General features: G+C 34.8%; 2 protein-coding genes across 2 annotated transcripts; one reads left to right on the top strand and one right to left on the bottom strand.

The window, feature by feature from the left end:
• Positions 1 to 6,679: 6,679 nt before the first annotated feature.
• On the bottom strand, positions 6,680 to 17,848 carry LOC133173190 (P protein-like). The gene is made up of 19 exons (XM_061308142.1): positions 17,650 to 17,848; positions 15,097 to 15,250; positions 14,920 to 14,989; positions 14,714 to 14,823; positions 13,260 to 13,348; positions 11,594 to 11,729; positions 11,434 to 11,505; positions 11,198 to 11,320; positions 10,942 to 11,066; positions 10,720 to 10,858; positions 10,354 to 10,489; positions 10,049 to 10,193; positions 9,893 to 9,944; positions 9,672 to 9,780; positions 9,461 to 9,588; positions 8,464 to 8,631; positions 8,195 to 8,282; positions 6,937 to 7,030; positions 6,680 to 6,824 (listed from the first exon to the last, which is right to left on the bottom strand). The coding sequence occupies exons 1-19, from the start codon at positions 17,844 to 17,846 to the stop codon at positions 6,740 to 6,742; spliced, it is 2,220 nt and encodes a 739-aa protein (XP_061164126.1). The 5' UTR covers positions 17,847 to 17,848; the 3' UTR covers positions 6,680 to 6,739.
• Positions 17,849 to 20,184: 2,336 nt separating this feature from the next.
• Positions 20,185 to 35,781, top strand: LOC133173973 (transcription factor IIIA-like). Its single transcript, XM_061309032.1, has 9 exons — positions 20,185 to 20,310; positions 24,600 to 24,706; positions 27,105 to 27,195; positions 27,320 to 27,408; positions 28,307 to 28,380; positions 30,217 to 30,303; positions 30,711 to 30,928; positions 32,293 to 32,346; positions 32,449 to 35,781. The coding sequence occupies exons 1-9, from the start codon at positions 20,185 to 20,187 to the stop codon at positions 33,319 to 33,321; spliced, it is 1,719 nt and encodes a 572-aa protein (XP_061165016.1). The 3' UTR covers positions 33,322 to 35,781.
• Positions 35,782 to 53,592: the final 17,811 nt, after the last annotated feature.

The raw sequence follows: 53,592 nt of genomic DNA, 5'->3' as shown, positions 1-53,592 counted from the left end.
TTTTGGCCATATCTTGAATATGGAGATGAACAGTTTGTCAGCGCAACTCCTCATAAACCAATGCACAGAATTTGGTCAAACTTTGCAGATATTTAGCACACAATGTGTAGATGTGCATATTACCAGGAAATTCCGATTCCTTTATATTTTCTGGGAATTTCGGCACTTTTCAACTTAGATTTTTGGCCATATCTTCAATATAAAGATGAACAGTTTGTCTGCGCAACTCCTCTTAAACCCCTGCACAGAATTTGGTCAATCTCTGCAGATATTTAGTACACAGTGTGTAGATGTGCATATTACCAGGAAATTCTGATTCCATTATTTTTTCTGGGAATTTCGGCACTTTTCAACTTAGGTTTTTGGCCATATCTTGAATATAGAGATGAACAGTTTGTCAGCACAACTCCTCTTAAACCGCTGCACAGAATTTGGACAAACTTTGCAGATATTTAGTACACAGTGTGTAGATGTGCATATTACCAGGAAATTCCGATTCCATTATTTTTGCCTTAAGAGTTTTGCCTTTTATTGAAGAAACTTTCCAGCTAGGTAATAAGAAACTCCACTGGAATCAGCTTTTTATAATGAAATTCTATATGAAATATTTTATGACCTTAAAAGACCCCTATTGATTTTGAGATCAAAATATTAATGGTTTAACACAAACACACACTCACACACACACCATCTTCGATAGTTCTCCCCCCCCCCCCCCCTTCAAATTGGTGTGCTTTGCCTTCAATAATTTCATAAGTACAGTATATAAACAGATTCATATGAATGACTACATCATAATTTTGTTTCCATCAATTATTTAAATGTGTAAACTGTCATGTGTTGGACATGGACTTACACTCATTAACAAATCGAAATCACTGAGGAATTTAAATAACAGTTTGTCAGCATAATTCCGGCACTGAATTTCCTGAAACTTTGTAGGTATTTCAGAATAATGTATAGATTTGTATATTACCAAGAAATTTTGATTCCATTATTTATCTAGAAACTTCAGCCCAGTTAAATTTGTAACATACAAAGATTTGAATGTCCTTATATGCAAGAAGTTTTGATGTGATGATTTTTTGCAAGTAATGCCCCATTTTTGAATTATACTGTGTATTTAAAATGCACTGTGCCATTCATTACGTGTTGCATTGTCGAGTTTTGGGGAAGCGTGGGGTATGTGAGCTTGCTCACTTTTTCTTTCATTAGCAATGTTAAAATTTTTGAAAATTAATTCAAACTTCAAAGTCAAGGTCATGGGATTAAAAATCATAGTACATTAGGAAATGCTTGTAACAGGTCATGCACATGTCAAATATGAATTCCTTATCTTCGCACCCTCAAAATATAGCAAAACTGATGAAATGTATGAAAATTAGGCCTTGAAGGTCAAGGTCACGGAGGTCAAATATCATAGCACATTCGGAAACATTTTGACACAGGTAATGAACTCGTCAAATATGAACACCCTATCTTATGTCATTCAAAAGTAATCATCAAAGTTAATTTTTTTTTTTAAATAAGGTCAAACAAAAGGTCAAGGGGTCAATAATCATAGTATGCTCGGAAAGACCTTGTCACTGGTGATGCACATAGTAAATATGAAAGTCCTATACATTCTAAATCAAAAGTTATAAGCAAAGATAAAAATTTTGAAAAGTAGGCCAAACTTCAAGGTCATGGGGTCAAAAACCATAGTATATTTGGAAAAGTTTTGTTACATGTAATGTACAAATTTAATATGAAAGCCCTATCTTTTCTCATACAAATTTTATGACCAATTTATAGTAAAGTTAATTTTTTTGAAAAGTAGGTCAAACTTCAAGGGGTAAAAAGTCATAATATATTTGGAAAGGTCTTTTCACAGGTAATGCACAGGTTAAATATGAATGCCCTATCTCTTTTCAATCAAAATTTTTAAGCAAAGTTAAATTTTTTGAAAAGCAGTTCAAACTTCAAGGTCACAGGATCAAAAATCGTAGTATATTTGGAAAGGCCTTGTCACAGATAATATACATGTATAATATGAAAGCCTTATCTTTTCTCATTTAAAAGTTATGACCAATTTAAAGTAAAGTTAAATTTTTTGAAAAGTAGGTCAAACTTCAAGGTTGAGTCAAAAATCACAGTATATTTGGAAAGGTCTTGTCACGGGTAATGCACATGTGAAATATGAAAGCCCTATCTCTTCTCATTCAAAAGTTATGACCAAGGTTTAAGTTTTTTTGACAGACTGACAGACAAATGAGATTTAATATCCCCTCGCTTTTGCGAAAGCGGGGTACAATAAAACATGTCATATTTGACATTGTACATTTCCTGTGAGAAGACCTTTCTAAATATAGTTTGATTTTTGAACCATTGACCTTGAAGCCTGACCTACTTTTCAAAAATTTTACCACAGGTTTTAAGTTTTGAATGAGAGAAGACAGGGCTTTATTTGCCATGTGCATGACTTTTGACCATTCCAAACAAACTATGATTTTGACCCGGTAACCTTGACTTTTAAGTTTGACCTACTTTTCAAACATTTAAACAGTATAGTGATAACTTTTGAATAAGCGATGATACCAGTAGGATGTTCATTTTTGCCATGTGCATTGAGTTTGCCAAGACGTTTCCAATTGTTCTCTGGTTTATGACCTTGACTTTAAAGCTTCTCTATAGTCTTTTCCCTTTTTTACATTGGGAGAAGATGGGGCTTTCATATTTATACCCCTGCTCTGAAGGAGAGGGGGGGGGGGGGTATACTGTTTTATCCTTGTATGTATCTTTGTGTGTCTGTCCGTGCGTAACAAATTGTCGTCGCAGTCTTCTCAGCAACTACTCATCCCAGATGCTTGAAATTTTAGCATATTCTTTGTTTAGGATTCATTTTTATAGGAATCCTTTTTCAACTTCCTGTTTATCCATGCGTGTGTCCGTACAAAATTTCCGTTGCAGTTTTCTCAACTACTCATTGCAGATTTCTTGAAATTTTAGCACACCCTTAGGCATCCGTATGGTGAGATTTATTTTTGTACGAATCCGATGTCAACTTCCTGTATTTCTTTAACTAAAGTTGTGTATATTCACATGAAAAAGTATATTCACATCAGAGCGGGGATATTACTACATTTTCATTTATTAGATTTTCTCGCAAATATCGTAAAATGAAGCGAAAAGTTTTTATTTACATGTCATAACCGCCTTAAACCAAGTTCATAATCTGGTAGTCACTTTTTATGTATATAAGAAGTTTACATATAGATTTTGGTGTTGGTTTAAGGTGGTTTTGACATGTGTAGGAGTTGGCTAACACACCCATCCTCTAGAGTTTTCCCATTACCCTAATGCTAATACGGACTGAGTACATTATTTTGTGACCTTATATCGTAACAAGTACTATAGCACCATCAACATTTATCATTAAATTGGATCATTAGCCTGCTGATTCATGCAGTTTTTTTTAAAGGAAACAAGAGGCCCATGGGCCACATCGCTCACCTGAGCACATGGCTTGGAAAAAGCAGAAATTATTTCAGTATTGAAAAGTTCCGTTTAATAGGGGGGGGGGGGGGGACAAACTTGAATTAACACTACCTAAGGATGCTTCTGAATTAATATGACTAAAAGTGGCTTTGCTGTTCTTAAGAAGAAAATTTTTAAAGATTTTTCCTATGTATTCCTATGTAAAACTTTGATCATCCATTGCCTACCCCCGGGGGTCTTGATTTAAACAAACTTGATTTTACACTACCTGAGAATATGACTTATCATGGCTTTGCGGTTCTTGAGAAGATGATTTTTAAAGATTTTTCTTATGTATTCCTATGTTAAACTTGATCACCCATGTGGCCCCACCCTACCCCCGGGGGTCATGATATGAATAAACTTGATTCTACACTACCTGAGGATGTTTCCTTATAAATATGACCAATCATGGATTTGATGTTCTTGAGAAGAAGATTTTTAAAGATTGTTCCTATGTAAAACTTTGTCCACCCATTGTGGTCACACTCTACCCCGGGGGTCATTTGGACAAACTTGATTCTACACTACCTGAGGATCTTAATTACTGATCATGGCTTTGCTGTTCTTAAGAAAAATTTTTTAAAAGATTTTTCCTATGTATTCCTATGTAAAACTTTGATCGCCGATTGTGACCCCATCATACCCCCCCCCTCCGGGGGGGGGTTGAGCAAACTTGAATCTAAATTACCTGAGAATGGTTCCATATAAATGTGACTAATCATGGCTTTGTTGTTCTTGAGAAGAATATTTTTAAAGATTTAATGTAAAAATTTTGATCGCGCGCTGTGGCCCCGACCTACTCCCGGGGGCCATGATTTGAACAAACTTGAATCTACACTACCTGAGGATGCTTCCATATCTATATGACTAATCATGGCTTTGCTGTTCTTGAGAAAGATTTTATAAAGATTTTTCCTATGTAAAACTTTAATCGTCCATTTTGGACCCACCCTACCCCCCGGGGGTCACAATTTGAACAAACTTGAATCTACGATGATTCCACTTAAGTTTAATATTTTCTAGCACAGTGGTTCTTTAGAATAAGATTTGTAAATTATGCCATTAATTTTTCACGAATTCGTAATTATCTCCCCTTGGAAGAAGGCGTTGCCCTTCATTTGAACAAATTTGAATCCCCTTTACCCATGGATACTTTGAGAAGAGATGAAAATGTGAAAAGTCTACAACGACAACGACGGCAGACATTAAGAGCAAATTTCGATCAGAAAAGCTCACTTGAGCCTTAGGTTCAGGTGAGCTAAAAATAGTATTTGAAAATTTGAAGTCATTGTAGGCATTATAGAGAATGATCCTTTAATTGCTTGTACCATATTTGCGTGAGAGATTCTTTAACAACTTATTAAAGTGGAAAGAATTCTGGAACTCCTTTGAGTCTTCGGTGCATAAAAATTCGAGGCTTTACAATATTGAGAAGTTCAACTACTTGATAAGTCAATTGGAAGGAACGGCATAATCCGCTATTTTCGGCCACAAACTCCCATAAAAATTATGTTATCTCAATATTAAAGGAACGAATAGAAGTTGTGCAGTATCTAATGAAAATTACATGAGCCTTATTAACATTAAGCCTGCACTCTGTGGCACTTCCAGGATGAACAAGAAAAACATGCGCAGCCTAGAGGCCGTGAACCAGGATATATCTGGGCGTCTTTGTATCCATGATAAGAATGGAGTTTAATACAAAAAAAGTCGGATCACAACTAGAAGTACAGAAAGGAAAGTTATTGGACTACAAAACTGGATAACTACATAGCCAGAAAGTTTACCGAAATAACTTAACAGTCTCCAAGAGTATGTTTCTAATACAGAACGCAAGAACTGATACATCAGATCTGAATGAAACTTTTTGAAACTGGCCGACCTCGGATAGACTCTGGGTTTCAGAGAACATATATTACAGAAAGATTTACAATAAAAACTGAACTTAAAAAGGAAAGAATAGACAATATATCAATGTCACATTTGGAGCAAAGGAACATAAGGCAGTAAAAACCCACTAATGTTTCTTTAAAACTTTATCTAAAGGACGGACACTAAAGGTAGGATGGATCTTTATCGAAAGAATGCAAAAAAATTGATACATCGAAAGATCATTTACAAGACCTGCTAATTGGAAATTGGAAAAACATAATCTATATACAGAATATTCTTCCTTCATTCCTTTGTTAATAAATGTCTGCCCTTGAATTGGACGAGAATGGGGAACTTGGAGAAATTGGAATAAAATACCAGTTTCACTTCACAGATGATGACAAAGCCTTGAGAAACTTTAGTGATACGTTAGAACCATTAAGAAATTCAGATATTAAGTCACTTGGTCATGGAAAGATGAACAGCCTGAAATTCTAGAGAACCTGCTTTTGGAAGGTCGAAATATCTAATTTAAAAACGAAAGAATCCCGATCTACTTAACAAATATAATGAAATAATGTAGGAACAGTGCAAGAAAGGCATCATGGAAAAAAATGACAAAGAGCAGTGGAGTAAAGATTAGTGTCAAATACTATATACCCCATGTTTTTGTTGATAAAACAAAATCCATCCACCCACAAAAATCATTGACATGTATGATGCATCAACAAAGTCAATACAAGAAAACAGCACTCTGAGTGAATGCCCTTACAGAGGACCAATGATGTATGAACTGTTGATGAGGTTTAGAATGAAAAGGCTTGGAATCTAAAGATTGAATAGCAAATATAAGATAGAATTTTGGCCAAAGAATCTTGAAACATCAACAACAGAGAACAATATAAATATTCAAAATATTGTAGTATAAATATCCACTCAGCACAGCCCCCCCCCCCCCCTTAATTCTTTGTATTACCATATAGAACGATAGAAGGATGCGTAAGAAAAAAACATTTTAATTCAAATATCAACATGGTAATAAATGTACAAATAATAACCGGAAGTAGATTGTATTTAGTCATTGTGTACAATAAATTATCACAGTCTAGTACGGCATACTGATATAATGCAAAAGATATTAATTAACATATCAACAAAGAATAAAGGAAATACTAAATAATTAACTTAAATGAAAAATGGTCCATTAATATGACAAAGAACGTGTGCATTTCATAGTTTGTCAATAGAATACAATATATCACACACATGCAATTTTTTTTCAATTTCATTGAAAGTTGGAATGTGTTGGTCCAAATTTCTTCGCAGTGCAACCTAGAGCAGTTAGATGTCAGTTCCAATCTAAGGCCACGTGACATATAAGGAGATAAATCATAGCTACTGTTGTAGTCACCAACATTAAAGGAAATCCCACCCTAGAATAAAAATATAACAATACATTCTACCATAAACAGAGTATTGGGCATGTACATGTACTAATTCTACGTAACTGTTTATGACTGTAAAAAATATGGTACTATATAATACTTGAAGAATTCTTTAAAGCTGAAACCATAGCCATGTTGTTCCGCAATACCGGCACACACTACATTTGCAGAGGCACCAATCAAGGTTCCATTGCCTGTGAAGGAAATGATTGATTGATTGCGTGTTGTTTAACATCACATTGGCTGAGTCTGACTTGCTTTAGGTGAATTGCCGTAAATGAGAGGAGAGTCACAAAATGTAGTAAATTTCTGGACAAATTTTGAATAATGCATCCATTGAAAAAAAGGCCTAGAAAATTCTGCCTCCTTGCATAAATGTATGCATGTCTTGGTCCATAAGAATGTTCTGAATGTTTTTAGAGTATTACTTAACATTTCAGTCTCAACAGAGATGAATTGTGATGAATCTATGAACTTCAGGGTCAAGAAGTCCAGGGCAATAAAAATCAAAATTGACAAATGTTTGGCAAGGATTTCAATATTAGCTTTCTAATAGATAAATTATTTAGAAGGAATGAGGACTAATTTCTTGATCAAGGACAGTGATTAGAGATATGTTGTAAATACATTCATTATGTTAGATTGATTGATAATATGTTTTTTGTACGTCCCTTGCGAGAATTTTTCACTCATATAGAGACGTCACCATATACCGGTAAAGGGCTTCATATTTAGACCTATACTCGGCACTCAAGGCCATTGATCAGTGAGGGGTCTTTATTGTGTCAGTGCCTACCCTGACATGGAACCTTGTTTTTTAATGTCTCATCCGAAAGATCCCTGACTTTCACTTCTAGTGCCGGGCGCTTGATGAAAGAACAGTCACTACCTATGTTTATGTTCCCCATTGACTGTAAACATATTCATTTTAGCAGTAATCATATTTTAGCGCTTTTCGCGCGGCTTCTTGTTCGCTAATTTATGTACACGCTAATATATAAATAAAACTGATACACGTCGTTGTCAAAGCTCAAGCACGCTAATTTATGACCGTGTTAATCAGTTGAAGAGGATGATCGCACTTTTTTTTAGCGCACTTATTTATCTGATTTACACTAGTAAGTTATTGGGGTGATTCTTGTTCTTGGTAGATTGAAGATGGGTTTGTAGGGGTTTGGGCTTGTAGGGGTACATTTTCTAAGTGGAAAATTCTCCATACCAATTCATAAAGTCATTGATGGGAGAAATAAAAGAAGTTACAAAGGCTTTGCATCTTTGTGAAACTTCATGCAGGTGTCTTAGAACCATTTAAACATTTTATGCAGATGTCCTAAACTTTTTCAATACTGAGTACATACCTCCTAAACATGCACCAAATGCCAAGGAAAAAGTAAGTGGAAAGAGGGGGATATCTTGATCTTCACTCAATTTGACCAAAACAGGAATCTAAAATATGGCAAATTGATGACACTATATTGTCCTATTTTAATGGACAATTTATAAATTGTGAGCTAGTCTGTAAGAGAGTGATATGATGAAAGATGTTTACAAACTTTACTTTACTACATATCTACCATATATATACGAATCGGTAAGAGCATTTTGATTGAAGATGGCGGGTATTTACCATTGCTGTGGTGTATGGGATGTTGTCTATAAAGCTGGATGCAATAGCTGATACCCACAATACGAGAAGAATAGCAACTGAGTTTTGCTGCGTGCCTTTATCAAGTCCACTGATTAGGTCACTGACTTTGTCTCCAATCCAATCGATTAGCTGTAACTCTGTCAGCGCCTGCACAGAAAATGAAATAGGTGAAGATAGCGAACAGTGATAAACTCAAAAAAACCTAAAAACAATAAAAATTGTGAACAGGGCATAAAACACGGACCCCTGAAAATCCAGAAGTGGGATCAGGTGCCTAGGAGGAGTAAGCATCCCCTTTCGACCGGTTGCACTTGCCGTGAGCCCTATGTATTGATCAGCTAGATGGAGTAATCCGTAGTCAAAGTATAAAAAAGGCCTACCAATTTGGTATGAAATATGTCAGTCAAAATACGACCCATTGATAGGTTATATTTGCTAAAAAGGTCATTATAAAGACCACAGAATTTACGATATGGTGACTAAACGAGGTTGTAAAATTTCCTGTAACATCAACTTATTTGTCTGTAACCTGCCTCGGGTTAAAATGATAATCGCCATTAGAGCATACTCCTGAAAACCTTCAGTGAATACTAGTAAATTATTTTTCAACATGCGTAATGTTTGAAATACATGCATTGAAAAAAACCCTAGCTTTATAATTTTGAAGGATTCACAAAAGTCATCATTCTGAAATTAGACAACGATGGAAATTTGCCACGTTTGAATTGCTCTCCATTTCCTTTTGTAATAATGTACCTAAATTCAAAGTTTCTTGGAAGAGTGTAGGTCTTTTGATTTGGACTTCTATATGTCTGGGGGTAAACTGTGCATTTAAACAGAGAACAGAATACAGATGGGAAAGTTATAAGACTAACGAGAGAATGGCGTTGGCGCAACCATCCAGATTCAAGAAAATAAATATTGGTAACTTCATGCAAATTGCAGCTTTAAAATTTGCAGAACTTAATTTTTGTACCTCCATCAATACAAAGAGAGCAGCAAAGAAGATAAGGGTGGCCCATTCAACCCTGTGAAGAATATTTTCCATTTCTTTAATATCTGCCACCACCAATAGAAATATTGCCCCCATGACGGCAATCCATCCTGTGGATTAAAAAATTACTGATCAATACCAAAATAGGTACAAACGAAGTTTCTGTACCATTGGGAAATAAGTGAAAACTTACCAAGACCTATGTGCATGCTGTCAATAAAGGAATGGAGAAAAAAACAGAGGATGACCCCAGTCAAAACAACTCCAGTCTTGACCAAAAGCCACCGGTCAGTGATATAGTACTGCAAAGGAAAAAAATCCACGAGAGGGTCCCACTGACACATATTTTTAAAAAATTATAAAAATTTAAAACCTCGTTGGTTTTGCACAATTTATTGCTCTAAATAGTCATACCTTTCTCTCCAGCTCCTTTACATTTTGTTGAAAGCTTTTCTTTTCTGATCTTCTGCAAGATATTCAAGAAAAAATTTAGCGTTTCTTCAACATTATACATATAGCAAGTGTAGATTGCAAGAGTGTATTTTATAGCAATTTCAGTGTTTTTCTAACTTCATTCTGTAGATTTGTCTGATGAGGGCATTCTCTCTTTGTGCTGCCTTTTGTTGGAACAATGCCTTCATTATGCTTTCTTCTCTCGACACGACAGACACCCGTGCAGCAGCACGCTTCCACAGGTCTATCTCGTGTTTTAACTCTGTAGAAAATATTAATTGTTTCGTCTTATCAAAGTCATGTTATTCCTTTCCCAAAATCTATATACAACAGATTAAAAATAATCTGTGTTAATGTTGGCAATAATAGGCTTTATGGAAAGCAATTTATTTGGTGATAGAGGGCCAAAAGTGTGCTGTTACCTGCTATTTCTGGCGGGTCTTGATTCTGGAGTTTGGTGATATCACGATAAAGGAATCGAAGAGCACCATATCCCACAACACTGACAAATATGATGCCAACAAACATGTGAAGAGTAAAATTGGCAAAATCTATATCCTAGAAAAGATAAACTCTAAATTAGTTGAGTATTAAATCTTTTGCAATTAATATCCAAACCAGGATGCATATGTGCAACTTCAAGAGGGAGGACCGAGGATAAAATAGCAGGAAAAGAATTGTATCAAGGTGGAAGACGTCTTTTGTTCCATTCTTTGTGAGCATCGAAAGGGAGTGCGAGTGATACAAAAGCGTGCCCTTTCTTTTCACTGGAAACGTCATCTACCTACTTTAGCTTTCATATCCGAGTTGGATACAATTATGACATTTGGTGGGTCACCAATGGCTGTTGCAGTGCCACCAATGTTTGAAAACAAAACTTCTGCTATTAAAATATTTTTCGGATCCAAATTCAGAACTTCACACAATCTGGAAAATCAGCATCAAACTCTGTGTGAGAATATCAAAAAATTCCTTGTAGTAGCAGTGTTCATCATTTCATTATTACCAACCTGATCGTTACTGGGGTAAGTAGAAGAACTGTGGTGACGTTATCAAGGAAAGCCGACACTACGGCACTGAACACACAAAGCAGGGTAATCAGTGGCCAGACTTGACCCTTAGCCAACTTATAGGCCTGTAAATATATAATAAAAATGGCATAAAGCAAACAAATACACATTACAACTAAAAGTATTTCGTAAGCTACGACTACTGATAACTTAGCAGAAAATTGTAAATTTTAAAAGTGGTAAAATCACTAGAAACCTGAAGTGCACACGAGTCAAAGAAACCCGTTTCAGAAAAGATAGAGACTATGACCATCATTCCAAAGAGGAGCATAAGAGTTTCCATGTCGATCCATGCGATAATGGCGGCTAGATCAGGGCGCTATGAAGTAGCAAAAGATAAAGAAGTATAATACTCTAATGCATTTTAGATAAAAGCAAACAATAATGCAAATGGTTGTTCAAAGTCCAACGGTTATACAGGTCAAACAGTACCTTGTGAAAATAAGATAAAACCGCTATAGCAGCAAGAGATCCCAATATAGCAGCTAATGTTCTATGTACAAGCTGGAAAAAACCCAAGGCAATTAATTATATAAAGTTCCTGTGTGTTTGATTTAAATAAAGCAAGTAAATTGTCAAGTATCAGAAATACCTCAAAAACAATCATAGCATAAACAAACACAAGGATAAGTGCGGCATAGACAATCTCCTCAGTCGGTAGTTCTTCACCTCTCCAAAGCAGTGGGACGCTTTGGTTCGATGTCAGCTCGAAAGAAATGTTTTCTGTTCTATTATGCAAACATTAAAAAGATTATAGAACTTAATGCATATTTATAAACACAAGTAATCACACATATCGATTTAAGCTTACCTCAAAGAGTGTTATCTAGAGTGAGAAAATCTCATTCCAAATGAATGTTCAGTAAGACCCCCTTAGCTTCATGTAAGTTTATTATTTTTAGAGTCCTTCTTTGAACAGCTAGAAATACATGTCACTTGTTTCATTTTGAACAAGTATTTATCTCTAGACGAATCTAGTCATCCTTGATGCAAGTTTGGTCAAGTTATGACATAACATTACTTGGAAATGGATCTGCTGGGAAGCAAATTAAAGTTTGGCCAATTTTCCTACTAGATGAGTTGCAATAACTGAAGCAAGTCTAGATCTGGTGGCATCTGTTGCGTCATACAATCAACTTTGGTCCAGTATATATACGAAATAAAAGACAGTTGCAGCATTCAAAGCAAGTTTGATAAGGTAAGGTTTATGGTAACCTCGGAATGGACCTGCTCCAAAAACCTTAACCCCTGATCACTCATCCAGAATCTTTAGTATAGATCCAGCATCCAAAGCATCTCTTGTAGCACATCCCTAGATATATCTTCCATGAAAGTTTGGTGTATATGTAGCTTAGAGTCACATGGAAAAGGATCTGTTCCAAAATCTCCAAAACTATTGAAAAATTCGGGAAATAAAGGTAGAATACAGCATCTGAATCAGGGTAGTGTACATCCCAAAATCCATACACTGTAACCTGGACCTGCTGCAAAAACTTAACCCTAGGTATTCAATCATTCAGAAAACATTGGTCAGGTGCAGCATTCAAAGCATGTCAGGTTGTGTGCATTCTTAGATTGTTAATGGACCTGCCCCTAAAACTTCAAGAGAGTCACACATCCGAAACATGTAGATCCGATAATGCATCAGATGCAAGTCAGGTAGATTGTATCCATAGCTGAATCATCCATTGAATTTTGCAAAGGCTTATAGTTTCTTGTGAGTTGACCTCCTCTAAAAACTTCAATAGAATCACTCATCCAAAACATTTTAAGTCGGATGTAGCATTAGAAGCAATTCTGGTCATGTTCATTTATAGATGCATCCATGCAAGTTTGGTCTATGTAGAGATTATTGTTACGTGGGAATGGACATGCTTCAAACTATAAACCTGGTCACTAATCTGGAAATTATAGATCAAATGCAGCATCCAGTAGGTACATCCCCAGATGCATCACCTGTACCAGTTTAGCAGAGCTTATAGTTACTTGGGAATGGGCTTTAACCTGGAACTCCGACGACGGCGTATAACATAAGCTCACCTCGACTTTTGTGGAAGTGAGCTAAAAATGAATCCTATCGAGTTTTTCCAATATTGGTAACTCAAAGAGACTGTTTTGGGTGGAAGAAACAACATTTGTTTTTGGGATTTTCAGTCCTAACACCCCCACCCCCTCCAAAAAAATGATAATGAAGAAAACGAAACAAAGCGGAAAAAACAGCAATAGCTAAACATAAACAATAAGGAAAATCTCATTACTCGCTCTTGCTTGAAAATTTATGCTCCAGTTCTACAGTATCTTCGTTGCTCAGCATAGCGGTATCAATTTTCAAAATCCATGTTTCACTCTGGATGGAAAAAAATAGATAATGTCAAAAATGCAGTATTATACATTTATTGAATGGGTCCGAGGGTAACATGCATTTCGTCGGACCCAGGAACCAAACTGTTTGCCCGAACGCTAGACCGAAGGCAAACAGTTTGGTTTGAGGGGTCGATAACGCATTTTGCCCGAGAACACAGTCAATAAATGTTTTGTCATACCTTTTATTTATCATTATTATTTATTCTTAATTTTTATTTTTTGTTATACATGTATCTTTTACTGGCTTCCATTCCAACGAATGCAAATAAGACTTAGCTGATCCCGCCCACAGTGTGACGTAAGCTGTCCAATATCTCATCCACAGGTCCAATTTCTCCTTCAGCGGTCAAACATAGATTTTTTATGACCGCTCAGTAAAACATTAGAAATGTAAGACTTATTTAGTAGAGATTTATGTAGGAACTAATTTTTAAAGGTATAACAAATAAATATACAATGTATATTACAGCAAGTTAGGTGCTGGTTACGAATCCGATGGCGTATTTACCAATATCAAGCTACCGGGCATATTATTGAGGACATTATATGTCCTAGGGGAATATCATTGTTTCTATAAAAACGACTGTTTTATGGAATCTACCATATTTACTAATTGAATACAATTTTTATCTAACGAATTGTGTTTTCTTTCCCCGAGCGTTGTATGGGGAAAGAAAACACAACTGCAGTCCTTGGATTTATTCGTTTTTAATCACATAACATTGATGATCCTCTTTAGCACATGCTTTTACCTACTTTTTTTATCCTGGATCTTTCACTTTCCAATCTACTGCATGAGGTAAACATCGTCACACCGTTAAAATGTCATGTATGTTTTAATGCCTTTCGGAAACCAGACATGTAGGAAGCGATTTCAGTTGGGAAGGGGGGTGGGGGTAACCTAACAGTAATTCTTGACAAGTAAAAAATAATAATTTTTGTAGGGAGGGCATCTGTATATTGGCTTTTTTTGTACAGCATATCCGGGCAAATTTGAGGAGGCACACTGTAATTTAGCTATTGTAAAAATTATACTTGCAAATTATTGGGGGACACTCCCCACGTTCTTACTGGCCTGGAATCAATATCTTTTATTTCGTTGATTAATTTTTTTTTATGAAATCCTTTCTCTATCTTCTGCATTTAAAAATGCAAACGTATTTTTTTTTTGTTTTGTTTGCAAGACGTCTCGAAGTACTGCAATTTACATTTGGAAAAAGTTATCCACTGAATAAAGGTCAACATGCATGTGATAAACAACATGATTCCATCATTTGAATATATCGAGCTGTAAACTGTATAATTTACAAGTTTCTCTTTACCATATAAATTTATATGTCAGTTTTACCTTGTTTCCTGTTCCAACACTAAGAGGGATCGTCCTGTTCTCTTTTGATTCTGATATAGGTCCTTTCAGAAACAATCTAACCGGGTGATTATTGGCAGCAAATTTTTCATCTTTAAAGAAATAAAGCTCGACATAATTTACTTAAAAATTAAGTTTAATCATTAAATATGCTTCATGTAGAAGTTTTACAGTAAAAAATGGCGTACATTTAACCTCATTTCCAAGACTCAGCTGACGCCATGTCTTTTCTGATTCTTCTGCCGCCATAATCATAATCTACAGCAATATAATAAGCAATAAACATATCCGTAATATAATTTATACGTATAATAGTGGAGTGTCAATAACTATTTTAAAGAAAATTTTTTTTCCTGTGTACGTACACAGCAGGTGGAGGCAATGGCGACCAGAATTAATATCTTGACGTGGTTAAGTATGGTCCATTTGTTCCTCAAGCTGAAGTACTCCTTTATACTCTCCTTGTCAATGGCTGTATCCTCTTCTTCCTCGTGCTGGACAAATGTATCACTGTTTCCTCTGTAAATAAAATGAAAAAAGGATTATTTTTGAATTTGAAATATGTTGTCAAGTAAACTTTGAATTTAAATTATGTGATCAAGTAATATTTGATTTTAAAGTATGTTGTCAAGTGATATTTGAATTTACATATGTTGTCAAGTGATATTTGAATTTAAAATATGTTGCAAGAGATATTTGAATTTAAAATATGTTGCAAGTTATATTTACAGTACTTTCTTTCGTTTGTAAGGGATTTATTGTACAGAGAGGCGTGGCAGTCGAGTCGCGCAGCGACGAGACTGTCACGCCTCTCTGTACAATAAATTCCTTACAAACGGAAGAAAGTGTCTGTAAATGTCTTGTGTCATGGTCATTTGCATAGTCACTCCTTCTGCACCAAACTGCACGCGACATTACGTCATAAGCCTAGGTCCATCTTTTAAGAGCTAGTGACCAGCTGGCCCGGTGTTCAAACAAAGCAGAAAGTACGAAGGAGATGGTTGCATTGAAAAATCAAGCAATGTTAAACGAGTGTGAAATTGTATTAGATGGATTAATTTAGGCAGTATGAGTATTTCAAAAACCATAACAAATACAGGCACAATACTGGAAACCTGGATCCGCCCGCACTATGACCCGCTACATTACTGTTACTTGGGATACGCTTGCATGTCCCGAGGAAATCCGAGTCAATTCTGGATCCGCCCGCACTATGACCCGCTACATTACTGTTACTAGGGATACGCTTGCATGTCCCGAGGAAATCCGAGTAAAGTACTGTAGCCACAGGTATCAAAATTATGGAATGTAGTGTGAAATAGTCCAGATACAAGTATATACGAACATGTATCAGTTTGCATGTAACTCAAAGAACTCAGAAAACAGTTGCTATTAACATGATTAAGGGAATCATCGAACTGCGCGTTTTCAATATTGTTAGATTTCAGTTATCTTGTTTTAATTTAATACATGTATTTCAAGAAAGTCTGTGTATTTTTAAAATATTTGTTTGAATTAGTTAACTAATGAGTTTACATGTAATCCTCATGAAAATGGTTTTCACGTATGCATTTTCAGATCGAAAGGGGGGGGGGTGAATTTTGTGAGGTTTCTCATTTTTCCTCTGGATATGTTGTATATGCTTACAGAAATTGAAGAAAAAAATTTCAAAAGTATTGAGTTCTTTTGGAAGTTATTGTACAGTATATTGGAAGTTATTGTACGGCTAAGCTCCGCCCCCTAGAAGTTATAGTACGTTGGAATTCAGCCAAAGGTTTTCTATCTGATTTTAAGTATGGCTAACTTCAAAAGAAAAAGTACCGCACCATGACACAACGTGATATTGTGCCATGGTGCGGTACTTTTTCTTTTGATGTTAGCCATACTTTAAATCAGATAGAAAACCTTTGGCTGAATTCCAACGTACTATAACTTCTAGGGGGCGGAGCTTAGCCGTACAATAACTTCCAATGTACTGTACAATAACTTCCAAAAGAACTCAATACTTTTGAAATTTTTTTTTCTTCAATTTCTGTAAGCATATACAACCTATCCAGAGGAAAAATGAGAAACCTCACAATATCCCCCCCCTTTCGATCTGAAAATGCATACGTGAAAACCATTTTCATGAGGATTACATGTAAACTCATTAGTTAACTAATTTAAACAAATATTTTAAAAATACACAGACTTTCTTGAAATACATGTATTCAAATTAAAACAGATAACTGAAATCTAACAATATTGAAAACGCGCAGTTCGATGATTCCCTTAATATAGCAACTGTTTTTCTGAGTTCTTTGAGTTACATGCAAACTGATACATGTTCGTATATACTTGTATCTGGACTATTTCACACTACATTCCATAATTTTGATACCTGTGGCTACAGTACTTGACTCGGATTTCCTCGGGACATGCAAGCGTATCCCTAGTAACAGTAATGTAGCGGGTCATAGTGCGGGCGGATCCAGGTTTCCAGTATTGTGCCTGTATTTGTTATGGTTTTTGAAATACTCATACTGCTTAAATTAATCCATCAAATACAATTTCACACTCGTTTAACATTGCTTGATTTTTCAATGCAACCATCTCCATCGTACTTTCTGCTTTGTTTGAACACCGGGCCTGTTCACTTACGATGGACCTAGGCCTATGACGTAATGTCGCGTGCAGATTGGTGCTGAAGGAGTGACTATGCAAATGACCATGACACAAGACATTTACAGACACCTTCTTTCGTTTGTAAGGAATTTATTGTACAGAGAGGCGTGACACTCTCATCGCTGCGCGACTCGACTGCTACGCCTCTCTGTACAATAAATCCCTTACAAACGAAAGAAAGTACTGTAAATATAACTTTTAATTCAAAATATGTTGTCAAATAAATTTCAAACTGATATTTTCCTTTAGCTCACCTGATGACACCCATGAGGGGCGTGGTTTCGTCATCAGTCTTGCTACCAAAGGGTATGACCGACGCTGCTCTGTATTGATGTGTTAGAGTGGACTCCTCCTTTGATGGGTTAGTGGGCGGGGTCGATCTCGGACGATTTGGACGATTATAATGCAGGAGAGTCTGCAGATCAGACGTGTTAGATTCCCCAGTCGCCATGGTATCTATCAGTAAAGGAAATAAGTATTTAGTCAGACTTAAATGACAATATGTAAGCTAAAAATAGAGTCTTTGTATTAATCAATATACATAACATGGACAGACAGAAAGCCAAAAACAAAATGCATTTACTTGTATAGAAGAAAGTTTGCACAGCAAAAACCACAAGAATTTTAATACTAATAATCTTTCATTTAGACTTTGTTTAGAAGATGTTCTTAGAAGTTTTCTTATACATTACATATTTGAGTTACATTCTGCTAGGAAAGCTAGACTAGATTTTATAAACATAATTCGAAACAGGACTTAAAGAAAATACATTTATATGGGATCAGATCCAGAATCAGAAACACTGCAGTTCGACCACAAGTCTTGGGTGTAGGTTTATAAATATGTATGAAATGTAGGCATCTTTGAGGCCAATGGGGAGGGGATTCAAAACGCTCTTTTTTAAAAAACCTTTCTCTGTAAACAGCATTTATGCTTCATTAAATTCTTGAATTTCAGACTTGAAATTATTTTTTTTATTCGAAATACCAACATAAGAGGCCCATGGGCCACATGCTAACTTGAGAACTTGAGGCTTGTGCGCTAACGCGCTTCATGAAATATGCCGACGTGAAGCGTCGTAGTTCATGTCCTCATGAATCTTCAAAAATTGAATTCATTTCTTAATTGTCTTTCACCTAGGCTCATCAGTTTTGTATGATGCAAGATAAGCTGTGAAGAAATAAAAGTAGTTAATCCTACATTTTCACAAAAAATGACCAGCAGTCCTTTCATTTGGGTGTTTTAAAGATGTTTTTATAATTTCATATGAAAAAAAAATAATCCTATAAATTCATGCTAGAAATTAATTGCTGTAAATCGAAAACACAATCTTGTGATTTTGTCAGACAAGAAAATTACTCTCTGCAGTTAAACACTACTTTCAAATTTTCAAAATATTTCATTATGGAACGAACTTTCTTAACACCCTTTACAATACTCTGGTTTAAAAACTTAGCTATGAAATCCAAAGTTGATGGCCGTAGAAACCAAGGGAGGGCATGGGGGTGTGCTACCGCCCCCCCCCCCCCCCATAATTTTGCGCCTATATAAATGTATAGTATACTTTAGAAAATAAAGCTACTTTATGGATGTGCTCCTCAATAATATTTTTTTTTTTGCTTGTCAATTGATTTTTTTCCCTTGTGTATTGCCTGTCTAAACTGAAATGTTTGGTTAAGCCCCCCTTCCTCCCAGACTGAAATAGATTCCTACGGGCCTGTGATTGTAACATTCTTTACTACTTCGTTTCGATTTTGTATGCGACTAGACTTGCATGACTTTTCTTCACCTCTGGAAGTGTCACAGAGAGAGAGAGAGAGAGAGAGAGAGAGAGAGAGTAATTATGATCATTATGATTTTTATCCATGCTAGTGTAACGGCTCAAGAACAAGTTTTCCATTTGGACCATAGGGGCTTGTCTTCGGGATTGTTGAATGTAAAATAAATTTTAAAAATTTTGAATCTTCTTTAAATACACTTAAAAGTTGTTAAAATAGATATTCTGACACTTTCAGTCAAGAAAAACCACGTTTAAAAAAGACGTACCACACATATATACATAAAGCTCCTATGATTTTGGACATGTCTTCCTTTTATGATATTTTTCGACTTATTAGGTGCAAATTGAATCTTCATCACATATAATCTGGCAATGTTTATCATTTAACACAAACCGAAGTTTATAGCGAAAGTTTTGCATTTATAATAAATTAAGAGTATAGAATTATGATGATCGAAGTGATATCCATTTAAGAAAGATGAAATCATGATGAATGAATCAGTAAATCGTCTATTTTGATGCTGTGTACAATGAAAACCTCTGACACTTACTTACCAAAGTCCACTGTTTGTTATTGTATTGTCATTGATAATTCTACATAAAAACGACTTCTTTGTCTCTGTGGTTCCTCAGTTGGAAACTTTTTAAATAACTCATAAATCACAATCCATCATAATAAATCTAAATTTTTATCCATCTATTGTTTGTAGCTTCCTGGTAAATTTACGCAGCTACATGATATCAATAATTTTATCTGTCGCATGTGATTATAACTGAGATAAAGACCAATCAACAGTCGATCAAGGAATATCAACATATTTATATATATACATATTTATTCATATGCATATAATGTGACCTTAAAGACCTGAAAGGACCCCAAATTCTACGAACACCTAATTAAAATTGTTTTAAGGTTCAAAAAGTTTGAAGAAACTGATTTTTTGGTCGAGATAAAATCGGGTTCATTTACCGGTATTTCTATCGGGCTCGGGATTAAAAATCAAAATGGATTGTGCACGTGGGGACGATTCCAGACCAACTTCTTTGCATATTTGCTCTTTTGACGGCTGTTCTAAAACTTTTAGACGGCCATACAGATTAAAAATTCACTTAAGGTCACACACTGGGGAGGTAGGTACCAAATTGACCTGAAATGTTGCATGAATGTGTTCCCTAGTAAGATCAGTGGTCAGGTGGTGACGTCAGTCATGTTTGGTTTCACAGAAGTATCTGGATTTTTCTCTAGACCTAGAAAAATTTAACCATAGAAAGAGTCATACATAAATATATCAAGGAAACAACACGATTTTTACGTCTTCCTCTACAGATGACACGATTTTTGAGAATTTGCATGGCAAAGTTGAAACCCAGTTGAACAGGTTGGGACTAATCTCCCAAGCTGGTTATGACCCGAACGGACTTTGGGTAAATATCCGCTTTAGACTGAAGTTTTTTGTATTGTTTTCTTTTCTGACAACAGAAAGACTTGTTTCCACAGGATGCCCAGTGTTGAGCATCTTCGCTAGCCAAGGATTTCTGATACGCTACTCTCCTCATAAGCCCTTGGCATACGGTGTTAAAAAAAGTTGGGATTTTTTTCTCAAGTTGTGATTGGAGTTGATCGACATCGTTCGACCAATCAGAAATTGTTTTTTTGTAAATGACGATATTTGCGTTCGGGATATATCTTGACTCTTTAATATTGGGAATGAAAAACGCAAGTAAACAACGATCCGTAAGATAACATGCCATTCTATGAATAGCTATATGGTGTCATCCAATATCTAATGCTACTTGCAAAATATGTGATTAAGAATCTATACTGAAGATGTAGATTTGCATTTTAACATGTTTAAATTACAAAATAACATAACTCAATACCTTCTTAGTAATTATTCTTTAAAAACATTATGTTTTTAAATACGCTTTTTATTTCTGTCGATGACGCAATCTGTGCAAACCTGGTAAGAATCGTGATCACGTGACGAAAACAATCCCGTCTTTTGTCAGCACCGTATGCCAAGGGTTTATGAGGAGAGTAGCATATCAGAAACCTTTGGCTAGCGAAGATGAGTGTTGAGAGAAAAATAATATGTTGACGGTGCACCCGTTAGGACGAGTGCAGATACCTTTCCGTTTTAATTTGAACGGGCTCGTCAAACCACACGTGATATTTACTACGTCTAGACTCTGACATCATGTGATGTCGTATGTATTACCAAAACGGAGTCTGATCAGTGCTAATTTTAATCAAGAATGTTTAATCTACTATTTATCTGCTATATATATCCATTAAATCAAGTTGATTTTACTTTTTGTGGAATTTTTGTTGCTACCATGAGAATGTAATTTGCAACAAGCTGCAATTCGCTAAGCATTATGGGATCACAGGTAACTGCGGAAAAAAATTCATTTGGATCAATGTGCAAAGTCCGAATTTTCTCTTCGCCCAGGCGTTGCTTTAAGAGCTCGCAGTGACGAGCGGTGCTTCGCGCAGCTCGCTGCCCTCACTATTACGTAAGACAATTATTTTGGAATCTTCATTGGCTGAAAGGACGTCACAAGATATTCATCCTTTTGTGATATTGACGCGAAAGCATGTCCGCGGAATATAATATCGCTTGACTCACCATTTAGGTCCACCAAAGTAACGTAGAACATGAAGTCATAATATAAGAGGCATGGTCTTTACAATTGTGACATAATGACAGCCAAGTCTGTTCAGATAGGGCTGATATGAGTCAGATTATTCATTTTTGAGTGATTATATTATATATTATATAAGAAGATTATTTTCATAATTTTCATTGGCTGAAAGGATGTCACGTGATATTCGTCCATTTGTAATATTGACACAAAAGCGTGTCCGCGGAATATGATATTGCACGACTCACCGTTTGGCTGCACTGAAGTTACATAGAACGTAATGTCATAATAAAGGAAACATGTCTTTACCATTGTGATGTAATGACAGCCAAGTCTATTCAGTTAGGACTCAGATTAGAGTCGCAAGCTCGGTCGCTATCACTTTCTGTGTCTTCGGTCAATATTACTTGACATGGGTCCTTATAACCACATAAGTCCATAATTGTATAATATCTATTATGGACTTAAAGGACTTATCGCATGATCTTTCAAAAATCGTAATTTTATGAAAAATATTATCTATAACCTTATTTATTAAAATACTGCATACAATAAACGTTGTTGAAAGCATATTTTAAGAGATATTGAGAGCTGAAATTCAAATACGGCAATGTGCATATTTCAGTCGGATTTCGGCAAAATACTGCTCTGACGTCATAGGCGACAATTCGGTGGTAGAGAGATGAGGATATGCACACTATTAACAGAGTTATCGATGACAAATGTAGCTATATTACGAAAATTGCTTAAAAAAATAATTCCTTATATACTTTTCAATTACTATAGAAACATTAATTAGTTCTAAGGTATTGGGCTTTTAAGATATTTTCGTTTTTTATTTCAAAGCATTTAGAACCTGTAGCTCTAATTAGGGCAATGTTTCGTGATCGGGAAATTATTTTTCAAGATCGCCATCCTTTAAAAAACATATGAAGACTTGCATAAATTAATATTGTATTCAAAACAAAGAATAACAAAGTTATATGATGTTTAATTTGTGAATAAAATAAGTTAATACATGTGATAAGGTGACAAATCAAATTGCATTGTTATGGCAAGTTTTTTCGTCTTCGCTGCGTCTCCCTCGCTATCGTCGCTGCTATTTTTACAATGTTAACAGACTTTTCAGATTTTTTCTTGCTGACAATTCTAACATATAAGGTTGAATATTTAATTTTATATCGATAAAATAAGTGATTTGGTCGTCCACAATGCAGAAAATTCAGGTTGTATCGCGCTTATTTTAGCAAGATTATTGAAGAGCTGATCAGCCATTGTCGCCTTTGACGTCACAGGGTCACGTGATCGCTATCTAATTAACTTAGATTTTTAATTCAGGGGTTTTCATTTAAGTCAATAATTGGTTAATTAGCGCGATTTATCCACAGTAAAAACACAGAATTTATAAATTGTGGTCATAAGGAACGCAATACGCTTTTAATTTCAAATAATTTAGAAACATGCGATATGTCCTTTAAGTGAACGGTCAATATGTGGTTATAAGGACCCATATCAGGTGATATTGACTGCAGACACAGAAAATGATCGCGATCTCACAAGCTTGGTCGCTATCACTTTCTGTGTCTGAGGTCGATATAAATTGACATGGGTCCTTATAACCACATATCGACCTGCACTGAAGTCCATAATTGTATAATATACCTAATGTGTACTTCTTAAGAAAACCTACACTGTTTTCATTCCTATTTTATCAAAATAGGCTGTTTCTTAAAGACACTCATGTGTTGTGCTCAGGGTTTCAGATTGAAGTAAGTAACTATAGGACACCTGGCATATTTACCAGAAAAGTTATTAGACCATTCTATCCTAAACTTCCTAAATTATAGGCCAATTAATAGTTAGAATAATCTGTGTCGGGTCCGTTGGACATCATTTTAACGAGGGAACAGTCTATCTAGCCAAGTAATAGTCGGAAATATACAATTCTTTTTAAAATTCTTTCATCACATAATTAAATGAAGTCAGGTATCTTACTGAACAAGTGTAACTCAGAAATTCATTGGGAGGTTGGGAGGGGGTATACGTGCCTCTTAAGGACAAGGTTTTATTGCATAAATGAAAATAATAGCATAAACTGGATCTAAATCACTTAGGAAAACTTAGGAAAACTATCATGCAGTCAAGCATAGATCAACTTGTACCTATGATTATAGTTTGACAGAATAAATTATGCAGAAAAGCTTTATTTTTTAGAAATACAAATGAGGAGAAAGATGATGAAAATTCCACAATCCATTCTCAGAGACCCAGAGGTTGTCATGGCAACCTTGTGTTGTGAATGATTGAGTGATCTGTGAAGCCAAGGTTCTCTTGGTGGATCTTGTGACCTCTTGAACTCTGACCTATGATCTCCTCTGGGTTTGAGATGAAAAGTTGGCTCTGATTTCCTTAGCTGCCATTGCTATTTGTTTTCACGTGTAGTCAGTTTTGCATGATCTTTTCATACAACAAGGCCATGTATATCATGATATTGAAGCATTTCCATATTTTTAGTTTTAATTAAATCATATTTCATTGAGACTAGGGTGGGTCCACAATATGGGTCAAAAATTCTATTGGAAATAAAGAGGGAAAGAAATCTTCTTAGAAATGTAGGGACAAGATGACTCAGGTGAGCATTGTGTCCCATGGGCCTCCTGTTTTTATCTAATTTCAGTTATTCAGAATTACTTGCATTTTAATGCAGTGTAAATAGAAAATTAAAAGCAGTAAAAATGTGTAACAACCTTCATCATGTTTTAAATTTATAACAGAGGCCATTTTTATGTGAAGAAGAAGACTGCATGAAACAATATGCTCGTGCATCACATTTGAAGAGACATATTGAAAAATGTCACCAGAAAAAGGAAACCAAAGTCAGGTAGGTTAATAGATACATTAAAAAGAATAAAAAAGTCCTGTAAACAGGAACTTATAGATCTATACATTACAAAGAATAATAAAGTACTGTAAACAGGGACTTATATTATCCCCCTATTGCTGAAACTGGATGGGGAATATAGATTGTTTCTCTGTATGTCAGTCAGTCTATCCCACTTGACTTTCCTAAGAATTCAGGAATAAAGAAAACTTTTTAAGGTTTGCTTTTTATTAGCTCACCTGAGCTGAAAGCTCAAGTGAGCTTTTCTGATCACCCATTGTCCGTCGTCCGTCCGTCCATCTGTCTGTCCGTCCGTCTGTAAACTTTTCACATTTTCAACTTCTTCTCAAGAACCACGGGGCCAATTTTAACCAAACTTGGTACAAAGCATCCTTAGGTGAAGGGGAGTTTAAATTATTAAAATGAAGGGCCAAGTCCCCTTCAAAGGGGAGATAATCTAGAACAGACAAAATATGGGTGGGGTCATTAAAAAATCTTCTTCTGAAGAACCACTGGGCCAGAAAAGCTGAAACTTATGTGGAAGCATCCTGGGGTAGTGTAAATTCTAAATTATTTAAATCATGACCCCCAGGATTAGGGTGGGGCCACAATAGGGAATCCAAGATTTACATTGAAATATGTAGTAAAAATCTTTAAAAATCTTCTTCTGAAGAACCACTGGGCCAGAAAAGCTGAAACTGATGTGGAAGCATCCTGGGGTAGTGTAGATTCTAAATTGTTCTAATCATGACCCGGGGGGGGGGGGGGGGGGGTAGGGGGGGCCACAATAGGGAATCCAAGTTCTACATTGAAACATGTAGTAAAAATCTTTAAAAATTTTCTTCTCCAGAACCACTGGGCCAGAAAAGCTGAAACTTATGTGGAAGCATCCTGGGGTAGTGTAGATTCTAAATTGTTCTAATCATGACCCGGGGGGGGGGGGGGGGGGGGGGGTAGGGGGGGCCACAATAGGGAATCCAAGTTCTACATTGAAACATGTAGTAAAAATCTTTAAAAATTTTCTTCTCCAGAACCACTGGGCTAGAAAAGCTGAAACTTATGTGGAAGCATCCTGGGGTAGTGTAGATTCTAAATTATTTAAATCATGACCCCCGGGGGTAGGGTGGGGCCACAATAGGGAATCCAAGTTTTACATTGAAATATGTAGTAAAAATCTTTAAAAATCTTTTTCTCCAGAACCACTGGGCCAGAAAAGCTTAAACTTATGTGGAAGCATCCTGGGGTTGTGTAGATTCTACATTATTCAAATCATGACCCCCGGGGGTAGGGCGGGGCCACAATAGGGAATCCAAGTTTTACATTGAAATATGCAGAAAAAAATCTTTAAAAATCTTCTTCTCCAGAACCACTGGGCCAGAAAAGCTGAAACTTATGTGGAAGCATCCTGGGGTAGTGTAGATTCTAATTTTTCAAATCATGACCCCTGGGGGTAGGGCGGGGCCACAATAAGTACTACAAGGGGGATCAGAAGAAAAACAGCATGGCCAGAGTTTCTCAGGTGAGCGTTGTGGCCCATGGGCCTCTTGTTTAGTGATTGGGTGTCCATCCATCCTTCCATCCATCCTTCTGTCCATCCCTAACACTTGGTAGTACCCATCTCTTATCTGGAAGTCCTCCTATACCACTGATTAGAATTTAATGAGACTTTCACGGAATCTTAATTACATAGTGCCATTGTGCACCTCCTATTTTACATTTTGATTGGACAGATATTTGGGGTTTCACATATAGCAAAACATGGACTTTGCCATTAAACTCACATGGGAATGGGGGTTGTATCATTTTTTGAGCTCATTGCTCACAGTACTTCTAATTTCAGCTCCTTTTTTTCTTTTGATTTGTTTACTTGTCTAAAAATTGTGGACTTTGTATGGCTTCAATAAAATCAGTCCCTTGATATCATATTTTTTCCTTATCGTAAGAAAACCTCCTCTCATTGCTCTCAATAATTTACACATTATTGCCATTTTGAATTGTTCTAGGATAGGCTGGTCAACTTGAATTTTTGACTGATTATAGCCCTGCACTTGTATTAAATCTGTTGTCCATGTTTTGGTGTTTTAACTGGCAGATGATGCAGGCAAAAGGGTACATCATCCTGCAATTAATAACTAACTCCATGTACTGATTAGAAATCAATTTTTAGTTGAAATAGACTTGGAATTGTTTGACAAACTTGTGATGTTTGATCAAAGATCCATCACTATTTGGGGGGAGGGGGGTGGGGTTGAGTCAAAATTTTGAGATACATGTATACTACTGTAAGGGTATGTTTCAGTGAGTTAAGGGGAGCAGATGAGCATTTAGGATGTTAGGCCTCTTGTTTGATTTAATTATACTTCTGTTGATTTGAAGAGGGATGTTTATTTTTCTGTAGATGTGAAGAGGTTGATTGTGGCCAGTATTTTTATTCAAGCACAGCACTCAAGAAACACATTGCGAGGATTCACAAATTGAGACCATACAAGGTGTGTATGTACATGTGTATGATCTTGTAACGTTTTGATTTAAATATAGATTTTTTTTAACTTAAGTTTTGTCCTTTTATTGTGTTGTTTGATAAAATCATGAGACAATGTCTTTTATTTTCAGTGTTTGTATTCTGGATGTGGAAAGGCATTTCAAAAGCACAATCAACTGAAGGTCCATGAGTTTGAGCACACTCAAATCAATCCATTTGTGTGAGTCTATGTTTATTGTTTTACTTATAACTATTTTGATCTGTTTTTACATTGCATGTAAAACAAATCTTAAAATATGAGAAGTTCTTTTGAGAATTCAAGTAAGAATGCACAGCCTACTCCACTTATATTAAAATCGTTTATTTTGAAATATCGTTTATATTGAAGTAAAACTGAATCCCCATCTCAGTTTCTCAATATCTTCCCAATAAAGCAGCGGTTACTGTAAATCACCCTTTATTCGTGTGCAAGGAATATCCAGGAGTTTTGCAACCTTCTTCTACTCCAAATATTTCTCACCACAAACCGTTATGTTTGTGTTTTGATATAGAAAATTTCATCAGTTGCAAAAATGGCTGATGGAAGATAAAAATGTGAAATCTAATAGCAAAGGGCTTTGGGATAAATCGAAGCACACACTAGCAATGATATATGCATGTACAAGCAGCCCGCCACTGTTTTTGAAGCCTCCGAGTCTATGTGTGTCTGGCCCCTTTTCCCTTTACCAATGGTGAATAGGATTGGAAAGTTATACCAAGGTTGAAAAATGTCAGACTTTTTTTTTCAAATAAATCTTTAATGAACTAATAAATTATTTCATTTCCACTACTCAAGTGTCATGAATTTAACTGTGTATAATTGGTTTGTTTTTGTCTACGTGTTTTCGATTTTGCCTATTTTGAACTTTGTTTATATACTAAAAAAAAAATGTGTTGGTCCATTGAATTTCAATAACTCTTTGTTGTAGAAGTCTACACTAGAACAATTAAAATTTTTATGCTGTCTCATTTTTACTTGATAAAAATTCTCCAATTTTTATTAAATATGTATATATGCAAAAAGTGAAATAGTTGATGCAAAGAATGTTTTAGTGACCATTCGATTTGTCTGATAACAGGTGCCCAGTGGAGGGTTGTGGAATGAGCTTCCGTTTTCGAAATGTGTTGAAAAGACACAGCAAAGTCCATGAAGGTTTGTCTTTACTGTGATTGAATGAAATGTGTGTAACTTGAAGATGAAAATTGTTGTAATATGATAGCCTAGTACATGTAGGTCAGTTTTAACATTAAGAATCACATTTCTGCTATGAAGTGATATCAAACACACAGTTTTGATCGGATTACAGTTAAAATTTGCTCGACAAGAAGACTGCACGACTGTATATATATCTGTATAACAATTTTTAAGTCAATTAACAGAGTTATCATTGCAATTCTCTCAAAATTACCCTCTCAAACAGTGTTGACCTGATTTTAATAAAATTTGGTACACTGAATAAATGAGGACTCATCATTTCAAGGTTACCATGGTTACTAAAATAGAATATTCTGTTAAGATTCTTCCAAAATGTTATCACTCCTCAGGATGTGGTTTTGAATGAACAAAACTAGAGCTTAAGTCAACATGTACATGTATGTAAACAACTCTGTGAAAGTGATTTTGTAAGTCTATTTTTATAGATCGTAACAAGTTGAAAACAGTAGAGCTACACTCTCATCACTTCTGGCTTTGTTTCATTAGTGTGAAATGGTAATGTTGGGACACTGGAATTTTCATAGTTTATCAGAATGCCAATCATGAGAGAACTAGCAAAATTTGAATTTCAGAATTGTTGAGACTGTTTTAAAACAAAGTAAAATAAAATATTGATTCTGTGCTTAGTCTGTCAGATAAATGTTTGTAACTGTGACTTTCAGAGAATTAGTTGATGCAGTCAAAGGAGCAAAGGGGGTCAAATTTAGATAGCCCATTAATGAAATAATCTTTAGGGTGGTTTGTAAAAAAAGGGTGAGACCAATGTTTATCCCCAAGTCATATACTTTATGATTATACATATGAATCATTCATATTGGAAGAAGCGCAAATTTTTGGTATTATTGATTCAGAATTTTAAAGATAAATAAATGCTGTAATTGTTTATTTTTTTTGAATAAGATTATATTTGTGCTTTACTTTTCTGAAAACAATGTAAAATTATTATTAATCGTTATCTTGTTAATTTTTTACTGTCTTGTCTATGCTCCTCTGTTGATTTAATAACAGTTAGAACCTACATGCAAAAAGCTGTTACTTTATATATATATGGTACACATAATTAAAAATTTTGGGCAAAGAATGTGAGCAATGATGATAATTATTTCAATTTTTTGATATTCTTAGGATATGCTAAGAACATTTCATTTTCAAGACATAAGTTTTAATCACACCTAACAATTTCATTACCTGCCATTTCAAGGCATTTTCTATAAAGGATTTTACTAAATCACACAAGTGACAACCATAAGTATATTAATTTCAATTAATTAAAAAGCATTACTCTTGAAAAGTATTACAATATTTATTTGAAGCAAATGTATTTACAGGCTGAACAGTAAAATAAGTGTCATTTAGTAAATGATCAGTAATGTTTAACATTGATACCATAAGAATGCATGTAGAACTACTGCTAATCAGGCTTAACTCACCGTTAGAAAATACTTTCCTTTCCCTGTCTACCGTATTATTTTTTTTTACAGGCAAACAATCAGAAACATCATGAATTTGACAATATTTTGAATGGAAATGTACATTTTATTTCACCAAACTTGGGGCAAATTTCTAATCAGGAGTCTTAGAAAGGTCAATCTGGTACAATGTATTAAAATAAAGTAAATAAAGTGAGAGCAATACCTGCAAGGGAAAATTATCAACTTTGTACAATGTTGGTTGGGTGGAAGGATTCATTATATAATCTTACTTATATATACATATGTAATATAATCTTACCTATACACCTATCTATCTATTCATTTTCAAAATTAATTTCAGGATATTCATGTGATGTGGAGGGATGCAATGAAGTTTTTAAAACATGGACACTCTTACAGAAACACAAGCTGCACCAGCATGGTAAAAGTAGGTTAAACACTCTCTGGGTACAAATTGTTGACTAGAATGAGCTATTTTCTTGCATTAATTATAGTAACTTTCAAATTCAGCAGAGAAATGATGAAAATTCCACAATCCATTCTCAGAGATCTAGAGGTTGTCATGGCAACCTTGTGTTGTGAGTGATAGAGTGATCTGTGAAGCCAAGGTTCTCTCGGTGGATCATGTGACCTTTTGAACTCTGACCTATGATCTCCTCTGGGTTTGAGATGAAAAGTTGGCTCTGATTTCTGCTGAAATAAGACTGTTTAGGTTTTGTTTAAAGGAGATTTTTGAAAGTCCTTTGCAGTGTAATCTGTCATTGTCAACAATATATCTAGATATAATTGAGAAATTTAAAAAGAATGACTGAATTTGTCAAACAAATGTTTCAGTTTTTACATGTAAGGATTGTGGACTTACATTCACCAAGTCTTACCGTTACCATCGACACATGAGGATTCATTCATCAGAGCGACCCCTATTTATCTGTCCCCGTGATGGATGCCAAAGGTCATATCTGGATAAGAAAAATCTCACCAGTCACATTCGCTCCTTCCATGATGGGCTGACATTTACTTGTGACCAGTGTCAGAAACAGTTTTCTGCAAAGGTGATTTGATGATACATGTTTGTTTGTTATGTGAGAATGGGTAAGGATAGTACAGATAATTAATGAAGACAAACAGTAATAATGAGGACATCTTTGTGAATCACTGTTCAGAAAAATGATGAAAATTCCACAATCCATTCTCAGAGATCTAGAGATTGTCATGGCAACCTTGTGTTGTGAGTGATAGAGTGACCTGTGAAGCCAAGGTTCTCTTGGTGGATCTTGTGACCTCTTGAACTCTGACCTATGATCTCCTCTGGGTTTGAGATGAAAAGTTGGCTCTGATTTCTGCTCTAATTTTAGACTTATGACAAGTTTTCATGTATACTTAAACAAAAAATGAAAGGAGATCCATATTTTAGGTCACCTGTCTGACTTATTGCTGTCTGTTTTGTCTGTCATTAGGTCACCTAGGTGACCTTGAGGCTGTGATAAGGCTGTCTGTAAAATATCAGTGTACCAGCTGTAGTAACTTCTCTGAACTACCTAGATATGAGGTCATAATAGCATATGACATGTTGTCATTGCAAACTTGAGCTGAAATGACAGGGAAAGTGTCATAACTTTTACATTTCTTTCATATGATATGTAGAAATATCGGTAGTTCATGTTGAATTCAGGTGTCTGGATTGACTTTATGTTTCAATGTGTGCATTCAAACAATGACAAAAAAGTAGAATGTGAAATGCTACCCGTTAAACCTCGATCCGTAGACAGAATTAAAATTTATAAATCGTGTGTATAAGACTGTCACAAGTGATTAATAAGGGTAAATTGAAGATATTCTGTGTGAGTCTTTAAGAGAAGTTGTTCTTTAAGTGAATCTTGCTTGGTATTGTATGTAACGTAGCCTATTTTGTATTAATTGCAAAAAAGAGTGAAAAATATCTTTGTGTGTTGGTAAGTTCTCATAAAATATTTATTTGGACTTGCCCTCAGCACTTTATACATACATCAGAGTACTATTAATTGAAATTATAATAAAGCATTCACAATAACTTTGTTTATTGCTTGTACCGATGCAATTTTTGTGCAACATTTAGGAAGAACTATGTGTCCATCACATGGTCGGGTTCTTGAGTTAGCATAGGGTCTATAGAAATGCATTCACTCTTTTAAAATTTTCTCTGCTCCTGGGTACTAAGCAGACTAACTAAGTGCATACCTGTGATGAGCAAGGGTGCCTCTTCTAAATTTTTTTTGTTGATCCCTGATCATCCTTTTTCTTTCAGTTTATTTTGTATTATAAAATTATTTACTAATCCATGGATCCTTTACAAGATTGTATTATACTCAGGTGACTGTTAAAGCCCCTTGGCCTCTTGTATTGATATACATGTATAATCTTGAATAATATTTTTCAGCAAAAATTGAATCAACACAGGAAAACCCATGACCCATCTTATCAAAGTGCAAAGGTAATAATTTGCAAAATACTTTACTACTCTTATCTTCTTGTTTTTTAGTTGGTTTTATTTTTTATTGCAATTTGAAATCTACAAATCAATAATATATTACAGCCTAAACCCAGATTAAACACTCACAGAAAGAAATCCACCATAGAAAAACTGACAGGACTCAGGAGGGAGGATAGTGAGATGCCTAATGATGTTGCGATGGTAGAAGATAACTCAGTGACCACAAATGACTCTAATCAGTCCATTGATCAGTCCAAGAATCTAACAGATGAGGGGTTTACAGATCTTCACACCTGTTCATTACTAAATGATCAACACAGGGCTGAAGGAACAGTCAGAGTAGAGATACAGACAGTTAGTAGCCCCTTTGATAGTGACCCCAGTCTTACTGCTACAGTTAGTAGCCCCATGAATAGTGACTCGGGTCTTATTGCATCAGTTAGTAGCCCTTTTAATAGTGACTCGGGTCTCATTGCATCAGTTAGTAGCCCCTCTCAAAGTGACTTGGGTCTTATTGCAGCAGTTAGTAGCCCCTTTGATAGTGACCGGGGTCTTATTGCAACAGTTAGTAGCCCCTCTGAAAGTGACTCGGGTCTTATTGCAGCAGTTAGTAGCCCCTCTGAAAGTGATTCGGGTCTTATTGCAGCAGTTAGTAGCCCCTCTGAAAGTGACCCGGGTCTTATTGCAGCAGTTAGTAGCCCCTCTAATAGTGACCTTGGACTTATTGCTTCAGTTAGTAGCCCCTTTGATGGTGACCTGGGTCTTACTGCAACAGTTAGTAGCCCCTCTAATAGTGACTTGGGACTTATTGCTTCAGTTAGTAGCCCCTTTGATGGTGACCCGGGTCTTACTGCCTCACAGCTGCCTTCTGATTCTATGGATGGAGAGATAAAATCTGGAAAATCCAGCTCAATACCCAGCACTGTGGTCTGTACTACACAAGATGATCATCAAGAGAAACATAAGTGCAGATAGGTTGCATGGTTATTTTCATAAGTTCAACCTTTTGTTTAGAAATTTTGTATACCTGTACTTAATGTTTTGTTTCTGTTTTAAAACCATGAATGCTGAACAGAAAATTCAAAGAATGCATGAAGTTGGTGGTATTGTATGTTTTAAGGCCAAATAAAAAAATATATGTGGTTCCGGTTACCCGACCGTCCCTATTTTATACCCCCTACCCTAAACTTTTTTTTGGCAATTTTCATATATTTTCCGGAATTTTCCCCGATTTCCATCAATAGCTCCGGCTTAAGTTTTAGTTTCAGCAATGACGGCCTCCTTGCAAAACATAGTGCAAGTGTTTAATAGTGTTAAATCCAAAGCAAGCTAGCATGTAGGTGTCCCCTACCAATATTGACTAGTATATTATCACACCACATCTAAATGCCACTTGCAAAGCAGTGATAGGTATTATTTAGAAAAATTAAGAAAATTATTAAAAAAAAAAAAAAAAAAAAGAAAAAATCCCTACCTACCTACCCTAATTTTTTGGAGGTGTAACCGGAACCACACATATTTTTTTCTTTGGCCTAATCATTTTCTTGCATCAAGTACCATATTTTGCCAAAAATAATATGTACTTTTTTTTTTTTACCTCATTTGAGCTCATAGCTCAGTTGAGCTATTCTGCTGACATTTTGTCTGTCTGTTTGTAAACTTGTCACATTTTCAACTTTCTTCTCCAGAACCACTTGGCCAGTTTCAAACACAACAAAAGTCCTTGAGTGAAGGGGATTCAAGTTTGTTCAAAGAAAGGGTCATGCCCTCTTGAAAGGGGAGATAATTAAAAAATGGCAAAAATAGGATGCAAAAATAGGATGGGTGTCTTAATAAAAAATCCTAAGAACTACCATAAAAGAAAAAAACTTATGAAATAGCCTTCTGGACTTTTGCACTTACCGGTACAACTTTGTCTACAGCATATGTCATTCTTACTATCAAGCTGTGATGACTTTACTTATTTTCATGCATAGAATTTTATAAATTTTAGCATGTAAAGATAGTTTCCTATTTTAGTATGTAAATTTACACATTTTCTGACCATTTTTGGGCAAAGTTCTAACCTTCCATGATAAAATAAGGTCTATACTGTAAAAGGGTGAGATCCACGCCACCGAAAAAATATTGTCCATTTTCCATTGTTTTGAGGAAAGGCTTAAACAATAGGCAGTTTAACGTCGAGTAACTATATTGTTATAAATTATATTATTATATACATATACAAAATTTCTGTGGTCTGCAAATGGTATAGGTATTATAACATTTCAGAAAGGTATACTTTAAATATAACATTGACGAATATTCAAATACGAATAGAATAGTAATCTGGAATAATTGAATATTGATTTTTTGGTATTCGTTTCAGCTTTACTTATTTCCATCACTGTCAGTAGCTGATAAGAACTGCACTGAGCAGAGTCATCCAAAGAAAAATATCTTTAGAAAAAACTTTAACAACAATAAAATACAACATGGTCATAATGTACTAGCATCCTTGGAAAGTGTAGATTCAAGTTTGTTCAAAGGAGGGCCAAAGTGACTGAAGTGAGCATTTTGGCCTATGGGTCTCTCATGTAGGTTTTTTTTTTGGTAAGAAAAGGATGGGTTTTATACCACTGTAGGTTTTCATTCCTGTCAAGTGAAGCTTAGAGTAAATTCATTTGACCCATAGCTTATAAGCTTCATTTTGATGTTTTCTACTTTGATATACATTAAGCAAAAATTGATCTCTAGGAAAATTAGCAGGAATATAAAATTGGGGAAAATGTGATACTTATAAACTGTAAATAATTAAATTACACAGTACTGTGCATTAGGCAGAGATCATCATCTACACTGCCATAAAAGCATAATCATGTTTACATGAGGGCTTATCAGAGGGTTTTGTAATCAGTCAGAAACACCTCAGGTTAAAAAATTAGAAGTATTGTATAATGAGACTTGTATATGATATAATACAATTTATCATAATTTTCAATAACTCAAACGTCATTTGACCTGTATGTTTACATCTCATATGCTCTCATTATGTCATTACTGTTTACGTATGCAGGGCTTGTCATTTTAATCTGCCAGACATCCCCCCTAAGTGTACAAATATATACCATATTTATTTTTCACACTTGTTATTAAAAACACACTGATTATGGAGTTTATATAAGCACATCTTCTATTTGTAACTGATCACTTTTGTATATACATGTGTGTACAAGGCACTTTTCCCTTGAGCGGTCATTGTTACTTATTTCCCAGTTAGCTCTCTCAGTTTTTTTTGTCACGCCAACTTTGTTCATCATTTTCCCCCAGGTTTGGCCATGTATTGATTAAAGCACATTTAAGGTAGTATGGGATACCTCTACGTTATGACGTATTTCCGTTTGAAGTATTGTTTTGATTTGCATGAGTGCTTATTATCGGGTCAAAATTTGTAGATACACCGTTGAAAAGAACACTCTGAAGCCTATTTCAATGCAAGTTCTCACAAGTCGGCATTTTAAGTAAAAACAGACAAAAAAATCGCAAGTATATAAATTTACTTATAATTGTACAACGGACATTTAAAAAAGCAAACCCCTGTAAAAGGTAGTTTCAACATTGCTGCTTTTGAACACTTTTAAGCAAAAGCTGTATTTCAATTGTTTGAGTAACTGTACAGCACCTTGTGTGCGGTGAGGCATGGATAAGTGCAATTACTTCACATTGTGCTGAATTATCACCAATCAATTATCACGTTAACCAGAGCTGTACTTTTTTGTTATTTAATTCAAGAAGTAACTGTTTGGTCACAAAACAGCTAGCTGTTGTATATAGTCCCAAAACGTTCAGATGAATGCAATTGCTCTGAACAAGACACGTCCTGGAAAGCGATTGTCCATGCATTGTTTTCAAAACCGTTCAAAGTTGAAAACTACAAAGTGCGATTTTTTTATGGTTGGGAAAAAAATGCTCATCATTTCTAAAATAGCACCCAGGTTTTTTCAACCCTTGGAAAATAAAGAAGGATAACTCTTCCGCTCGGATCTTTTAATTCAAAAAATTTTAAATGCATTTTATATTTTCCATTTATATATATATTTTCAATTTGTTTATTTCACTTTGCTAACATATTAAGATAAATTCTTATTGTAGACTTTCATGAAATGTTATCCGTCTGTTTTCAAGAAATAAAGTTTTCCCAGTTTTTTACGGTTATTTTTTGTTGAAAATTAAAAAAATACTAAGACATATTTCTTGTCATTTTTGTTTTTATAAACACTTTATATTAGCAAACGCCTGCCTATAATTATTTTATATTAAGCTTATGAAAAGGAATTATGCAAGAAAAAAAAATCGTTTTTGTATTTCTCATTAAAATAATAAAAAAATTATTAAAATTACACTTTAATATACTGAAAGGTGGGCGTATTTCAAATCCTTCTAATATGGGTACATAAATATGTAGGAGAAGTTTCGTTTGGTATCCCATACCACCTTAATATTTGTTCTTAATTTTTAGTTGTTGTTTTAATGTTTAAGTCTTTAAAAAAAGTCTATTCTGCAGGCCTTCAAAATCTGCTGGTACTCAGTACTTTTACATAGCCAAAATATTTGATGGAGAAAAATTTGATAACATATTTGATTAAAATTGCTTCCTCAAGATACCTCCTATTTTTGTAAAAGTTGCGCCTGTTTCTGATCTTTTTAAAGCCCTGATTCTATCAAAACTTCCATGCAAAATCTCTCCTGCTTTGTTGAAATTCATGTTATTTCTACAGATGTGCCTATTCAGTGAATATTACCACAATCTGTGTAGTCAGTATTGACATTATATCAAAATTTTTGCTACGTATTAAATACACAAACTTTTTCTTTGTATTCCAATTTTGGGGTTTGTGCTATACAACTGCATGTTATTTGGCAAAATATGGAAGAAGATAATTAAAACTGTTTCTGAAGTATTGCTGTTGATATATATGGGATTTTAATTATTTTGAGGTAAACAATTTGACTTTACAAATGGAGGAAAATGAGTAAGAATGATCATTTACCATACTAAAAACTGTAAGGAAATGTCATTGTTTTAGTTTGTCACAAAGAACTTTATTAAGTTTTATTATTTAAGTTGTGTTATTGTTGAAACATTTTTATTCTAATAAAAGTTACTTAAACATTGTGGAACTGTATTTATTCATAATTTTTAATAAGAAATCTTAAGTTTTTCGGGTAAGACCTTCAAAACCGAGGCCCTGAGTCACGGTAGGTGTGAAGTACAGCTTTAAGCACCCTGCATAGGTCTAAATTTGTGCAACTTCAGCATAAGCAGGTGACGTCTCTATTTGAATGAAAAATTCTCAAATGGGATGTTAAAAAACGTATAGTCAATCAATCCACATATAGCACAGTGCATTCTTCCCCATAAAAATGAAGCAAACATCCCCCTTTTGCATAGAAATAAACTAACTATCTTGGTATTCAAAATTTTATGTTGGAATATACATAGATAAAATCTTGAAATCTTCTCCTAGAGAACAGAAGAGTATGTTAGTCAAATTGATATGAATTAAAGCAGCCTCTATGTATACTAGATGAATCTTGTCCCTCCCAGCCCCTGTGTGTTATATTGGGACTGTCATAGGTGTCCAGATTATTACAACAGAGAATTTGGTAACAAAAGAGAAAAAGGACAAACCAAACATTATGTCTTTAAAGTTGTATGTTCAAGCATTGTAATTTATGACTTCATGTGTCTATGAGGCACGTTTCCTGTACGCAGGAGTTTACATAAAAAAGTCTAGGGAGTAGACAGGTTTGTAGTGAAATTAAATATTCAGCCATCAAAATTAGGGGCTGCAGTATGTATAGACTTTTGAACTGACCTTGTCAGATTGATTCAAGCATCATAATGTAGACTAAAACAAATGAAGAAACATTCAACTTGTTTTGGATCACTAAATGATGTTTCATATATGTGACACAAATCCTACCTGGTATATTTATTTGAGTGTTTGGGAAACATGACTGCAAATTAAGCCAGAAGAATGATACCTAAGGCTGAAGTGTGAACAATCACTTTTATTTCCTATGCTAGACATGTGAAAATTAAAGATAAGTCAAAAATTTGTGGTATGTCGAAAATCTGTGCAAGAAAAAAAGGTGAAATTAAGCACATAAAACTCGACGACAGCCTTATATTAATACATGTATGTTAATGTTGATTTCCCTGTCATTATATTGGTTGGCAAAAAATTTTTTAAAAAAAGAAAAGAAAAAAGAAAGAAACAAATTACAACCCACTCACCCCCCAAAATAATGAATGTCAAAATCAAATTTTATTAGCTCTATTGGTCAGAGACCAGAAGAGCTTATGCATTGGTAAGGTGTCCGTAGTCCGTCTGTCTGTAAACAATTTTTCAAAAAGCTACCCCTCCTACAGATTTGGTCCAAGTTCAATGAGACTAAGTACACAAGTAGACAACATCAAGATACATGATTCTTTTTATCAGTTTTTGATTTCGACAGTGTTGCCATGGTTACTAAAAATAGAAATTTCTTTGAAATTCTTTTAAAACGCTACTTCTCCTACACTTTTAGTCCAATTTCAATAAGACTTGGTACATAAATAGACTACATTAAGATACATTAATCTTTTTATGTGTTTTTGGTTTCGACAAACGTTGTTGCCATGATTACTAAAAATAGAAATTTCTTTGAAATTCTTTCGATACGCTACTCCTCCTACAGTTTTGGTCCAATTTCAATAAGACTTGGTGCATAAGTAGACTACATTAAGATACATAATTCTGTGTATTGGTTTTTGATTTCGACAAACTGTGTTGCTCTGATTACTAGAAATAGAAATTTCTTTGAAATTCTTTCAACATATTACTCCTCCTATAGATTTGGACTAAGGTACATAAGTAAACTACGATAAATAATTCTGTATATCAATTGTTGATTTCAAGGAGCGGTATTGCCATGGTTACTAAATATAGAAATGTCTTTGAAATTCCTGCAAACGCACCTCCTCCTACAGTTTCTGTCCAATTCCAATAAGACTTGGTACAAAAGTATGCTACATTAAGATACATAATTCTGTTTATCTGTTTTTGATTTTGACAGTGTTGCAATTGTAGCAGTGTGTAACTGTGTTTTAACTGTATATAATGTATATCACATAATATTTGAATAAATATTATGGATATAAATGAAATTAAATAAGATTTTATGATTTAATACAAAACCCAGATCCACCCCTTTATTTACTTGGTGAGCGATAGAGTTCAAAGGTTATGACATTAGGGTTCTGTAATTTTATTGGTTTTAAGTTTTGGTGGTTCTGAGTTGTTCTCAGATGGACTACTCAGAGAATTTGGTCAGGATAGTTGTGGTTTTTGTAACAAGAGAATTTTTAGACAAAGACAAAGACTTTGAGACCTTTAAGACCAGATCTGACAGTAAGTATAAAGTTTAACGTTCTATATCTTTATAATATTTCTATCTAGCTAATATCACTGTTTGAAAGAAGAGTGAAAGTTTAAATATGAATAAAACTAAATTTAAAGCATTTTACCTCAGAGTATAAATTTATTTGAATTATGAGTATTATAGTATGTATAGTATAGTGTACAGTATTTGTTATTAGATATGTAGACCTGTATGACGCATCCAGGCTATTTACTATGTTTTATGGAATGGGCCTTGTCCCATAGAGAGGTAATTTGAATATATGTTACCTTTTGTATATTTTAAGTTATAATTACATATTGTTACATTTCTTGAAATGTGGCAGTAAAATATTTGTGTAAAGAATATTTGTACAGTGATTTATGTATATGCTAAATATTCAAAGTAAAGGAAGATAACTCTTAACAGTTAAGTCTATTTATTGTACATCAGTAAAAATAAGTAATATATATTATATACATTTGTTATCTCATGTGATATTCATTGTTATTATTTTATTTTATAGGGCCATTTTGTTTATAATATTGACTTCCATAAACATCAGTAATAAACACAATAATGAACCCTTAGCCAGGAGTTGAGTTATTTACATCTAGTATAAACCACCCCTGCAACATTGGCGCCCACGTTGGGACTGGATGCCTTCAACCATGATGAGATGGACAGGTCAACATGCAGCAAATTCGGTGCAGTGTGACAAACTGTGACATTTTAGTGAGCCGTGTTTGATTTTGAACTTGTGTGCGCATAAGAGTAACAGCTGTGAACTTCAGTGGATTCGAACCTGGCCAGTAGAGGTATTGTGTACGTACACTAACTGTTAGAAACTGTTTACAAGGTACATGTAATTTTTACAGGCATGCCATACAGTTGTTTTTAAATCTTTCGCAGATAGTGTGTAAATCATGTGAATGCTGTAATTTAATTTGCAAAGGTTTTGAATATTTTTTTGTTTGATTACCCTTGATTTCTAAAATGTAAAATGTAAATTTTTCTTGCTTTATTCAAATTTTGGGTTTTAAATCCAGTACTGGTTATCTATGTATTTTGGCCATAGTTTATTTTTCTAATTTTTTTGATTGAAAAATTTCTAGTTAATTTTTTTTGTAAATTCATTGTGTAATTTTTTTTTTTTTATCAGTGATATCTGGTTAAATAATTTTCATTTGAATTAAGTCACTTAAAGTAAATTTTGTAAAAATTATGTGAGAAAGTCCCGAGCACAGCATTCAGTTTCTCCATTTTTTTTTTAGCCTATCCTTCTTAGCACTAATATGTGACCAAAAAGTTTACTGACCTTATTGACAGTGACATAAAATTTGACTGGTGTAAATAGTTTAGTCAGTGAGTTTAATTGGTCAGTTGTTTGCTTTGTGGTTTGTTAGTTCCTGCAGTTTTGTGTAGATATGTAGTTACTAGAATCTGATCAGTGTTTGTCTGTCATAATCATCTTTTATACCCCACAAGCTTTGTACAGGTAATTTAAAATTTACTGTAGAAATAAGTACTGAGATCCGCGCCCGTTATCGTGTTGTGATCACAATCATTAAGATCGGGTTCGAGGTCCGCTTCTAGAATTTCACCGGAAGTCGGTTTGTTTTGATGTTTTCGTGAAGAAGTTAGAGAAATATTTTGTTTCTTTTCTCAGTCATTTAGGTAAAGTAATTGGTTCAAAATACACAGTGAAGTTATTTTACTTACTGTTATCACACTTGTTCGTCTGGGTTAGCTGAAATAAATTTTAGTCCATACAATTGCCAGATTTCGTTGACAGTTAGACCTCTGTCAACTTCACGTGTTTTTGTTGTTATTTGACAAGCTTAAAGTTGGAACGAAGCCCTATTGAAGTGTCAGCATTCTCAGCATGTAATTAAAATTCTGTTTCAGAAATTCTTTATTGCAGATTTATTTTTTTTTCCAGGAATTATTAGTAAATACTTTGCATACATTGACAAACATTTTGAGAGGTGTATTTTTTGTCTTTGAAAATTGCACATAATCATATTTGTTTACATGTTCTGCAAACCGGAAGTGCATCTTTACATACCGGAAATACTGCTTGGTTACAGGAAGGGGTTTGTTTACATTGATTATGCAAATATTTTATAGTTTTTATGCTGCATGCTTGTGTTGCTGCCATGTACTTTGTGTTATGAGAATGATTGAACTTAGAATAATTGACATATGTATTTCACACTGATCTGTACCATTTTGTGTACTTTGTATGTCACCATAGACACTCTGAGTTTTCATCTCATAGGTGATAGTGAAATTACATACAGTAGTATCATGGAGTTTTCAGCAAAAGAGATTGACAATATTGTCACAGCTTTTAAAGAATTAGATGTTAAACCAAATGTAGATTCACCTCAAAGTTTTATCGATTGGATGGTAGATTATCATGAATTTGTTTGGCCTATACATATTCCTAAATTGTCATTGTTTTCAGGAAAAGGTGCAACTTCATTTCAGGTTTGGCACTATGAAGTTCGATGCTTAATGCAAGAAGGATATCCTACAGATAAAATACTTCAAGCCATTCGACAGTCCCTGAAAGGAGAAGCCAGCAGAACTGTCATGAACCTAGGTGTCGAAGCAACTCTATCAGACATTCTTGCTAGGTTGGACAGTGTATATGGACTTGTCGATAGGGCTGAGGCTATTCTTGCAGAATTTTATTCAGCACAACAGAAACCCAGTGAAAATGTTACATCATGGAGTTGTAGGTTGGAGGATATTATGTGTAAAGTACGTCAGACTAAGGACATTGACCATACAGAAAGGAATTTAATGCTACACAACATGTTGTGGATTGGACTTAAACCTTCACTGAAGCACATAACTGGATATCTGTATGACAGCATTCAAAGTTTCGAAGAACTGTTAGTGGCTTTGAGGAGAGTGGAACAAGAACACTTGGTTAATAGTGATTGTCCTATGGAAAACAGAAATTCTATGGAATCAGAGGAGAAACAGAATTCACACAAGAGACAGAAATCTGTGAAAAAGAAAGACACTAGTGACAATGTGAGTTCTACCACAATGCATATGTCCATGAAGTCAGACGTAGATAATTCTATCATGAATAGGCAGGATCATGAACAAATGAACATTGGAACTGTGTCATCGTCATCCTACGTACCATATGATAGTCCAAACCATCATACAGCGAATGAACCTGTGTGTTACAAATGTGGACAACATGGTCACATTGCAATTGGATGTCGAGTAATTACGCACCACAAGAGACGACCCTACTACACTTGGAAGTCTTCAGAACGAGGATACATACATCAGCAGTATACACCATCCTCAAAGACTTACAATAAGAAATCATCATTGATTGGAGAGTGTAATGAAGTGTCCGTCAAGATTTTTGATGTTGCAACCACTGCACTACTTGACACTGGATCAACCGTCTCTACCATCAGTGAAACTTTCTACAAGGAACATTTCCCTGAAATTCCATTACAATTTTTAGACTTTGCATTGAATGTGGAATGTGCAGATGGACTACAACTTCCATATTCAGGATACATTTCACTGGATGTACAGATATCGGGAATTTCATCATTCCCCTTACTGAATAACTGTTTGTTCCTGGTTGTTCCACAGAGTGCGTATAATTTGAAGGTTCCTGTTCTTATTGGGACAAACCTACTGTGCATCATAATGGAGACTACCAAGGATATGTATGGAAACCAATTTTTACAGAGAGCAGACATGTATACGCCATGGTACCTGTCCATGAGATGCTTGGTAATGCGTGAAAGAGAACTTGCCAAGAACAGAGACATTCTAGCTTTCATCAGATCAGCAGAGAGTAGGAAGATAACTATACCTGCCAACAGTGAAGTTGTAATTAATGGTTACCTGGACAAGAAAGTTAATTATGAACCAGTGTGTGCTATTGTACAACCAACAACTTCATCGTTCATTCCTGATGATTTGGATATTTCCCCTACTCTTGTCTCATACCATTACCAAAATACTGAACTAGTGCCTATCCACATAACGAATGTATCAACTAGGACAGTTACAGTTCCACCAAAAGCGTTATTATGTGAACTCCAGCCTGTTACAGTGGAAAGTCAGAAGCAGTTTACTGGAGAGAAAATGCCAGATTTTGACATCATGGAAAAGATAAAGATTGAAGATAGTAACTTGGATGCAACAGAACTACAGAAAGCAATTCAACTAATAAGGGCATACAATGATGTATTTTCCAAAAATGATGAGGATATTGGACTTACAGCTAGAGTGAAACATCAGATAGAACTTACCAATACAGTGCCATTCAAACAGCGACACAGAAAGATTCCAATCAGTATGATTGATGAACTGAGGAACCACATACAACAACTTCTAACAAGTGGTGTCATCAGGAGATCAAGGTCGCCATGGGCCAGTAATGTGGTGTTAGTGAGGAAGAAGAGTGGTCAACTAAGGATGTGCATTGACTACAGACAGTTAAATCAGAGGACAGTAAAGGATGCGTACGCTCTTCCTAGAATTGATGACATCTTAGATTCTCTTCATGGTAACAAATATTTCACCGTCCTTGACATGAAGAGTGGTTATCATCAAATAGAGATAGAGGAAAAGCACAAGGAGCGCACAGCCTTCACTGTAGGTCCACTTGGATTCTTCGAGTATGAACGAATGCCATTTGGATTAGCCAATGCGCCCGCCACCTACCAACGGCTGATGGAAGACATATTTGCAGACCTTAACCTTAGTATTTGCCTAATTTACTTGGATGATATCATCATATTTTCAAGGACATTTGAGGATCATCTCGAGAGGCTAGACAAAGTTCTACAAAGAATACGGAATTCTGGATTAAAACTATCACCATCCAAATGCCAATTCTTCAAAACTAAGGTTAAATATGTCGGACATATTATTTCTGCAGAGGGAATATCACCAGACCCAGACAAAGTGGATAAAGTGAAGTCATGGCCAGTACCAAGAACACCCGAGGAAATACGAAAATTTTTAGGATTCATCGGATATTATCGAAAATTCATCAAGAATTTTTCTAAAATTGCCAGACCACTTACAGACTTATCACCTAGTCCACAGTCTTCAAAGAAAAGAGGAAAACGACAGACATCAGTGAACTGGAAATGGGGTAAAGATCAACAAGAGGCTTTTGATGTCCTACGCCAGCACTTGACATCCCCACCCATACTTGGCTATCCAGACATGACACTGCCATTTGAACTTCATACCGATGCAAGTTCCAGAGGACTTGGTGCCATTCTTTACCAAGAACAGAACGGGGTGAAGCGAGTCATTGGATACGCTAGTAGAGGACTTACACCTGCAGAACGAAATTACCCTGCCCATAAGCTTGAGTTTTTGGCTTTGAAATGGTCCATCACAGAGAAGTTTAAGGATTATTTATATGGATCCAAATTTACTGCTATTACAGACAACAACCCATTAACTTACATCTTTTCCAATGCCAAATTAGACGCAACAGGCCACAGATGGGTTGCAGCATTATCTGCCTATGATTTTGACATCAAATACAGACCAGGGAAGAACAACGTAGCAGCAGATGCATTATCACGACTGGAGTCTAACAGTACAGAAATGGTAACCATCTCATCTGATTCTATCAGTGCCATCAGCAAGTCACAAACAACACCTTGCATAGAATCAATTTCCATCTCAGAACGACCACTTGCCCAGTTACAAGATCCACATGGCTTGATGAGGTTTGATATTGCAAAGGCTCAACAAGATGACCCTGAACTATTACCCTGGATACAGAGTATTTATGATGGATACAAGCCAAAGAAGAGTGAGTTATCAGGATCCTTTGCAGACACCATATTGTTTAGAAACTTTGACAAACTAAAGCTAATTAACAACATCCTGTACAGAGAAGTTAAGGTGGATGAGAACAAAGTCAATCAGCTTGTTGTACCCTCAAGCTTAGTAGGTCATGTACTGAAGTCTCTACACAACAACATGGGACATCCTGGAAGAGAGAAGACATTAGGTTTACTTAGGGATAGATTCTTCTGGCCTGGACAGTACAAGGATGTAGAAAACTGGATTACAGAATGTAGAAGATGTATACTTAGGAAAACACCGGCCCAGGACAAAGCTGAACTTACCAACATCATCACCTCGCAGCCGCTTGAACTGGTGTGTATGGATTTCCTGTGTTTGGAGAGAAGTAAGGGAGGTTATGAAAATGTACTTGTGATAACGGATCATTTTACCCGTTTTGCCATCGCCGTACCAACTAGAAACACAACAGCCAGAACAACAGCGGAAGCATTTTTCAACAATTTTGTAGTACACTATGGACTCCCCAAACGCATTCATTCTGATCAAGGTGCAAACTTTGAGAGTAAACTTATCAAGGAATTATGTCAACTTTTCGGCATTTCAAAATCAAGAACTACACCATACCACCCGATGGGGAATGGACTTTGTGAGCGCTTTAACAGGACTTTAATAAACATGTTAGGATCATTAGAACAATCAAGAAAAGCAGACTGGAAATCTTACATAGCTCCCATTGTACATGCATACAACTGCATGAAACAGGAAACTACAAAATTTTCACCTTATCATCTTATGTTTGGAAGAGAACCTAATCTGCCAATTGACATTGAATTTGGATTAGATAAAGGAAATCAGAAATCAGCATCCCTGACAAAGTATATAGACAACTTGAAAGAGCGACTAAGGAAATCTTATCAGTTGGCATCAGAAGCTGCAAGAAAATCACAGCAAAGACAAAAGGACAACTATGATCTTAAATCCAGAGGTGCTGTATTAGAAGTTGGTGACAGAGTCCTGGTTAAGATTGTGGCCTATGATGGACGTCATAAACTTGCAGACAAATGGGAAGAAGAACCCTATCTGGTGATTAGCCAACCAAATGAAGGGATCCCTGTCTACAAAGTTCAGAGAGAAGACGGTGTTGGTAGAGTAAGGATACTTCATAGAAACCTACTCTTACCCATTGGACATGTTACAGAGTTTCGACCAAAGGTAGATTCCAAACAAGAGAAACCTATTCCAGCAATGCGGAAACCTACACCAAAGCCAAGGACTAGACAGAACAAGAGGGAAAACAGTGACACACAGTCCACTGTCGATACCCAGTCAGATACAGATGATGAAGAAGCAGTCTATATAACAATACCAGATGGAACACAACGTCATCACATTGATGCCCCTAACATTGTGTTACCTGAAGTTGAGACGGAAATTGGGATTGTTGATGAAGATCTCCAAACAGTTGGGGACGCCCATCAGATTGGAGAAGATATATTGCAAGAGAATGTAGATAAAGAGACTGCTATGGAACCTGCACCACAAGCAGATGATCCAGAATCTGAAGCTGAACTAGCACCTGTTATTGAACAGGAAGATAAAGTTGAATTAGCAGAAGAAGCTGAACCAGCAGAAGAAGCTGAACCAGCAGATGAAAGTGAACCAGGATTAGATGACATAAGTTCACCTGTTGCTGCTCCACGCAGATCAACCAGGCCTAGAAGAGAGCCAGATTGGTTAAGAAGTGGAAATTATGTGCAATTACAACAGGCGAATATTGATCCGCATTGGTCTGAAAAAGCAAAGTTGCTACAGAACCTCCTTCAAGATGAACGATGTCAAGGATTTGAACGAGGTGAGATTTTAAAAACTTTACTTGATATTGTAAAGAAAACTTAAATCTGTAAATTTCAGTGAATTGTATTATAATTTTACATGATTTTAAATTTTACATTCTTCATTGAGAATGACGAGGACGTCATTTTTCGGAGGAGGGGAAGAATGTAGCAGTGTGTAACTGTGTTTTAACTGTATATAATGTATATCACATAATATTTGAATAAATATTATGGATATAAATGAAATTAAATAAGATTTTATGATTTAATACAAAACCCAGATCCACCCCTTTATTTACTTGGTGAGCGATAGAGTTCAAAGGTTATGACATTAGGGTTCTGTAATTTTATTGGTTTTAAGTTTTGGTGGTTCTGAGTTGTTCTCAGATGGACTACTCAGAGAATTTGGTCAGGATAGTTGTGGTTTTTGTAACAAGAGAATTTTTAGACAAAGACAAAGACTTTGAGACCTTTAAGACCAGATCTGACAGTAAGTATAAAGTTTAACGTTCTATATCTTTATAATATTTCTATCTAGCTAATATCACTGTTTGAAAGAAGAGTGAAAGTTTAAATATGAATAAAACTAAATTTAAAGCATTTTACCTCAGAGTATAAATTTATTTGAATTATGAGTATTATAGTATGTATAGTATAGTGTACAGTATTTGTTATTAGATATGTAGACCTGTATGACGCATCCAGGCTATTTACTATGTTTTATGGAATGGGCCTTGTCCCATAGAGAGGTAATTTGAATATATGTTACCTTTTGTATATTTTAAGTTATAATTACATATTGTTACATTTCTTGAAATGTGGCAGTAAAATATTTGTGTAAAGAATATTTGTACAGTGATTTATGTATATGCTAAATATTCAAAGTAAAGGAAGATAACTCTTAACAGTTAAGTCTATTTATTGTACATCAGTAAAAATAAGTAATATATATTATATACATTTGTTATCTCATGTGATATTCATTGTTATTATTTTATTTTATAGGGCCATTTTGTTTATAATATTGACTTCCATAAACATCAGTAATAAACACAATAATGAACCCTTAGCCAGGAGTTGAGTTATTTACATCTAGTATAAACCACCCCTGCAACACAATGGTTACTAAACTTGGAAATTTCTTTGAAATTCTTTCAAAACGCAACTCCTCCTATAGTTTTGGTCCAATTTCAATAAGACTTGGTACATGAGTAGACTACATTAAGATACATAATTCTGTGTATCAGATTTTTATGTCCCGCCATGAATATGGCCGGGGCATATAGTGTTTGTCATGTCCGTCTTCCATCCTTTTTTCCTTCCGTCTGTCCTTCCCTCACACTTTGCGTTTAGCTCTGTTCAAAGCTTAGTTTCAAAGAAACTATCCAAGATATTTTTATCAAACTTCATATGCTGATAGATATTGATGAGAGCTATGCAACTGCATCAACATTTTTTGACCTTGACCTTTCCTTTGACCTTGACCTCACTTTTCTTAAATTAGTGTTTAGCTCAGTTTTAAAGATACCATTCAAGTTAGTGTAATCAAACTTCATATGTTGATACATACTGATGTAAGTTATTCAACTGCATCAACATTTTTGACCTTGACCTTTCTTTTGACCTTGACCTCACTTTTCTTAAATTAGTGTTTAGCACAGTTTTAATGATACCATTCAAGTTAGTGTAATCAAACTTCATGTGTTAATACATACTGATGAGAGCTATTCAACTGCATCAACATTTTTTGACCTTGACTTCACTTTTATTAAATTAGTGTCAAACTTCATATGCTGATACATACTAATGTAAGCTATTCAACTGCATCAATATTTTTTGACCTTGACCTCACTTTTCTCAATTTGTGTTTAACTCAGTTTTAAAGAAAACATTCATAATATTTTTTATCAAACTTATATGCTAATACATACTGATGTAACCTTTTCAACTGCATCAACATTTTTTTTACCTTGACCTTTCCTTTAACCTTAACTTTATTTATTTTAAATTAGTGTTTAACTCAGTTTTAAATAAACCATTCAAAATATTTTTATCAAACTTAAATATGCTGATACGTATTTATGAGAAGTATTCAACTGCATCAAAAACATATGGCCTTGAAATTTATTGTGACCTTGACCTCACTTTTCTTAGATTTGCATTTTGCTTAATTTTAAAGAAACCATTTAAGATATATTTATGTAAATTTATGCACTTATACATAATTTGGTGAGAATTTATCATCTATATCCAACTTTTAGATTTCAGTTTCAATTTTAAAGAAACTATTCAAGATATTCTCATCAAATTCATACACTAATACAAATTTTTATGTTGCATTACTAATATACCCTCGGCGGGGCATTCATGTCCTATGGACATATTTCTAGTTTTTGTTTTGTTATGATGAAAGATGTTGCCATGGTTACCATAAAAAAATTTGAATTATTTTTTTTAAAGTGCTACTCCTCCTAAATATTTTTATGCGCCCGGATTGATAGATCGGGGGCACATATTGTTTTTGTCCTGTCTGTCTGTTTGTCTGTCTGTTGTCAACTTTAACCTTCGCCATAACTTTTGAACCATGAGAGATAGAGACTTCATATTTGGTATGCTTACTCCAGTAATTAAGCTCTTTCAAATGACACCAAGGTTAATGACCTTGTGACCTTGACTGTGACCTATATGCTAAAAATAGCTTTTTCGAACTTTGTTGCCGCCGGGTGCATAGTGTTTCACAAACACATCTTGTTTTAATTAGATTTTTTATGCAGCCAAGTAGACTTCACTGAATTACATCTGGTTTGGTTATTTTTTGATAGCTTGAGTCACCAAGGGTCCAAGTGAAATTTAATGTATTATTAACTGAAACTAGGCAGTTTTGATTTTTCAGAAATTCATACCTAAGTGATCCCTGACTTTACAAACATATAGGAAAGTTCAGATACATGTACATAGAATATAAGCTATTTCAAGGGAGTTGAATAGAAATTTAATGTTATTAATATTCTCAAAATGAAAAAGACAAACATTTTGAATATATACATGTATAAGAGCATGAGCAGTGGTCACCCAGCTGAAATTCAGAGTTAGCATTTAATCATGGAAGCCCTGTTAGGTAGACCCCAAACTGAAAAGACTCATTAGATGTCATTCCTTTTCAGATTAATTGATAAAATTACATCATTTTATGATTCTGTAATGGAAAATTCAGGGGCATATAGTTTTTGCTCTGTCTGTCTGCAAAAACTTTTACCTTGCCCATAACTTTTGATTGGTTGGAGGTATGGCTTTAATTTCATATTTCCCAAGTGTATTCCTTGTGACAAGACCCTTCTTTGGGTACCAACATATTTGATGTCTTGACCTTGGAGTTTGACCTACTTTTTGCAAAAATTACTAAATTTTTTTAACCTTGACTATAACTTCATGTGTATATTTTGTACCAAAAGCTTTCCTAGGATACCAACAATTCTGACCCTTTGACTTTAACCTTGGAGTATGACCCACTTTTGAAAAACTTTGACCTTGGCCATACCTTTTAAACAGGTGCTAGGGGATTCATATTTCACAGGTGTATTCCTTGTGACAAGACCTTTCCTTTGTGTACCAACAATTTTAACCCTTTGAACTTGATCCTTGCATTTGCCCCACTTTTAAAAATCTTTATCCTTGGCCATAACTTTTGGTTAATTGGAGCTATGGCTTTCATAATAAAGGTAGATATTTCTTATGACAAGACCTTCCCTGTGGTACATGTACTAAAAATTTTGATCTTGACCTCGATTTATTGATCCACTTTTGAAAAAAATTGACCTTAGCAAAAACTATTGAACAGTTGTTGCTAGAGCTTTCATATTTCACAAGTGTATTCCATGTAGCAATATTTTCCCTTTTGTACATTTTTGACCCTTTGACCTTGAACTTTTAGTTTGATTTACTTTTGAAAAAAATTTAACCTTTACCATAACTTTTGAACAATTACTACTAGGGCTTTCATATTTCACAGGTTTATTCAATGTGACAAGATCTAGACCTTCTTTTGGGTACTAACAATTTTTATTTTTTGACCTTGACCTTTGAGTTTGAACTACTTTTGAAAAACTTTATAACCTTGGCCATAACTTTTGAACAGTTGGCGCTAGCGATTTTCATATTTCACCTGTGTATTCCTTGAGACAAGACCTTCCCTTGGGTACCAACAATTTTTACCGTTTAACCTTGACTTTTGAGTTTGACCTACTTTTGAAAAACTTTAATCTTGGTCATAACTTTTGAATGGTTGGTGCTAGGGGTTTAGTATTTCACATTTGTATTTCTTGTGACAAGACTTCCCTTGGGTATGGACAGATTTGACTGTTTATCTTTGACCTTGGTATTTGACCTACTTTTGAAAAGGCCATAACTTTTGAATGGTTGGTGCTAGGGCTTCATATTTCACATATTTTCCTTGTGACAAGACCTTCCCTTGGGTACCATTGATTTTGACCCTTTGACCTTGACCTTAAAGTTTGACAAGGTTTTGATAAATTTTTTCTTTGGTCATAACTTTCTATTGATTGGTGCTAGGACATTCATATTTTGCTGGTGTATTTCATGTGACAAGAAGTTTCTTTGGATAACATTATTTTTTATCTCTTGACCTTGGAGTTTGACTTGCATTTGAGAATCTTTAACCTTTGCCATGAGCTGCCATATTGGGGCATCAGTGTTTCACAACACACATCATGTTAATATATCTTTCTCCATTTGAACAACAAAAAAAAAATACTTGTAACTTGCAATGTTTTGTTCAGGAAGAACAAATGCTTTTATTTGCTTTTGATAAACTTCACAAAAAATCACTGGACACCATTGTTAAATTGTAAAACATATATATTGAAAGCTGTTCTGAAAATAAATAGTACAGATTAGCACAAAGTACATTTTTATATTTTTACTGTGTAAATCACAATAAAAAATGTGTGAAGAATAACTCTCATTTGGAAAAAGGGATAAATTACTGGTATGCCTATCATTTTATCGACTATACCTGTAATAGTCAGTAAAAAATCATTAAAATGGGCAAAAAGTATTTGAATAAAAAAGAAAATATAGTTGAATGCTGATGGTATCAAAGAATATTCGAAAGTTTGTTGACATCTCTACAAAAAAATAAAATGAAGAAAAAATAATAATAAAATTAAAATACTAAATTCTATTTAAGGACCCTCTATATACTGCAAATTAAGGAGGATCCTATTCACTGAACACTAAAGAGTTCTCATTCCATGATTTTTCATGCAGTTAGAGTAATCTGCTCTTTGACACAAAATGAAATCAACAGTGTACTATTATTCAAGTTGTAATCAATTCAATTAAGTTTTTAAAAACTGTTAAGCAAAGATAAATTAATAGATCAGTTTATTAGCATGTATTTTCAACATGTATGTAAGCAAGAGGGAATTTTCATGAATACCACATTGTATTTGAACATATTTCCAAAGAGTAAATTGCTGATACACTATATTAAAGATGAAATATAAAACTCAAATGTTTACACTTTTGTATGATATAATTTTCTCAGTTTCTAAAAAAAAAACATTTTTCTTTAGTGCACACAGGGTCCTTAATGTTTTGTTTTACCAAAACAGTGTATATGTATTTTTAAAATAAAACTTTTTTAGGAAATGTGAAGTAACAAATATCATTAATTTTACAAAATTTGACTTATTGCTGATGTAAGGTGCCATGTTAACGGTAAGGACTATAGGATGCTAAGTTGCTGAGAGCTTGTTGTTCACAGCCTCGAGTGTGTATTGATTTTCTCCTAACTCCTTATAACATGCTGATGTAGAGGAAGACGGAGGGGGGCCATCTCCTGCAGAACTCAATGTCAGACATGGTCACTTTCCTGTAAATAGCATCATCATCAGCAGAACAGGGTTCCAGTGAGTATACTTTTTTTTCAATTTCACTTTTTAGTCTAATGTTAATTGTATCCATTTATATTGCCATAAATTTCTATGGAATATTGTAGCACAAATTAAGATTTATGAAATTGTTACCTCTTTTAGGAGCACTTGATAATTGACTTAATAGAAGTTGGAATATTTGAACAAGATGTAATATATCTGGAGATAACTATACATGATGTACTTGAAAAGAAAGAGATATC

Source organism: Saccostrea echinata, unplaced genomic scaffold (assembly GCF_033153115.1).
Source record: "Saccostrea echinata isolate AGI-Se365-2 ecotype Australia unplaced genomic scaffold, CSIRO_AGI_Sech_v1 ptg000056l, whole genome shotgun sequence".
Taxonomy (NCBI): domain Eukaryota; kingdom Metazoa; phylum Mollusca; class Bivalvia; order Ostreida; family Ostreidae; genus Saccostrea; species Saccostrea echinata.
The sequence above is the reverse complement of the archived record's forward strand: the minus strand, read 5'-3'. Positions and strand labels throughout refer to the sequence as shown.

What these genes read in the sequence shown, in the direction of transcription:
- LOC133173190 (XM_061308142.1), bottom strand. Translation starts at nt 17,846, where the DNA reads ATGGCGACTGGGGAATCTAACACGTCTGATCTGCAGACTCTCCTGCAT. An exon ending in GTGTTGGAACAGGAAACAAG is followed by an intron (nt 13,349 to 14,713) that starts GTAAAACTGACA and finishes TTTTCCATCCAG; the next exon opens with AGTGAAACATGGATTTTGAA. An exon ending in TTTTATCTTATTTTCACAAG is followed by an intron (nt 11,321 to 11,433) that starts GTACTGTTTGAC and finishes GCTACTTCATAG; the next exon opens with CGCCCTGATCTAGCCGCCAT.
- LOC133173973 (XM_061309032.1), top strand. Translation starts at nt 20,185, where the DNA reads ATGGATTGTGCACGTGGGGACGATTCCAGACCAACTTCTTTGCATATT. An exon ending in TAAGGTCACACACTGGGGAG is followed by an intron (nt 20,311 to 24,599) that starts GTAGGTACCAAA and finishes AATTTATAACAG; the next exon opens with AGGCCATTTTTATGTGAAGA. An exon ending in CATCTTATCAAAGTGCAAAG is followed by an intron (nt 32,347 to 32,448) that starts GTAATAATTTGC and finishes AATATATTACAG; the next exon opens with CCTAAACCCAGATTAAACAC.